Here is a 71,339-nt window from a genome sequence, read left to right on the forward strand (position 1 = left end):
ACTTAATTAAAATTTGATAAGCAAGATCATAGTATCCATATTAATGTATAATAGTCTTTATATGTGTCATTGTTTGTAAAAACCACATAAACTTTTAAAAAATCGGATGTACACTATACATTCGTTGTAACATTTTCTTAAAATAATTAAAAGTTAAGCTTATCCATTAACATTATATCGGGATTAAAGTTACCTAAAAAAATTAGATGTTATTTTAAATTGGCTTAAAGTAGATATACACTAATTTAATATTGTAAACCAAGTATATACATTTATTTTTTTATTTTTTATTTTTTTGAAAAACCCATTAATCCTTTATACGAAGGATGTTAAATTTGTATCTAAAAGAGTATTCATGGGATGAAGGAAAGTAGTGCGTCATATTTAACAGGATTCCAAAATTGATCTACACTGCAACCAACCAATAATGTTCTTAATTAGAATATTAGTGTGTGTTTTATCACATCTACAAAGTCCTAGTTATTCACGCACTCGTAAGGCCACCACATAAATCAGTGTATACTAAGTTTGCTCCTTAAAAAGTTTAGAAAATTTTGTCAGAAAAAATCATTTATAACAACTATTTTGTTGGGAAAAATCTTATAAAAAAATTTTGGCCACTAAAAACTTGATTATAAATTTTTTTTGTTTAAGACGACCTAAGGTCACTTTCTGGCATTGACTGGTCTTTTTCGACGTTGACCTCCCATGTGCAGGTCACGTGACCTTAATTTTTACTAATCCCACCCCTTCCTTTCTAATCTCACCCCCTAATTTCCCTATTAACTCCGTCGTTTATAATCCTCCCCCCATCCTGTTCTGATTTCCCTCTTTTCTCTCTTTCAATTTCTCTCTTCAATTAGAGATCGTTCAAGAGCATCGAACTGTTAATTAATTTCAGTATTTGTGTTTGGCAACTGATATCGACCAAGGATAGAGTGGTATTGTTCTTTAATTTCGACCAAGGATATAGCGATAAATTTGGGTGGGTTAATGAAGGTGTAATTGATTGGCAGAGAGATGTAACCAATGTCCTGGTAGGAGAGAAGCACAAACTTTGTACTAATCTTAACATTATGAGAGCAAGGTTGTCATGTATTGAGCATGAGAAGGAAAGACTAGCCAGAGAAGTGGAAAAGCTGAACAACAAACTTTGGAGAAGGAACAACGTAGCTGGGTTGGAAAAGGGAGATGGGGTTAAGTATGGGTCTATAACGTGTGTGTGTGCGTGTGTGTTATTGTATCTGTTGTTGTGAGTTTCATATTTGTGAAACTCTTTGGCTAGAATTGGTGAGTATTTTCAGTAAGTTGGTTAGGTAGTTGGTAGTGCTAATTATTTGTACTTTTGAATGTACTTTGAATTATAAGAATATGAAATGAAAGTTGTATTAGAGTTCCTTAAATTGTGTGTGCAAATTGGTATGTTGAAAGTGAATTATAAGCAAAACTAACACAACTTCATATCACAGAAAATAAGCACTACATTATAAGTGCTAAATATAAGCATTGCCTTACAAACAAGGACTTAGTTCACAAAAGTACTTAGTTCAACAACAAACAGACTTAAACAAATTTATTTAGCAAAATACAGAGTAAGTGGCCTTCAAATCGTGGATTGCTAATTTGAGTAGGTTGTTCTTGAGACTGTGTTAGGGGTGGATGTCCAATTGCAGATGTTGAAGTCTGTGATGCTTGAATATGCTAAGACTGAGTTGCATCTTTCTTCTTCCTTTATCCAGGTTTTGTTGCAACTGATTTTTTCTGTCTTGGAGCACCATCAGAAACATCACCCTTCCCCTTTACTTGCAATTGAAAAAACTCTCACAACAATTATTAAGGAGCATACCAGATTTACTTGCAGAAGTAAAAGCATATTTGGACCAGTGTTGTGCTGGGATTTCAGTTAAGCCCTTAAAGGCATCCTCATTCAATTCCTGATTGCTGTCATATGTGTGTTGAAATAATGCTGCATTATATAAGCATACTTCGTTATATAGGTACTCAAGCACTAAAATTAGCAAATACAGAACATATGTGTAAAAGTATATAAATTGCAATTGCATATCACTGACCTTGCAGCCTTCCCGAAATATTCTTTGTACACCACACCTGGAAATTTGCATTTAAAGTTGGTCCAAATGTGTCTGCAACAGTATCTTGTGTCTACATTGAGCATAATTGTCTTGAATGCATCAATCAAACCCTGAAATTGATATCAATTTAATTTACAGAACATAAATTTGCAAGCCATGAAATACAAATCAACTCAACAACATCTGAATAGAAACTACCTTTTGCCTATCTGACATGTAAGTCAGATCCTCTTTCTCATGTACCCATGTAATTGAATCTGCAACTGAAGCAAGGTCTTCTTTCAACAAGCCTAAGAACCAGGTCCAGGTCTCTGAGTTTACAGTCTCCACTATTACCCATGTTCTGGTTTCCATTTTTTCCTATTGCTGTCAGTAAGATACCAGGGTAGGGTCCTCTTAAGTGTGCTCCATCTACACCAAGAATAGGTCTGCACCCTGCCATGAAACTCTCCTTGCATGCCTGTAAGCATATGTACAACCTTTGAAAAAGAGGTGGTGGATTCTCAATCCCTGTCACCTTCACCTTTGTCGTAGAGCCTAGGTTATACTTTATGATTGTTGCTGCATAATCCCATACTTTACTGTATTCTAAGTTTGCATCTCCAAGTATCATCTTGAATACCTTAGCTCTAGTATAAATGCCATGTAGTACACTATTTCAACCCCAATCTCTCTTCTTGCTCTCTTGATAAAAGCTTAAAGTTTCATGGAAGGATCATCCCTCCAATCCTCAACATATCTTTCAGCCAGCTACTGTGATGATAGCTTGGTATTATGAATTTGATGGCTGCATATGTGCCTCAATCTTAGACTCTTAAACTGCCATGTCCCCTCATCTTTCAACTTACAACAATACACCTTGAATCTGCACTTCCTCATATCTTTACACTTACACTCTAAAATCCTAGTCCTTTTCCAAGGACAACTACATCTTTTTGCACAAAACATAGTGACCCTACTCCTATTATTATGCAAATTATAATAGTCATATCCATTTTCAATTGCATGGTGTCTAAGAGCTTTCCTAAATATTGAATTGGACGGGAACTTCAAGCCTTTACTCAGAACGATCCTTCCCTAAAATCAATTTCTGGATTAAACACTGGATAGTCAGGACCCTCATCATCTGATCCTATCAAGCTTACCACCTCATCATCACTACCATCCAACACCACATCATCTTCCAACTCTATACCATTTGCATTACCATCCTCATCATCTGCCTCATTATCATGATGTACAGTCAGAACACCTAAGCTCCTAGTCACTCTCTCTGTTATGTCAAGGTCAACATACTTCTGGAACAAATCATCATCATCTTTATCATCATAATCCTCATCAGTTAAATAAAGATCATCCTCACTCTCAAATCTATCCTCTCCATCCACTAACTCATCTTCCTTTACAGGTTTCTCAACATGTTCAGCAATCTCATGGACTTGCTGATTCTCCTCTACAGGTTGCACTACACCTCTTGCACTCTTATTTTCTATTTCCTCAACCTCTTTTTGCTGTAAAGTTTTTTTTGGGTAGGAACTATTGGCAGCTTCTGCCTTACACCCCCTATAACAGAGCAGTTGTTGCTTATGAAAGAGGTCTGTTTTGAGAGTGAATTTGTGTTTGAGGGTTGAATGCTTGAAAGTTAGGTGGGAAGTTGGTGAGGGAGGCTGTGTTTGATGGATCACTTGAGACAATTATAAGGGTGTTTTCTTCAGACCTAGGGCTTTTATGGGCCATATTTGAAGTGCTAGCTGACTCACCACCCTTGATCCCACTCTCAGCCAAGTCACTAGATTATCTAATATCAGTTTCAGAATCTGTATACACCCCCCTGGTCCATAAGCTAATGTGTTATAAGCCTCTTATTCTTTTTAGACCAAGTATAGGTGGTACCACCCATCCTTTTCTGGTGACTGTAGAAACTCGGTAATCTCCACATCACTCTTTATCTGCTTCCTCCCATTGAACAGACTACACCCATGCTTCCTAAACCATATTTCTCCCACTTCATCATACCATAACTCATTTTGTATCCAGTAGGCAAACTCAAAATAGCACACTTATCTACATTTAATTTGGATGAAGTGAAACCCCATAATAATCAGAGTTCCCCTTTCATATGAAGTGTGTTTGTTCTTTGTTACAAAATCCCCACCGTAGTACAACTAATATTAATGGCCTCCATTAATTTATACCAAGGATTAAACACGTTATCTCTATATTAAACCTGATTCAATTAACAACATACCAATACTAAATTCAGATTCAACAACAACACATGTAAAAAAGGAATTATTATATACTTAACACACCAAACAAAACACACAAATTTTCTGAGTTTATGGTTCCCAAAAAGACAATATTTTACTTCAATTAATTAATCAACAAATCCTAACATAAACAATTTTTTAATCAGATTTGCGCATTTCCAAAAAAATTGAGAAAAAAAACATATTTGGGTTTATATGTCACTCTGTAATTGGTCCCCCTTAGCTTCTTCAATTCGAACAAGACGCAACTACCTTCCTCGCCTCCTTCTTCGCGTTCTTCTTAGCCATGGCAGAGAAATTACAGTAGTGTTCAGCAAAAAAAAAACCCAAAAAAGGAAAGAAACAACCTTTAAATAGAAACAATTAAGTAACTTACTGCTTAGGGTGGGTGTCAATTTAATTCAATTTGCTTCTTCATTGATTAATCTTGCAAACCAGAGGTGACACCATGGTAGAGATCTAGTTGAAGCAGATTAATTACCTCGTTTTTGAAGAGAGGAGAGAGAAGATGGGGGGAGATTAAAAGGAAAAGGGGGGAAACGAGTTAAGAGGGAAATTAGGGAGGGGAAATTAGAAGAAAAGGGTGGGATTAGTAAAAATTAAAGTCACGTGACCTGCACATGGGAGGTCAACGTCGGAAAAGACCAGTCAATGCCGGAAAGTGACCTCAAGTCGTCTTGAATAAAAAAATTTTATAATCAGGTTTTTAGTGGTCAAAATATTTTTATAAGGTTATTCCCAACAAAAAAAAATGTTATAAATGGTTTTTTCTGATAGAATTTCCAGTTTATTTATCTCTATGGAGTTAGACAATCTCAGTCGATGAGTTTATCTAGAGTTAATAGCCCAACTCATCTTATTTTTTGTGTATTAACAAGCTAAGTTAGACTAAACCAGGCCACCTAGTTTCTACAACCATCAATAAAAAGAACCTGTAGACCTTATACTTGAATATAGTAACTGGGTTTCAAATTATGCTATCAACATGATCATTATTTTCAAGTAAACAAAACATGTATAACTTATCATTTTTTTCAATTACAAAGTGGATCATCCTTTGAACAGAATACCTTTTTTTTTTTTTTTTTTTTTTTGGCGAATATAGCTAGTTTAGTGGGTTGACGAAGTCTTGTGTAATTGATTCTCCATATTAATTAATTATCTGACCAAAAAATTATTCAATAATTCTGTATTCATTCTAAGAATGTCGTCTTTGTTGTCCTAGAAAAGTTTCATTATTGGACTATTTAAACTTGTTGACTCGGAAATAAAACGCGGATTGACTTGGTTTGTCAACAGGTCATTGACAAATTGCTAATCTTCTTTTCTATTTGGACCTAATTTTAATCTTCGGCCCATATAAATGGTCCTTAAAATAAATCTATTTTAATTCATTAACAAGGCCCATAGACTCTTTGGGCTTCTGCAAGTCTGAAACAATAACTCTTTAACATTTCATTCGGTTTTTAACCATCTTTTTAGAAATTTCAAAACTCTATACTTAGCCCTTGTCAATTCTTGTTAAAATTTATTTTTCCTAAATTAATCTTATTAGAGTTTCTTCGAACTTATTTATCATGAAATAAATAAAAGATAAGGTAAACAGAGCATGTATTCATTTGAACAATTGTGTTAATATAAACTTAAATGATGAATTTTTTTTGATTAATTCTAGCATTATTTTTTGCATTTTGTATTTGTGTTTAGTTAATTTTGATTTGATTTAATTAAAATTGGATTGGATATTTTCGGAAGATCATGAATTGCCAATTCACTATATACTCCCTCCATTCTTTTTGATGTTCTTGCTTGGAGACTTGCAACTATAAAATGTTCTACTTATAAATCGTATTTAATATAATAACAAAAAGTATATTTATTTGTGATCTTGATTATTGATGATCTCAATAAGTCAATTTTTTTATACTGCTAAGTGGAGTAATATAATATGTAACTCGAGATTAATGATCAATATATATGCATGGATAAATGTACAAAATCAATATGAAAAAAAGGGAGGGATTAATAATTTTATACTGTTCACATATAGTGGCTAGGAGTACTTTGTTGCAAGTAGACAAAATTTTCTTTTACGTACAAAAAAGAAGAAGAAAAAGATAGTGGAAGATGTCCCTACAAATTACATCAATGCGTTAATTTAAGCTGTCTAATCACAAATAAAGGGTTTAATCACAAAGAAGAAAAAGAAAGTTAGATTGCTTTTTTCTTTTGGATAAAAACTTTTGATGTTGATTGTAGACTTGGTGGTTTTTCGTCGGTGGCATGAATATGATGATGAAATATATAGCTGCAAATAGTATGTACTCGTAATTGTTTTACTATATGTACATTCAAATTGGATTATTAGTTGGGGTGGTCTTATTTGGAGTCTTTCCAGTTTAATTACAGTCTTATAGAAATCGTGGGACACGCACGGGAGTCATCATACAATCGTGAATCGTCCCAACCATATGCACTTAATCAATCCCTCACGCCAATTCTACTTAAATTAATAGCCCACAAAGAAAGGAAAAAGGTGCCCTGGACTTGTTTGCTATAAGCACTACGTACAGCCCGCGTGACTTGGACTTGGCCCTTGTGTAATGTGTGAAGTGCGGTGTGGTATGCTAAATTTGTCATTGTATTGGGCAAAATTGTAATCGTGTTAATCATGGACCTGGGCCACACTAACCATTATCAAAAGTGAATTCGGCCACTTCATCGCATAAAGCTAATGGAGGTTCCATTCTGGCCAAATCATATAAATGGCAATAATATAAGCCAAGAAATTAACTCTCGAACTCTTCCTTTATCAACATGGGATGCTCAAATGTGTTATTCGAAAAGGATACAATTTAACAAATAGGGTACGAATAAGACATTAATTAAGTCTAGTAGACAATAAGTAATAAACTCTACCGTGACTCTAGACTTAATTAAAAGAATATATATAGTCAATGCAACTCTAATATTTTAGATTTGAACAACGGGTCGGGGTAATTAACTTTATGTATTTAAAAGAAAAGTTCTAAGCATCACTCAAACCTTGTTATGCTTTTCATATTAATGAGCTCCTCGGTCAATTCCAATTTCCACTTTAACCTAGACATACAAATATAATCTTAGGTCATGCACTCACGTATGCTCATATCAAGTGAGAAAATGTCGTACTATTTTCATATGGGACAAATAAATACGCTTCTTAGAGAAATTTACACCCACTTATTATTGCCAATTAATAACGACTCTAATAATAATCGATAAATCAATTTTTGTAACAAATTTTTTAAAAAATAAAATAAAAAAAAAGTCGAAAGAAAAAGGTGGACGTCATTTATACATGCATGCATGACGACCTAGATAATATGTTATGATCTGACGTGTCGAGTTTGTGATCACTGGATCACACAAAGATTCACATCAGTAAGACAGTGGACCCCACTTAGCTATCTACCTTACCTAATAAATTTCCGAATGGAGCTTATCTAGCTGGAGCACAAATGTAATTAGTCTAAGGCAATAGAACGAGTAGTATATATGATATCCACATGTTATTTCAGTTTTTGAGTAAGGTTTGATTTGGACATTTGATTCAAATTTATTGGTGTGTATAATATAAAATAGAATGCAAATTATTGTGTTATTGGGTCTTTTCAATTATCATGTTATGTTTCAAGATTCATTCAATTCAATCCTATAAAAAGAAATTGGGAAGATTGGTTGTGTTAATGACTTAAATGATTTTCACTATGAATCATTAAATTAATAATTGATCAAATGATATTATTGTAAACAATGTTGATAGCTTAGTAACCATTTTAAAGCATAGAAATATTCTATTTTTTTTTTTTTTAAAAAAAAAAAAGCATAAAAGGAGAATTGCATAGTTTTTTTTTTCTTAATCAACAATTTATAACACGCTTGCCTACTTGTCTAGCTTAGCCCCTAATTTGCTACATGTGAATGTATTGGAGATTTAATTTAGATTATTAGCATTGCTCATTTGCTCATGCTTATTTAAGTTTTTTCACGAATGAGTTAAATAATGGGTCTTTATATATTTATCATAATCATATACCAATGTGCAGTGTTTCTTTCCACTTTCACCAATCAATAATTCCATGTTTGCTTAATTTCCAAATGGTTGATGTTTATTATTCATTTCACAAATTTGTTCGTTTTCTAAATTATTGATTTTTATTAACATAACTGGAGAGCCAAGATCCTACCAAAAGTATTTTACAACTCAAATGAGACAATCACACAAGCCGTAACAACTAATTTAAAATATAGTGAGTTATCAGGTTATACAAGAGTACAGTGCCTAGAAGTTGCTTATCATAAAATTCCACGTTTCATTATCATTAGTAGAGAACTCCGTATTCTTTAATTTGAAATAGAGTTTGCATATCTTTCCAAAGCTTTTTGTGTTTTGGAAAAGGAACCCGACCAGTGACCACAGCAATATAAGCACATCACCTAAATAAAGAAAGAAAAAGAAGGGGGGAACAATGTTAAAAAAAAGAGGCTGCCTTCCCATAAATAATTAAAAGTTGAATAAAAAGAGAAAACTACTTCCTTTGGAAGTATCCAATATAAGCAACTACCCACATGGTTGTATTATGCTAATCGCTAATTATGCACCAATTTAAGAGCTCAGCAAATCATAGCTTACACTTTAAACGAAACAAGTAAATTATAAAAAAAATATAATAATAGGAACACACAAGATACAAGTATGTACTACAAAGGCAAAGAGTTCTTATTTAGCACGGTTGTGGAAGTTTTCACTTAAATTAAGCTGAAAAATTACCGAACATTATTTGCAACAAGATTGATGCCTTGGATATATATATGGAGTTGTGTCTGCCTACTTTTTTTTGTTTGATATCAATTTTATTTTTATTTTTTAATTTTTTATTTTTTTTTTTAATAACTGTATGTGTAATCTTTTTGTTCCAATTTAGTTTGTTCACTTATCAAAGCAAAATAATTTTAGTTTTAGGTATAATTTAAGAGTGTAATCATGGGCGTGTTTAGCAAAATATAGTTGTGGAGGTAGCTATTAATTGTTGTAATAATGATTAGCTGTGGAGGTAGCTATTAGTTGTGAAGATACATAATTAAAATATGAGTGTTCGGTAACTAACTATTGACTAACAGTTAACATATAAAACATTGTCAACTGCTCAAATTTTTCTTTTCTTAAGTAGTGATTTAACTTGGTCAAACCACTTAAAACTACTCAGAAGCTAGTACCGAACAAGCCGTATATAAATAAGCATATGTAATGCAATATAATAGAGGATTTTGTGATTGAACAAGAGAGTGTGTAACCTTAGCTTTAAGTTGTGGGAAGAAATAAAAAAATTTGGATTAAAAATTAGACTATAATATTTTTTGCAATAAATTATTTATTTCAATTTATGTTAGTAGTGCACAAATCATTTTAAATGTTGAAATTAAAACTTTGTTATTGTTATAAGTAGGGTTGAGCAAAATTATCCGAAAAATCGAACCGTAACCGAACCGAAAATTAGAGTACTCGTTCCAATAATTATAACTGTTCGGGTATTCGATATGATAATTTGTTATCAGGTATGGTTATTGGGTATCGTTTTAAAATTAACGGTTACTCGATCCGATCCGATACGCAATTTTTTTTGTTTTTTTTTTCCTTCTTAAATCTATTCATCCAAAATCAAAACTCTTACTTTACTTCGTAATCACTTCATAATTTAAATGATTAGTAATTATTAGTTATTTGGTCATGATCACGTGGTATTATTGTTGATTAGTGTTGAATGATATCATAATAACTATATTATAAAGTAAATTTTCATTATTCAATATCATATTGGGTACCCGATAATCGATTCAAAAATTCGGGCACCTGAAATTCAGGTACCTGAACTTATTAGTTCGGGTAATTGATATCATTTTTAGTGTTATTGATTATCGGATACCCGAACCGATAGTGTTAACAGTACGGATACCCGACCCATGCTCATCCCTAGTTATAAGCCCCAAATCACTTTGGATCTTGGAATTAATTCCATTTAAAACTTTGTTGTTGTTGTACTTAATTATTTTGGATTTTGGAATTAAAACTCTGTTGTTGTTGTTGTTTTAGTAGGAGCAGTAATCAATGTTGAAGAAGTAGAAATGAGAATGCTAAAATTAAAATTACCTTATGACAAAAAGCAAATCAAAAAGCTCACTATTGACAGAGACAGACTATGTAAAATATCCATGACTTGCATACTTTCAACCAACCAAAAAAAAAAAAAAAAAAAAAAACTGCTACCACTTTTATTTTTATTTTTTTAAAAATTATTTTTATATTTTATTTTTTCAAGGCTATGGTTTTATAGGAATGAGAGAGAGACAGAAGAGAGTGAGAGTGAAAGCAAGAAAAATGTGAAGTGAAGATAACAAGCTCCATTAAACCAAAAACCAGGGCAATTTCTAACTACTTCTTGTTTATGTCTTCTTCATTCTTTTAATTATTTTGTGAGAAACAACATTTGCAAAAATTTTGGAATTTTTTGATAAAGGGGACAAAATATGAGCAAAATTGTTATTATTTTATTGTTTGCTTTTCTCCAACATCAAAATTCATACATTGAAGCAAGAAAAATTTCCCCTGTTTCATCTCCCCTGTTTTCACCTCTAAGTTCTCCAATTTCACCTTCATTGGCGGAATTTTCTCCAGGTAATGTACTTAAAGTTCTCTCCTTTTCCCATCATTAGTACTGATTTGAGTTTAATTACAATTTAATTGTCTTTAATTTTGAGGGGGCCACTTCAAAAATTCAAAAAAAAAAAAAAACCCCTAGAACAGTTATGACCCATAACATTAAATTTAATTTTTGCACTATATTATTATTGCAAGATTTTATCTTCAAATTAATGTAGGTGATAATTAACATTATCTTTCTTGCTCCCATGTAGCTCTCATAAATCATCTGTTTTTATTTATATAATTGTGAAATCTAATTTAGCAATTTTTGATCCAAATTTTGCAATATATGTTGGATATATATTCTTTAATTGCAATTTAATTATTTTGGATGTTAATTTATTTGATTTGATGAACAGGAATTGACGTGGGTGGTGGAAACACAAAAATGAATACAAATACTAGACTGAAAGTAGCCCTAATTGTTGCTAGTGCTTCAGTTGGTGTGGTTATGTTATCTTTGTTTTGTTTGTGGATTTTTTATAAGAGGAATTATGGCAATAAACCCAGAAAGAAGCATGACAGAAAATCAGGTAAATTTGGTTTTTTTGGACTACAAATTTACCTTTTATGGCAAGATCTTCTTATTTTTTATAAATATGGACTGACGGTTATTCTTGTGTATGTTGTTTACATTGGTGGGATTCAAATAATGAAGATTTTGTCAATCGATTTTCGTTCAATCAATCAATGGGTAGCTTGAATTCATTGAAAATGAGTAGCAAATTAGGAGGGTGTGTCTCTAACATGGACTATAAGATGCTAGAGGCTGCCACCGGCAATTTCGACGAAAATAATGTATTGGGTGTGGGTGGTTTTGGATGTGTGTATAAAGCTAAGCTTGATGGTGATTGTTATGTTGCTGTGAAGAAAATCAATGTGGGTGTTCAAGAAGCCGAAAAGGAATTCGAGGTACTATCAATTTGTTGTTTCTAAGCTTGCATTTTCTGTTTAAGATGATGAATTTGCAATTGTTCTAATTGTATATTCCGATGTTGGGTTGCAATTACTCAAGTGCAGAATGAGATTGCGTTGTTAAGTAAAATTCGGCATCAGAATATCATAACTCTTTTGGGCTGTTGCATACATGGTGATACAAGATTTCTTGTGTATGAACTTATGGAAAATGGATCCCTAGAAACTCAGTTGCACGGTAATATTTCAGAACACTCTCATATGTTGTGGTACTCGGACTTAGGTACTCATGTCTAGCAAGGGTATGTGTACTGTCAGTCTGTAAATCTAGTATCAGACTTGGCTGTTCTATGAAACATTTCCATGTTTTTGGTCCAGAATGAAGTGGGAACTTGTTAGATTGTCAAGGATCCAAGCATCCTCTTGAGGTGAAATGCAGAGTCTGAGTGGCATTGTGATAATTCATATCAGTCATATGACTATATGAGATAGTATAATTTCAACTGTCAAAACTAAAAGTATTATAGAATGAAAGGATGGAGATCCTAATATTTGTATTTGATCAATGCTCTAGGTGTTTCTCGAGGATCTGCTTTAACTTGGCATATCCGAATGAAGATTGCTCTTGATATTGCAAGGTGACATTTTAAAACAATATAGATACATTCACTTGTGTTAAACTTTGGTTTTTTTAATCGCATGACGACAAATTTGTATGTCTTGATCAGAGGGCTAGAATATCTACATGAGCACTGTAACCCTCCAGTCATTCATAGAGATCTGAAATCATCTAATATCCTTCTGGATGCCGGGCTTAATGCCAAGGTTAATACCTTATTTTTGTTTATTGATTATTATATCATCAATTGAGTATTAAATTATCGCTACTTTGAACTTCTAAGCATTTTAATGATTCACTGATGTTGCTTTATCCGACCTCACCCCATTTACTCGATCTTTGCTAGCTTTCGGATTTTGGTTTCGCCATCACCAATGGACCTCATATCAAGAACAATATCAAGCTCTCAGGCACCTTAGGGTATGTGGCACCTGAGTACCTTTTAGATGGTAAGTCAACTAAGCCTGCTCAGCATGCATAGTAAACTGTAAATTCTCTAATCTGGCTGCTTAGCTTTTGTCTAACAGTATATTTCTTTCATCGAGAATTAGAGATGCATTTTAATGGCTTTGTCGGGTTGTTTAGTTGCTTTGTTTTATAAACTCTTAGAATAATATGATCTAAGTAGGTGTATATGAATAGTACTTTAGTGATTTATATTTAATTTCAATTGCATATGGGTGCACATGTTATGCTGCTGAATAGCAGGTGGGTCAATAATGCTATGTAATCTGTTCTTACAAAAAACATTTACATGGTTTATTAGCTGATCTCTTTGCCGCCATATTCTTGCTGGACTGAGATTACTCGGTCCACTATATTAATTGTCAGGAACACAGAAACTTTAGAAACCAGAATATTCTAGACCTCTATGTTGAATTCTCTGGCTAGAATACTGGAGTTACGAAGGAATCATACTTTTCAAATTCAAATGATATTTGTGGCCTAGGTTGCGCTTGGTTAAAAAAGAATCACTTAGTGTGTAAGCATTATAGGAATCAGTTTGCCAGGTTTTGGTTTTGTTCCTTTCACCAAGTTTATTTTACCACTAAAGTTTAGCATAGGATAAGTTATAATAAATCATAAGGTGATTTTTGGTGAAAAGAACAATGCCAATGTTAAAGACCAAACTTTGTTTACTCTAATTGTCTGACAGTTTGACTGACAAGTGATAATCTTAGCAGTTTGTTATTGAATATATGATTAATTAAGGGTTTTTTTGTATGTTTCCAGGTAAATTGACTGATAAAAGTGATGTTTATGCATTTGGAGTGGTGCTTTTAGAGCTTCTCCTTGGGAGAAAGCCTGTAGAAAAACTTTCACCGTCTCAATGCCAATCCATTGTGACATGGGTATGTATAATGTGCTCTAATGCGTGCCAATATATTGAGTGATAAGGTTTTTGAGTGTGAAGTTCAATCTATTGCAGGCCATGCCTCAATTGACTGACAGATCAAAGCTTCCAAACATCGTGGATCCCGTTATCAGAGACACCATGGATCCTAAGCATTTGTACCAAGTAAATTTTCACACTTCCCTTTACTTCATTATATATTGTAGGCCCTTTAAGAAAAGTATTTCGATCCGTACTTATTAAGTGTAGGTCACAGTCAAAATTAAGGATAAAAAGTGAACCAAATAGCCTTTGTAATAGTTGGTTATATGTCTATTATATGATTTCAGTGAAGAAACTTTGAAAGATACTTCGTACAATAATAATCAACCATGAGTACTTAGGGGAAACTGATAATGTTATGCTTGACTAGTTGACAAATAATGGGCAGGGACAATTAGTCTGTCCCTAAAGATCCATGCTTAAACTTGCTAAGAAAACAGTTTCTCCTGCAATTTTATAGGTGGCTGCTGTGGCTGTCTTATGCGTGCAGCCAGAACCAAGTTACCGCCCATTGATTATCGATGTTATGCATTCACTTGTTCCGCTTGTTCCAGCTGAACTTGGAGGTACTCTAAGAATTAACCAGCGCACTAATACAAGGGCCTCTGAAACATGTATGGAGCAGCAGACAGCTTAGGAGGTTAAAAAACTTCTACATTTGCCTCACAATTTTGAACTGCGCTATTGTCAGACCTCTCCTGCTTATATTCCTACATCATCAAGTTTTTCTCCTTCTCTTCGTTTCGTTTGAGTTACCCGACATCTCTCTTTTTATCTAAGTCATTGTTAAATTCAGATTTTGTAAATTGACACACATATAAAGATGAATCTGTTGCATCTGTGAATAGAAAAATGCAGTATATTATACATGTTCTGCTCATGTAATTACTTAGTTGGCCTACATCTTGAAATTCATAGATTGTATCTTCATACACTTTAAATTAACCCAACTCAATAAAGGCGGATCCAAACCTTAAATGTATCTGAATATAGATAACTTGATTTTCTCGATGTGATACAGATTAGTCCCATATGTGACTTGAATTAAACCTAATTCACACGACCTGTTTGTTAGCTACGTGCTATTGAGGGCCGATGATATCAGCTTACAAATTGAATGAAGATAAATATTCAAGGAACATGATGCATTAAAGTTAATTACAATGGACGTTAATCACATTGGTACTTGAAAATGACTTCATTAGAATAAAGAAAAGAAAAGGCCATAGTGTCGGGTACCTAATACGAGTAATTATTAAAGATCAACTCAATCAACAATTTTGACTAATGCTAAGCCAACTACTATTATAGCTTATGGCTGTAAAGCCATACCTGTTTCATACAGAAATTTCCCTCAAGTTTAGAACCATGTGAGAATTGTGTACAAATGATTAATTTTCTATTGTATATTTGTAAGTTTTCCGACTTAATTTTTCCTTGATCATATTTGTCCACTAAAAAAGAAATAAAATTGATTCATCATTTTATGAAAATTATCAATTTTTTGTCTTTAATTTACCAAACAAAACCTTATTTCACTAATTAATCCTCGTTTATAACTCATTTTAGTTGTAAATTAAACTCGGGAGACTATAATGACTTCTTGAAAGACTTGCAAAGAAAGCTGGCAAGTGGCAACAACTAAGTGTATAATGACCATTGCGCACACCGATGGGTGGTGATGGCGCAGTGGGTGGCATTGTGGAAAGTTTCAGAGTGAGAAATTTGGGCAATGATCATCAAGTAGTACATATACAGAAAATGTTTATAAAAATAGAGTTTTCAAAGTAAGAGATAATTGTTACAAATATAACCCTCCAAACAAAACTAATAACAGTGCACATAGTGTACATTATTACAAATTCTCGCAGTCAAGATACACTCACCAAAAATTTGAAGGTGTTTTCCTAGCCTTCATGTGTTTAGTGTATATTTATCTTTTAACTAACATTGTAGTATGAGTCTATGATGGCATCAGCAAGATACTCACATTTGGCTGCGGATAAACCAGCCAGTGATATTCTCCCATCCTTTGTCATGTATATATGCCACTTATCCGTCATATTATCACTCTGGTAAAAACAAGTGGATGAAATGAGTAATGGTACATTTGCAGATAGATGCTAATTTGACAAATCTAAATAATACTACAGCCTGGAAAGGAAATTACCTGAGTTTTGTTTAGGCCAGTGAATGAGAACATGCCTATCTGTTTAAGAATAAATGACCAATCCTTCCCACTCTTATCTTTTGAAGTGATATTGTCGTACAACTTCTGCCTTACACTCTTTATCCTACCAGCCATCATTTCCATCTCTTCTTTCCATTCATTGAAAAGTTCTGGATTGCCCACAACGTCAGCAACAATCCTAGCCCCATGAACAGGAGGATTTGAGTACATAGGTCGTGCAATCCTTTTCAATTGGCTCTTTACCCTGAATGAACACACCCACTCTTTTAGTAAAATTAAATTAAACTAGACACAAAACAAGTTTTCTTTGTTGGAAAATTTCCATTTTGGTGCCTTGAAGTATGACATGTCCCACGTAACTCCTAATTTCACACCAGGAATCTTGAATGTCATGTCATAATGTAAAGGGAATTTGGACGGTGATAGTCTTAGGTCACTAAAGTCAAAATAAATTTACAGTCTCAGGTCACCAAGTAAGATATATAAATTGCAGAAAATAATGGTAAAACGGAAATTATCAGAGCTTCAAGCTCATCAAGCATAAGTTTTGGTTTCTGTGATCAGAATGCTTAATCCAACAAAGCATGATTTTGTGGAAGCTGAGAATTGAAAAATTGAAGTAAGATGCAAGAACATGTTTTTACCTTGCAGCAGCATCTGCTGATGAGCAGACAACATTGATTGCACCAATTCTTTCCGAGTAAAGACCAAGATTTTTACTGTAAGATTGAGCAACCAGTAATTCCATACCACGAGCAGCAAACATCCTCATAGATGATGCATCTTTGTCAAGGCTACCACTTGCAAAACCCTACAACACAGAGTACCAAGTGATTAACTAGGAGTAGCGTTGAAAGTTCCATACAGCGCAGGGCGCTGAAAAAAGGAGGGGGGGGGGGGGGAAGGCAGGCTTCCTTCAATGCCTTAAATAAGCATACACATTTACCAAGCAAGACTTGACCTAGTGAGGCTGTGGGATCAAACCTATTGAAACCAATAATCAAGACTCACACAGATGTGTCGCATACGACCTAGTTAAGTAGTATGCTACTCTGAAATCACCTTGCACGGACGTGAGCGTTCATGCAGACATGCAATTATCCCATGTCACTTTTCTTTGCTTTACTTTGACTTTAAACAAAGCCAAAATCTCCTTATATCTCCATCCTTTGCCACTTTGCTTTGCTTGTGTTGAAATATCCTCTACAGAACCTAACAGTGGTTGTTGATCAATCATCAAGAACCTGCTAGCTTTATCATTAGAAACTCTAAGAAGATTTGATTTGTTCAGAATCCTACAGTATGGGAGTCTATTCCTCTTTATCGGTCAAGGATGGTGCTTTAAGAGACTATACAGAGCTACTCATTGGTAAAGACTTATAGTAGGAGATAGTTGGAGATGTTCTCTTGTTCACGGCGAGCAGCTTTATTAATGATGGAAAAAAAAAACACTATGACATGTAGTAAGGATGACAGTATTTTCAAGTCAAGCATACTCTAAAAGAGGGAGGAAAATGGAGAGGCTGACTGGCTTCCAAAGAGTAGATATACAATAATTGTTCCCTGTATTGAAGGACGTGGGTTTAGTCATACAAGAATATTACCTCAAAAGGTCTCCTAATTCAGGTTTCTCATCCTTATAAAGAAAAGATCACACAAAAAACGACCTTTGTCTGGTTTTGATAATATTAGGTTCTGGTCAGTGACTTTCCAATACTTTGTCAGCATGGCACTTCAGAAATCAGGCATATCAAAATATTTATGACTGCTTGAAACTTTACACTTCATCAATGTAGATGCTTGTGCTGATGAATGAACATAATTGATAGAAGTTGTTGAACATTGAAGAGAAATACCTGATAAGCAACATCAAAGAATGGAATATGGCTCTTTTCCTGAATGACATCAGCAATTTTTTCCCATTGTTCAGGAGTTGGATCAATGCCAGTGGGGTTGTGTGCACAGCCATGGAGTAAAATAAATGATCCTTCAGGAGCTGCCTGAAACCATAAGAATCTTAGTACTCCGTAGTTAAATAAAAAAAAATCCAGATAAATAAGAGAATCTGGAAAAGATTACTTTCTAATGGAATTCCACATCCAAACTCAAATCTTCAAGTGTCAAGCAAGCCTAAGAAGTATATAAAAGTCACCAATATAAAAGTGTTTCAGCTTATAGAGTCCATCTCTAATGAGCAGAAAGAGTCATCATAAACAATTTTCAACTAAGGTAATACCAATACTCCATATTAGAAAAAATAAAGATGAATGTAGTATATTTTTTCCTAACTCCTTATCTAGCTTGAAGTTGCAGAACATAAAAGCATTCCAATGAAGGGTTGTCTGAGGAAATAATCTTCTTTCTATTAGCAGGGGTAGACTGCATATATTTGACCCCTCCACCTTGCCTAGGCAAGGAGCCTCATTCGAGACATCATAGTCTCCCTTTTATCTAGAGTTGGAACGCTTGATACATTTCAACTACAAAACATGTTTGATTACCTAAAATAAATTTAAGAGAATTTATCCACAATTAAGTTTGCCCCTCATCAGCCTCTTTTTCCACACCAAACAAGACAAATAAGAAAGTCACATAAACTCAATATCAATATCTGAAAGTATCACAATTGAGCTCATATTCTAGAAAACAAATTTGTAGTAGGAGACTGGGAGTATTAATGTTCCATGGGACAAAACAGCAAAGTATATATCCCAAGGGTAACAAAAATGCCACTTATGTTGTAAGTGTATGAACTGAATTCAACCTAAAACTTCTAAAAGGCTTGTGAAAGGTGGGATCAGAGAAGCCGATAATTCGTGGCAAGCTATCCCACTAACGTAGAGGGTAGCAGTAATGAGTAAACATGAACAAGATGACGATTCTTTAATAATAAATTGCAATTGTCACATAGCACATCTCCACCTTACCTTAATATCCGCTATCATCCCCTCAAAATCCAAACCAACTGTTTTAGGATCATAGTATCTGTACTCAGACCATGGAATTTTGGCATCATTGAAAATATTTTTGTGGTTGCCTGCACCATAAAGAAACTTCAGTCTAGGTCATTATATGCATGCAGAATATGAGTTAATCAAGACATTCTGACTGGATAAGGAGTGAAGAACTAAAGATACATACCCCATGTTGGAGATGATATCAACACTTTTGCCCCAGGGAAATATCGTTCAATGAGTGCTGCTGCAAGGCGAAGAGAGCCAGTTCCTGAAAGACTTTGGACAGTTGCAACCTAGAAAAGAAAACAAGTCCAGTTACATTTCAAATAATAGACAAGGTATCCTATTTCATCTTTTTAAGAACTAAAATAAAATCAAAACATCCCCTTAACCCCCAAATAAAAGGGCAAATCTATGAGATTATCTACAGCAGGTAATGAAAGAGAGATTAGTTGCCTTTTCAGCATACATACTCTTTGTTCTTTCAGAACAGCATTGTCAGCTCCAAACAACAATTCTGCAGTCACTTTGTTAAACGCAGCCAATCCTTCAATTGGCAGATACTGCACAGAGAAATCAACAGGACGTAAGCACATGATGAGAAAAGTATGAATGAGGAAGCTCCACATCCATTCAACAATCCAACATACCTCCTTGTTTTCTCCTCTCTCCAGCATAAGATTCTCCGCCTGAAAGCAATCCCAAACAAAATCATCTAAGACTCAAGCATTTACACAAAATAATGCAAAAACTAAGCAACATTTGATCCAGGGTAAGCAGTAGACTGGAACAAAGAATAGACACCAAATTACAACCACCATTGACTTAAGGAAATATAGCGAATCAGCGTGTAATCAGTAAAAGACCAAAAAATTAGTATCACTAATTCAAGGAATGCATAAAAAGGGAATTCAGTACATACAACACACAAAGACCAAGTCTGACCTTCTTGACAACATTCAGTACGTAAGGCTGGAGTTCTTCGGTTCGATAGGCTCCAACACCAAGATTGAGCTTCTTTTCATCCTTATCAGCTTTAAAAGCTTCCGAAACACCTAAAATAGGGTCTGCAGGAGCCATTGATATACCATCAAAACGAGAAACATTGACGGTGGCAACCATGCTAACCCGACTGAAAGACTGCAATAGGAGGACCAAACACATAAAAACAATAAGCATATCAAAATCTAGTTTATAGTGAAGTTCAACCAATGAAACCCTCCAATCCACCCATTTTCTGCCCCCTGAGCCTAAAAGATTAAATTGAATACTGTTTATAGTAAAGTTCAGAATCATCGATGAACTTTGGCCATTGATAACAGCATCATTACACTCAAAGAAACAATTTTTTAGCATGAAGTTCAGATAAAGAGGCCCAATATGCAGTAAGATCAACATTACAACATAAATTGGCATGAACCTCAATACACATTGCAGAAATTGAATAAATCAAATTCAGTAATAAAAAATGGTTCAATACAAGCGATAATTCCTAGGAAACTATCAAATTCTATAATTATATTATAATGTCACTCAAGATCAAATATTCATTAAAACAATATAACCCAGATAAAAATTACAACTTTATGACAAATCACAGGTAAAACATCAGTAAAACCCAATTGAACAAAAAGATCAAATGTAAATTGGGAATACTAATTACCTGCAATTTAAAAGCTGCATTTCTCTTATCTCCCTTGATAAAAGCATTGGAATCACAGCTGCTCAATTTCACCCTTCCCTAAAATTATGATTATCAAACAAAAAAAAAAAAAAAAAAAAAAAATCAAAACTTTATTTAAAAAACGCAAAGTAATAAAAAAAAAAAAAAGAAGGGGAAGAAGAAGAAACCTTGTTAGAAGGAAGTTGAAGAGAAAGAGAAGCAGCAGAAGATGCAATTGATGAAGCCATCTGAAAAACCCACAAAAATTAATCAACAAATTCTGAACCATTTTCTTTCTTTTTATGTTCTGAGTGAAATCAAAGATAGTTAAAGTGAGAGAAAAAGAAGGAAAGAGGAGAGAGAAAATAGTACCTTGAAGCTACAAAGGACAAAAACAGGGGAAGTAAGATTTAAGAGAGAGAGAAAGACAGAGTGAGTGAGTGGGGAAGAAATGAGTTTGGAAGGGACGATATCGAAAGCATGATAGATGACGTTCTTTCTTACCAATTTGTTACCCAGATTACAGATTTCAGTTTTTTTAGAGTATCTTGGCCCAATCTGATTTTGGGCCAACTTGATCTTTATGATTTTGACTCCCCTATGAGTCTCTAAATACACAACTGTATATGTAGATGAACAAGTAGGGGTAGTCAATCGGGTGTGATCATGTCAATTAGATGTAAACATTAGGTATAAGTATGAGTTAATTTGGTCTAATAAGTTTTGACTAAATAAATTTAGTTGAAGGGAATGTAGGCTATGTAGCCTAAATGTGAGGGTATATTTTAACATACCATATTAAATCTGTTTATCCTTGATTTTCCCCTAAACTTGATTGAACTTGATCTTCTATGATTGGACCAGTCAATAACCCTAATTGAATCAAATTAGCTCTAATTTTTTTTTTAATAAATGAAGTTTATTTGATTAAAGACCAGTATAAAAATAAATGTCTCATAACTTTGGCAGAAATGGACTTACTTTAATGAAAGCTCCTCCTTTTTCCCTTTAAAAAAAAAAAAGGCCAATACAAAAAATAAAGTAACAGAGTTAGATTAATTATAGCTGAATTAAAACAAAGACAATGGAGAAACGATGTTTTTAAGCAATAACTTGATTCTGTTCTAAAATGAGAATATTATTTAGCAAATAAAAGGAGCATCTAATTTTGCTTGGCTTAACAAGAGAGGCACCCCAAAACGGCAAAAAGTCCATAACACTTGATCTCTAACATGCTCATTGATTATATTCTCGAGTATATATTAATATTTTTGGTCACTGTCGGCTATAGCAAATTGTATAAACCGACTTGACTAAACTTAGTGCATTACAATTTTTGACCAGCAGATGCAAATCATGCAGTATTTATAGAATAGAATAAGGTATATTTAGAGTATTATTATTATTTTTTTTAATAATGTTGTGTTTTTGTAAACTCATTTACAATTATTTCTCCCCAAAAATTGGGTAAATAATCCCCGCCGAAAGGCCCACAAACAATCAAGATATAATGAATAATCACAAATAATATACAATGATTTCATAGTTACTGCCATAATTAATAATTGTGATAGTGTAGTTGTTACATTTTAACCAACTATACCACAATATTCTTTAGTGTTTGGCATGTAACGCACTATTTCCACCTCAAGCTACACCTTCTAGCGTAGAACATAGAAACTCCATAAGTTTGAAAGATTAGTGTGACATAGTACACGAAGAAAAGAGTCGAAAATGCCCATAACGCGATAACAAGGGCTATGTTAGCGGATACCACAACAGAAACCCCTGTAGTGAATGCTATCATCAAGGCCCCTAGTGAAAACGTGTTCAACATAAGGCCATGTGACGAAAGAATTCTTATGAACCATGTTGATCCTGTCGTTACTAGGACAAAATATAGAAGTATTGCTATTGTTGAAGACATGAAGGCTATCGCGTTTGAAACTACACAAACTTTGAAGGCCAACCTACCCTTGAGCACGGCCATGCCCATGTTGTCACCTATGTTTTGATCGAATCCACCGGGTAAGGTAAAACCGGCTGTGAACGAGACTGTTGCAATCAAGGCGGCCACAACCAAACGACTTTGAGCTGCCTCTTTGAGCGTGTTAACATTGGTTCCTTCTCCTAGATCATCACCCCTTGCTTTCTCAACGTCCAGATCCATTTCGTACGTGTTGATTCGCCTACCTCTTGGGGCTACTGCTCCCGAAAGACCTTGTAGAATCTGTAAAATATGGAAGGTTAGTTACTATGGGTTACAAAGAGTTGTCACATGTGACACTTCTTACAAAAATTGCATTAAGGTTATAACAACACCGACAAGCATGAAACTCTAAACGTTGCAATTAAAATAACAAAGGAACTAGACAAACAAAATGTATGCATATCTGAAAGACTAGAGTTATTGATAGGAACTTACGCTTTCACGACGAATAATCCGATCATAAGAAGCCATTATATCCCCAACAGTAAGGTCTTGTTTATTGAACACTTTGAGGTCCAAGACGGTGTGGTTAACAATGAAATTCCGGACTTTAAGTAAACACGGATGAGTGTAATTTTTCGGAATAGAGGCAACAATGTGATGCAGAGGTGTATCCCCATTTACATCCTTCTGGTTAAGAAGCTCGTCGAAGTGTCCCAACTTGAGAAAAGAATCAATTTTAGTAAGACAATTCCACTTAGCAGCATAATGCACAACATTCTGTTCATCATTGTCTACTATCTCGATGCAGTCCGGACACGAGGTCATAAGCGCCTTCATAGCGCCCCAGGAACACCGGAGCATCGCGATATGCAAGGCCGTTCGCCCCTTGTTATCAAGGATATATATTGCTGATGATCCTTTTTGGTCATGTTCTAACAGCACCTTCAGAAGTTCTAGTTGACTGATCTCTGCTGCTGCTGAATGCAGGGGTGTCTGCCCCTCGTTATCCCGAATTCTCATTAACGATCGGTCTTTTTCTAGCATCTTCTTTACCATCACTGCTAGTACATACATACATACATGTTCATCCATGTAAAAACAAATTAGCATCTAAATTATACCGGCCATTCTTAGTAATTGGCTTAAATATTTTTCAAATGCGTTTGGTCAATGGTTTTTTGTCGCCCTTCTGGTCTTACAGTACTAATCTAGTCCAGTGCATCATGTAAAACAAATTCACTATAACATCCAATCCAGCCAATGATCGGACCAGTCAATTAAGTTATTAACAGCAATCATATAACAAAAATGATTAGACAATGTTTTCTAATTAAAACGGTAAGTATACCTTACCAGAATTTCCCCACTGTACTGCAGCGTGAAGAGCTGTTCTGCCACTAGGACCTCGATGCGCCATAGCCGAGTAATCGCAAGTTTCGACAATGACCGCAACCGCCTCCGTAGACCCCCTCTCAGCAGCAAGGTAAAGCGGAGTCTCACCCGCCTCATTAGGGCCATACAGACACTTAAAATTGGCGGTAACTAGCCTCTTCACCACATCAACATGCCCTGCACGAGCAGCCTCGTGCAGGGCAGTATCCTTCCTATTATTAATCATTCTCACCAAGTCACCTACATCTTTAGCAGCTCGCTCTAGGAAGACTTGAACAACATCCCCAAACCCGAAACGAGCTGCAAGATGTAAAGGAGTATTACCATTATTGTTCACCTTCCACAACAATGAACTGTCATGATCAAGAACTTCTTTGATGAGCTTAACATTGATCATTCTCAACATTTTTTTATCTTTCGCCGAGCCGCGAAGAGGTTTCCCGACGTGAACGTGGAGGACATTGTTACCGGTGATTGTTGTTTGCTCCTTCCAATCCGGCATACACGAGATACAAATTGACATGTCTAGAAAAGACCCGTATAATGCTGCAATGTAAAGTTCAGGCTCCATGCCTTTGATATCGTTACTTGCAGACTGCTGTACAACTTGATTTAATTGCAGACGATTTCCTGTCATAATTACAAAAATATAATTTAAGAAAAATTTTGTGTGAACTCTAAGAGAGGTCCACTATTGATCTGAGGTAATGAATCAATTGTGCACATTTATAATCCTTCCCTCTAAGGGCTCCAATAACTCTACTTTTATGTTCCTTCTTCCAACCATATCTTACCCATATTTTGGACATATATTAAAAAAAAGATGTACAACAGTACAAGTATATTTTGGAGCTTTGTTTGATATTATATGAATATTATACTACTAACTATTCTACGAGTTAAAACAAGAAAAATTTATAGAGACAGTAGGAGTATTAATTTCAGTAATTACTTGTATAAAGTTGTGGGATAGTAGGGATGAGATTTTTTCAAGCTATATGTCACATATGTGTTAGTTGGTTTGGTGACATTAAGATAATGCTACTTTCCTACGTTTCTATAGAAAAATCAATAATGAATTCCTGACCAAGCCTTAATCACTTTGATTATTACTTATATTCAGTTTATTTTTGATAAAGTGCTTTTACGTATTTTTCGTATCGCCACTTGTTTATCATAACGATGAATTGATGACTTGAGTGAGGGCAATTTGGGAATCTAGTGTACATTTGTACTGCGGTGAAATTTGTGAGTTGAGAGGACTTATAGTACGTCAAAAGGGGTCCGTCCAATTGGGTCCGAGTCCCAACTAGACAAACACTACCGTGGCTTGTGGGACCGTGGGAGTTATCCCTCAAATCTAGTCCAAATGTTTGATTAAGATTACATTTTATCTTTAATAAAAGTTGACACATGTTACCACGCTAGTAGTAGTTACGGAATACCATGCTAATACGTTACACACCTCGTCGTAGAAGACGACATGACATCATTTTCTCAATGATGTAACTTCATTACACTTCACAAAAACTATATCCAACAATACTAAAACTTATAATTTATTGTTAGAAACGTACTCTTAAGTTTTAATTTGAGATTACAATAAATTTGAAAATGAAGAGTATACTTTTAATTGCACCAAGTATTGGGAGTTCTAGTTGTACGTAGTCAAGTTGTGAACAAGTAAAAGCATCTTAAGCTTGTTGATCGCTGCTGTAGCCAGTGTGATGGAGCTGACAGTGGGATTGGATCTTTGCAATTTGCTTACTTCACTCAATCTCGCTGTCCAGATACTCTGGCACCTTGTTAAGTCATTAGCGACTCTTCTTCTTCCTCTTGCATCTTTTACAAAATCTCTAATATATCCTCAACCTCAATCATATGTACGTTTGTAAATTTTATCCAATTTAATTAATGAGTGTGCCTAATATGTAGACAATAATATATAGATCCATTTTTTTTACTAGTTATACAATTTAATTAATATATAGATCGCTTTTTTTTACTAGTTATACAATTTATACACAAACTGTAATACGAGCTAATAAGAGTATTGATAATAACTAAATATTTAGTGGATAGTTAATTGCAAAGAATGAGTTGCAATAGTTGATATTTTGACTAGATTATTATTGTAGCTGTTTGACTAATATTATTTGATATTATATGATTTATATCCATCATCATTTATTACTTTTGCTGAGTAGGTTTTCCCACTACAACACCACAATTGGACTTTTTCTCCGTATTTTCAACATCTTTATATTTGATTATTTATATCATTATATGTAATCTTATTTAATTTGTTACAACATATATTTTTCAGTAAAGTCAACATAAAACATGCTCCACTCCATTTACGAAAATTAATCATTTCACCTACTTTGTACAAGAGTGTTGATACTTAATCTTTCCAAACTCCAGTTATTTGATTAACTTATTACTCATTATTTGTATTGAAGGGAAAAAAATAATTATTAAGTTTGCGGTGGATTTTGCAAGATATTGCTTTCTTGACTTCCTTGTTTGTTTAATTAAGGCCCTGTTCTTTTGAGCTTTTAGGAAGAGCAGAGTAAGGCAGAACATATTTCAGCAAAGCAAAGTAGAGCAGGGAAGAGCAAATTTAAGCATTATTATTATTATTAGTTTTATTATTATAATAATAATAATAATAATAATTATTATTATCGCATTATTATTATTATTATTATTATTATTATTATATCTCAAAAACAGACAAAGTCAAACAACCTACAATTAATTAGTGGGAAGTCGAGATACAATCTGGGCTCCCACTTCATCCTATCCTAGTGAAAATATTATTATTATTATTAATATTATTATTATTTATTTATTTATTTATTTTTTTAGATGTTTTTACTCTTTTTATAACATTAGCAAATGTGTTAATAATATAAAATATTAATTATTACCATTAAATATTAGTTATTTTTATCATTATATATTATATGTTAATTCTTCTTATTATATTATTAAATATTAATTATTATTATTATTAAATATTAATTATTATCTATAAATATTAGTTGTTATTAATAAATATTAATTATTATTGTTATTATTAATTATTATTTTTTATATAAAACAGAGTAAGGCAAAGCAGAACAGATTTCAGTAGAGCAGAGCAGCTCTAAAAAACAGGGCCTAAGACTATTAAGGAGATCTAGCTATATCGCCTATATGAGGTTGATGTCCAGGACTGGCTTGGGGAAGCAACGTATGTGGGGTAGGCAAGTAGGCAGCATCATAGAACGAAGCTTCAATTCTTGGCAGTTTGTAGCTCTAAACACTGTTGTAGTGTGCCTATTTTATGGGCATTGTCATCATATAATGTGTTTGTGAAGTTATTGATTATTGGAGTGACATTAAACATGGAAAGGTGTGCTTTTAAAAGAATTTTATGAAACCTCAAAGTGAAGAAGTTGTTATTATTTGTGTGCTAGAGAGGGGCAAAGCTCCAAACTAAAAATCAAACAAAAATTCATCCAATCTAAGTTTACGAGCAATCTTTAAATTTACTCTTGATCCCATCATATTGCTTAGGCCGTCCTCTTATATTAACTAGTTTTTGTTTATCTGAAAGGCCGTCCTCTAAGAAATTTTAATTCCTATGCTCAATCAAATAATCATTATTAAGAAGAAAAAAAATAATTATTGGAGTTTGTGTGCATTACAAGTTGATGGATTGCAATAAATCTAAATAATTACTGCATATTAATTAAAAGTTTAAAAGGAGTAAGTGGGGAGAAATAATACAATACAGTTAGTGAGAGGATATTTATAATGAGTAATAGTATCATTGTACTTACTAACTAATATCCTACGAAATCAGTGAAAGAGTATATTTATAATGACTGATAATCATAATTTTTCTTCTATAATAAAAGGATATTTTCCACGTAAAAATCAATTACGAATCGTCTCTTATTTTGTTATCCTTTAAGTTATTATTAACCCATTATTGTGTGTATTTAGTGCACCATCCCCAACACAAAATAACATAAATACGTGATACGCAAGTGGTCAAATGCACAACTTGTGCAAGTTGCGAAACTTTTAGAGGTTGAAAAGTTGGCTTGAATATAAGCCATATAAGTCGGCATTTATAGTTTTATCCCTTAATAACAATTATTAAAGTCATAATACAATCAATCAGATCATACATTAAACTATTAAAGCATCTTAGCCGATAACGAACAATTTCTAGCCTCATAACTCCAATGATTTCTTGCACTAGTAAGAGAATTAATACTTGGTATTAGGAAATGAAAGCAGACAAGCATCAATTTTTTTAAGAAGAAACGGCAATATTTTGGCATTATTGTTGCCATGTAAGCACAAACTAGCTAATACTTGTACAATAATTGAGCACAAATAATATTATACATATGTCAAGTTGAATGAAATTATTACAATATAATATCTCTGTGTATTACTTTGTAAAAAAACAAAAAATAAAATAAAATCCAACCATTTAATCATTTTTATATATGTAGTATATATATTGCTCATTTTATGTAAATTTATGAAAGTAGAGTATCATAATAGATTACCTGATTTTTCGATGAACGAGTAATAACATCTGGATAAAAATAAAATAAAATTACCGGGTATAAATTAAATGACCTATCTGAATTATCAAGAATTAAACATTATAAGTGCGCAAGATTTAAAAAAGAAATGAGGATAATTTGGCAAAAAAAACAAAAAGATTAGAGAGACATGATTTAATATAGGAATAATTTTGAAGACACTAAAATAGAAAAAAAGAATAATAATATTTTTTTTTTTTTTGGTTCATATGAGCCACTTAAGGCGGGGATGAGAATCGATCCCAGGATCACCTGAATAATATTATGATATGGGGGAATACAATTTATATAGACGATCTATGCGTCTATCCATCTAAGCACCTATTTATCCAACATGAATTTAGAATATATTGTGCGAGTTATAATGGAAATTTGAAAATCTTTATTTGGCATAGGCCTACGTTAGAAGAGAGTGAACACATATATGTTTAACGAGATGGAACAATTAATCAACTTACATGTGTGTTAATTTCTTATCAAACCAACAAACAAACATCATAGCCTGATATTTTACATTATACCTAGTAATACTAGGAAAAAGGTGAAGCTCGATATACCGATTGTAAAGTTAGTAAGAAAAAAGTTAGTAAAATCTTAAATGGAGTAATCAGGAAGTGGTCAAGTGGAGTGGCTTGATAAGTAATGGAAGATAACGTACGTGTGGTGCTTACTTGTTTGTCTTTGCTTTTCTTTGTTGCCTTGTTTTTATGCTCTTGCATTATGCATTATTTTTATGCAACTGTCCTTGTATTTTCTTCATTAGCGCTAGGGGCCTCCGTCGTCGCGGTGGGGCCTTCGGAAAAAGGCTCATTCACCCCTCGCTTTCATACTAGTACTAGAATAATATAGTAGTGCACGTAAAGAATGCCGATGGGATTGGAATAGGGTGGCCAAAATGGCATGAATACTAGACACTCAATGATATCATTCTCTTCTTAGTTCTTATGACTTGTCTCAAAGGCGCTGGAGAGTGGGCCTAGGCATTTGGCAAGTCCTAAACATTGCTAATCAAACATTTAAGCCTTCACCAAAATTCTTATTAGAAAGTCCACTTTATAATTTCAAGGAGATTTAAATATATATGATCATAAGAAAAGTTGTCCTTTAGTTTTACAGTATAAAGTGGATATAACTTTTTTCATCTCAAAATTCTTCATATCCAGCCCAAACTTTTTGTTGTTGTTGTTGTAGACATACCTCCAAAAATCTTCATTTAGGATTTTTTTTTTTAATTTTTTTTAACTTCTCTTTCCTCTGTATTCTAGGAAATTGTTAAACACGTTATAAATCAAATAAGTTAATACTAACCGTTTAGTAAGTTATTGGACCTTTGTAATAGTTCTATTTTTTTGTAAAAAAACAAAAAAAAAACACATATATACTACCAAGTACCAACAAGATATATTACACAAGTGCATGCGTAAGTATGCGTAAATCTCTCGTCAAAAGATATAATGCGTAAATCAAATATATCAATACTAACTTTTTATACATAGCCTAATAGGATTGACAATGCATTACTACGGTTTGTGTTTTGAAAAAGCGCTCAAACTAACCTATAATTTCATAACCATAAACCAAACTAAATCAGCGAAATATGATTTGGTTTGTGAGTTACTACGGTTTAGCCAAACTCGCACATCCCTAATTCCAAAACACCAAAATAAACTTTACATTCTAGCTAGAGAATAGAGGAGATTATGGTATTGTTATCTAAAATATTGGAAAGTGTTAGAGGATCAACTCAATCAAAAGGTTAGCCTTTATGGTTCAAGCCCAAGATTGGTTTATATATACTCTATCGTCACTTCCCTTCACATGAGAGACCTTTGGGCTTTGAAGTGTGTGCGACATGGGCCCTCTCGTACCTAGTGCGAAATATTCTACTTGAAAGTAAGGATGAAAATTGAACCCGTGATTATTGTATCATGTTGACTCTTAATTCAATGTCAGAGGACCAACTCAATCAAAAGTTTAAACTTATAGTTGAAACTCATGATCGATTTATATACTTTATCAGAAAGAATCCATTCATAAAAGTTTTATTGGTTTGTAATTGGGTTGAAAGGGGAAAAAGCCCAAAAGTCAATTGCTTTAGGACAGGTTATGAGAATGTGGTCCATGGACTCTAGCTGAGAAGGACTAAAAGTTCAGGCGTTTGACAAGGAAGGATATATCTTACGGAGCAACATTTTTGTGAATGGTATTATATACTTCGTATTTATATCCGATGGTGAATTATTTATACAAAATATAAAAATAAGGGATGTGACTCGAATACTCGATCATGTGAGAGAAGGAAAATATGTAGTATTAAAAAGTATGAGTGAGAGCCATGTAACGAGAGAGATAGGTAAATATTGCCGTAAATAGTTTTTTTTTTTTTTTTTTGAAAGATACGGTGAATAATATTTTCAATTAAAAAAAGTGTTGTAAACTTATACAATAATTAAAAAAAGTCGTTCATAGAAAATGTTAAAATAATAATTAAAAAAAAGAAAAGAAAACGGGGGAATACCAATGTGTCAAACGGTAATAATAACTTTTATACCAATCTAATTGATTGGCATAAAAAAGTTGTTCACGAACTTCACTAAATGAGCATATTCATGTTCGATCGTGTTTAAGCTCATATATTGAATGAGTTTCAAAATTTAACCTCAACTAATTTTTAAAATTTAATTAATGAACATAAATAAGTTTTAACTGAGCTCGAGCTGTTTACTGAGAGTCGCGACTCGTTAACATCCTAAGGTGCAGGAAGAGAGGTGCAGCTTAAAGAGGAACGGGTAAGTTCTATTGACATTGAATTTCTAACTCCAATTTATGTTGTTAACTTACAGTAACTCTAACAAATATTCGTTATATTTTTGTTATGCGAATGAATATCTATGTAACTAATGTTTATTTTACCATAAATGCAGATATATATGGGGCCAACCCCAAGGGGAAGGCAAATGAGTGCATATGAGAGAGATGTTGAGATAGCAAAAGCAAGTATGGACAATGATACTTTGGGAGAATGGAATGCTAAGTCTTTAAAAGAAACAACACTTTCTTTCACCTTACCTGGTGGTTTTGATCAAAATAAAGAAACAACAGTTGAGTTCCATGTAGTGAGTCATTGCGTGTAGGTTCGAGTTCACTTTGTACGAATATGTTGTCAATCTTCTCATGCTTTGTCTTGAGCCATGTTTCCAAGTAAATTTCTTTTCTCTATTCTAGACTTGTTACAATTTTGGGGAACTTGGTTGTGAAAGCGTAGGCAAATATATTATTAGAAATTAATGACCCACTAACAAATACTTGTACATCAGATAATTAAGGTCCACCAGTAAACAAACTTTAAAGTATCACTTTTTCAACAATCCAAACTAACAGTTTGAGATATGAAAGGCCATAATATAGGTACTAACCAAGCTAATCACAATCCGGCCTCACATCACAGTATCACACCATTATCCTACGACATGCATCTTTACTACTAGAAATTTTGATGATTCCTAGCCAAATATCTTCTTGCGTGATGCAGTCCAGCTCGAACATTTTGAAAGATTAGCACAACATAGTAGAGGAAGAAGACCATAGCGATAGCCCATATCGCAAACACGAGATGAGAAGAATGAGACACCACAACCTACACACCTGTGGGAAAATGCTAACATCAGGGAACCCAATTGTTTCTGTCAGAAAACAATTGACCTGCAGAAGGTCTTTCGGATGCGTGGAGATGAAGCCCAATTCGAGTGATGACCGAATTGAGGATTTCCTGCACAGCACAACAAACGTAAATTGGCCTCGGGGATTGCGCCGAGGAAGGCCCCTCCGATGCCGAAGTCAGTACGAGAGTAAACTCAAAAGAAAGTATAGCTATGCAAGAGTGTTTGTTGCTTGAGGCAATTTTTGTGAATCCATGTAAAAGTGGTAGAATGAGAGTTTATATACCTTGTTCCAATTGAATGGGGTGGGCTTGAGTAAGTAAATGGGCTGCCATTTACTTGGGCCTTGCTTTACCTAACTTGGCATGTTTTCTAGAGGGTTGAACCTTTCCCTTTGGGCTGGTTTTAGTTTTCATTTATGGACTGGGCCCAAATAAGTTATTTGGACCCCAAACAACTTGCCCCCGAGACCCGATTCGTGAGGATAACGGGTCAGGTTTCAGAAACCGAGACATTTGGAGGGAAATAAATGAAAACAATTTAAATTTTTATTTGAGGAATTTGTACGGTTTAATAACCGTTAATGATGATTAATCAACCTTAATGACGGTTAATTAATGACATTGGGGAAGTGGAGAGAACTTAGTGGATAATTAATTTTGGCGGTTTGCAGGTTACCTGGGAAGAATTCGAAGAGTGGTGGAAGTCTTGTCAATGGATACTTATTTCGTAGAAACCAAGTGTTTCCAACATTCTCAAACACTTTGCATTCGCATTCTCTATCTCATTTCCCAGCAAACTCGCGCAAACACACTCCCAATTTCACTAATCTCCACATTTTCTGAAGCTTTTCAGCATAATCCGTTGCTCCGAACTAATAGATCGGCGAATTCCGAATCTGATAGAGGTAATTTTCTCCGAATTTAGTTAGGATTTCCCCTTTATTTAAGCTTTCCCCCTTTTCCTCGTTTTCGTTCTCCGTCACCGTCAAACTTTCAAAAATGGCCGACAATCCCGGAAAGAGACCGGCAAATTCTGAGGCGAGTATCTCCGAAGAAGAGACGCCGCAGCTGATTCCGAGGCGCAATTGGCCTCTGGCGATGATGCCGTTTCTGAGCCGCCGTAACCCCAATGCCCGAATTGAAATTGGCTCTTCCTCGAGTGGCGAGGGTGTGAGGGTTGTTCCTTTGAACAGTGCCCCTTCAACTGAAGCAGCCGAGGCCAGTACTTCGGGCCGAAGGGTCGTCTCAAGACCTAGGCCTTTAAACTTTGGTTTGCTATCGGTGGAGCCAGCCTCTTGGTGGCTGGAGAATAATGCTCGGTATCGGTTTGCCGAGCAACTTGAGGTATATTACGGCATTATGGAAGCCAATGGCTACTGGTGCTGAGTTCCCACTAAACTAGATAGAATCTACCGAGCCCCTCCTGGATATATTGGGGTTTACACTCGGCAGCTGTAGAATGGGCTGCGCTTTCCCGTTCACCCATTTGTCATCAAAGTTTTGAACGGGTATAACATCTCTTTGGCTCAGCTGACCCCTGCTAGCATCAAGAGGGTCATGACCTATCTGTGGGTCTGTCTCTTTTACGGGTTGCAGCCGAGCGTTTACTGTTTTCGGTGTATTCACAAGCTTTCGCCGAATACCCAATCCAACAAGTGGCACGGAATTGGCTGGTGGCAGATAGAGGATAAAAAAGGGCTATCTGACCACCTATCCGAATGATACTTCGGATAAATTCTGGCGGCAACAATGGATCTGGGTTCGAGCTCCTTTAGACGAGGGTCACCCTATTTTTTTCGGGGGACCTCGTTTTACCAGAAGACCCGATCCTTCTATGTCAAGCATCGGCCCTGACGATTTTACCGAGGCCGATCGTCAGCAAATGGCCCTTTTTGGCCGAACCCTTAACCCTAGCGCTATTGGCCGAATGACCGTCGTGCCGACTGTCTGGCTGCCTTGCTGCCACTACATCTTCCAAGAGAAGATGTTAGCTGTTGTCGGCCTCAGCCGAAGATACCAAGGTGGTAAGTGATTTGGCTGGGGCCGAAGCTTTTAATTTCAGTTTTTAAACTTTTTATGATCCGAAACTTTTCATCTGAACTAATGTTTTGTTCATGTGATTTTCAGAGATCTGCGAAGAGAACTCTGGCATTGACTACGAGAAGTTGGGGATCAGCCGAACAAGAGAGCCGATCACCAATACTCCTCCAATCACCGCCGTGAAGGACCGACCTCTCACCTTGCAACCGAAGAAATTGGAGGTGGTCAGTGCCTTCGACTACTTGGCGCAGAAACCTTGGCACAAGAAACTTGATCCCTTCTTTCTTTATTCTGCTGAAGAAGAGGCTCCTGTTGCTGCCACGCCAAGAAGAAGCATTCCCCATCCGCCTCCATCTGAACAACAGAGAGAGGAGGATTCAGACGAAGAAAATACTGAAGAATTAATCGGGCCTCTTGTAAGTCTCTGACTCTTTCTCTTTGTTCCTTTTCATACTTAGATTTTGCATGAAATTTTTTTAAGTATAGAACTTCGGCTTGACAATCCCTCGGCTTGTCGCCAAATTTTTCTAAGTGTGCCTTTTCAATCTTTAATATGCATGTTATACTTAGCTTCTCGTAGTTTGTAGAGATTTTTTTGCTAAGAATAGATCTTCGGATGCATACTCTTGGCTTTGTTTTGCTGTTGTTGTTGTTGTTTTTTTTTTTATTGCTTACGCACCTCTTGTCTCTTCTTGCCCCCTCTTTCTTTTCTTCTGCAGTCCGAAGGAGAAGAGGTTAGAGAAAGAAGAAGTTCCCCCTTCCAAACCCAAATCCGAAGAAATGGCTGGTGGAAGAAGGGCTCTTCTTGTTCGACCCGGCCAGTTCAAAGCGCCGGTCCTTCCTGCTAAAAGACCTCGGCTGGAGGAGGTCCAGGAAGAGGAAGTAATTGAAGTCACCTCCCCCTCTCGGGAGGTGCAGGCCGAGGTGGCCCGACAGAAGACTCCTCCTATCTCTCCAGGGCACGTCGCCGAACCATTTTTTGCTAAGGTTCGGCACAAAGTTGACGTGTTGGACTCTCGGATGGGAGGTCCTGAACCTATTGTTGTCGAGGACGAGGTTCAGGTAGCTGATACAGAGGCGGCGTGCCGTCCTCTTCTGCGGCTGGCTCTTTTCGGACCTTCCAGTCTGCTGAAATGGGCTTCGGCTCAGCGCCTCTTGTACCTGTCCCAGTGCACGCTCGCGCTGTTTTTGAAGACAGGCATAATTCGGCCCTCTCCTACTTCGGCCATATGGGCAATCTGTCAGCTCTGGAGAGGGCAAGGGCCTGGACGTTGGGCGCTGCAGCTGGAGCAGCCCTTTCCAAGAGAACCAGAGAATGTTGATGCAGGTACTTTTCGAACACTTCACTTCTTTTTTTTTTTTTTTTTTTAAAAAAAAAAAAATTCTAAGTGTTGGACTTCAACTGACTTCTTTTCAATGTCCGCAGGCTATGCACAACCATTTCCTATCTATGGAAATGTATGACGAGGTCCGGACTAAGTCAGAGAAGCTCGAAGAGGCTGAAGCTAGGGCTTAGCTTGCCGAACTGAAGCAAGCTAAAGCTGAGGATGAAGCTTCAGGACTAAGGTGCAACATGAATGACATGAGCGCCAACTTTCTCCTCTTTTGCCAGGGCTTGGAACAAACCATCTTCCCTTGGGTGGAAGAAGGCCAAGCTTTACTAACCGAGTACGGAGCCGAGAGCATTGCTGAGTTCAAGGCCCGTGTTGAGGCGAAGGTGAAGGAAGAGGCTGAGTCTCGGCGACTTCTAATTGCTGACTATGATAGCCGGCTCAGCCAGGTCCGGAATGAGGCTGAGACCCGGAAGAATGATCTGCTCGCGGTTCAGCAGAAGCTGAAGGATGAGCTTGAGGCTCAAAAGACTGAGCTGGAGGCTGCCAGAGAGTATACTCGGACCCACATTTATATTGAAGCGCAATACGCTGAAGGGTTTGAGAATGGCTGGAAGTCAGCTCAGCGCCTGGCTCTGCATGCGGCTCCTGATCTCAACTGGGATCTGGTCGAGGCCTGGTCTCAAGATCCTAACAACCCTCAGATTGACGAGGCTAGTCAAGCTGAGATCGACTTCTTGATTCGTCAAGAAGAAGAAGAAGCCAAAGAAGCCAAGGAAGCTGCTAAGGAAGCCGAAGCTGCTGGCAATGCCTCCTCCTCTGCTGCTGGTCCTTCAAGTGCTCATCCTGATGCTGAAGCTTAGGAACTCGGGCAACTGTCTTCTGAATCTTGCGGATCAACCTGTGCTTAATTAGATCATCTCCGCTTCAGCTTATTTGCCTTAGTCTTTTGCTCCAGCCTGCCTTTGTACAAACTTTATCTTTTGTTTTTGTGTACCTTCGGCAGCTGTGTTTCCGCTTAGTGGGCGGCTGCCGACTTTGAATCTCTGTAACTTTTTAACTTTGCACATTTCTTGCTTACTCTGAATGACGATCTTGCATTACAGTTTCAACTACTTATTTCTGTTTGAATGTGTAGCTTCGATCTTTGACTGCTTTATCCTTTGAATTTCGTCAAAATTTTACTAAGTACAAAGCTTCGGCTCACAAACCATTTGACTGAAAATGTTTATCACTTGTTCGTTCTACTCGAAAATTTTTCAAGTATTGAGATTCGGATGGGAGCTTGACTGGGTGATTACCTCTTGCCCCCCTCAGAATTCTGGAAATAACTTTTCCGGAGTTCTGATTTCGTTTGACCCAGGCACTAAGGTAAATCTTTGAATTTTTAAGAAAAACCGTGAAGATAAAAAAAAAAAAAAAAAAGTGAAAGCGTAGAGTATTTCTGGATAAACTGCGGCTTGAAAAGGCCTTTTATTAATTCCAAAAGATGCACTTACATAGATTGTTCCTCCCATTCCGGGCTATTACACGTGAAATTTTCTAAGTACATCTGCATTCCAGTGGTTCTTCAGCTCAGTTCCATCCAACTGCCCGAGCCGATAAGTCCTGGGTTGGAGCTCGTCATAAATTTCATATGGCCCTTCCCAGTTTGCTGAAAGTTTCCCGTGTATACGGTTTTTCTGAACAGCTGCAACATTTTGAAGTACAAGGTCTCCAACTTTGAGGAGCCTTGCCTGGACTCTTCGGTTATAGAACTTGCTGATTCTCTGCTTGTACGCAGCCATTTTATCCCTTGCCGAATCCCGGACCTCATCCAAGAAATCAAGGGACTCTTTCATGAGATGTTCATTTTCATCAGCCGAGACCTGGTTCACTCGAAGGCTTTCTGAACCAATTTCCACTGGTAACACGGCTTCGGATCCATACACCAATTCAAAAGGTGAATGTCCCGTAGCCTCTTTTTCGGTTGTCCTAAGTGACCATAGGGTTCCTGGAAGTTCCTCTATCCACTTAGACTTTTGATCCTCAACCCTTTTCTTGAGAGCCTTGAGTATCTGTTTATTCGCGGCCTCAGCCTGACCGTTACTTTGGGGATGACAAACTGCTGAGTATGCCAGCTTAATGCCGAACTGGTCTGTATATCGTCTCAGCGATAGATTGTCAAACTGCCTCCCATGATCAAAGACGAACACCTTCGGAATGCCGAAGCGGGTGATGATGTTCTGCCAGATGAACTTTCTGACAGTGTGTTCAGTTATATTTGAAGCTGCTTCGGCTTCAACCCATTTGCTGAAGTAGTCGATTCCGAATATCAACCACTTCTTCTGATAAGGTGCTTCGGGAAATGGTCCCAAAATGTCCAACCCCCATTGAGCAAAAGGGAGTGGATTTAGGACTGGATGAAGATCCCTCGACGGCCGATGGATTAATGGCGCGAACTTTTGACATTTTTCACATTTCTGCACCATTTCTTTGGCGTCTTGGATCATGGTTGGCAAGTAATACCTTGCCCGTAATGCTTTATGAGCTAGGGTCCTTCCCCTATGTGGTTCCCGCAGATGCCGAGATGGATTTCCCGAAGGATATAGTCCGTATCCGTTGGACCCACACATTTCAGCAGAGGGGCTGAGAAGGATTTTTTCAGCAACTCTTCGTTATAGACGATGCACCTTGAGCCAATTCTCTTCATTTTTGCGGCCAAATTCTTGTCTTCGAGGAGTGTTCCTTGAAGCTTGTAAGCTAGGATGGGATCCATCCAGCTTGGTTCAGCTTCGACGCATTGGACCTCAACCTCTTGGTCAATGCTTCTGCTTCGGTGCACCTCTACGTACACAGATCTTTTCAACTCAGTGAGGGTAGAACTTGCAAGTTTGGAGAGTGTGTCAGCTTGAGCGTTTTGCCCCCTTGGGACCAGCTCAATTTCGAAAGTTCTCAGCTTTGCTATGACTGATTTGATTTTGGCGAGATAAGAAATCATAGAGGGATCTTTCGCCTCATATTCGCCCCGAATCTGATTAGTAACTAGCTGAGAGTCTGTCTTCAGATAGACATGTTCGGCTTCGAGAGCTATGCACAGTTCTAAGCTAGCAATCGCTGCTTCATACTCAGCTTCATTGTTGGAGGCCTTAAATGAAAATTTTAGTGCATACTCAAAGTTCTTGCTTTCGGGAGAGGTTATCAGTTATCACTACCCCTGCCCCCGAACCATTCACAGTTGCCGAACCATCCGTGTATATTGTCCAAGTCTTCTTCCATCGTCAAGTGTTTCCTGATAGGAACACTCGGCTAGGAAATCTGCTAAAGCTTGGGCCTTTATAGCTGCCCTCGGCTGGTAGGTTATACTGAACTCAGTAAGCTTGAAAGCCCACTTAGTTAGCCTGCTTAAGACCACTATCTGATGGGATTCGAAATAGGGCCTCAACTTCCGAGCTGCTACCACCACAACATATGCCACTTTTTCTAACAGAGGGTAGCGAGTTTCGGCATCCGTCAGAGTGTGACCGACGAAGTAAATCGGCTGCTGAACTTTCTCTTCTTCTTTCAGCAGAACTGCGCTTACCGTAGCAGGGCTGACTGCTACGTATAAGTACAAGGTTTCTCTTCGGCTGGTCTAGCCAGCGTCAGAAGGTTAGCTAAGTGCTCTCGCAGGTGCTAAAATGCTATTTTCTGCTCTTCCTCCCAAATGAGCTCCTTGGATTTTGGCTGTTTTAGCGCCTTGAAGAAGGGTAACCCTTTGTCCGAGGCATTTGAGATGAACCTAGATAGAGCGGCCATTCTCCCTGTAAGGCGTTGGATGTCCCTTTTTGTCTTCGGCTCGGGAAGATCGAGAGCTGCCTGAACTTTGGCAGGATTGGCATCAATACCCCTCTTGCTGACCATGAAACCCAGAAACTTTCCTGATCTCACGCCGAAGACACATTTCTTCGGATTAAACTTCATTTTGTGTTTTCTCAGAGTGGTGAATGTTTCGGCTAGGTCCGAGACATGGTCTTTCGCCTCTTTGCTTTTGATGATGGAATCGTCAACATAGACTTCCATGTTGCGGCCTTTCTACTCAGCAAACACCTGATCCACCAGCCTCTGATATGTCGCTCCGGCGTTATTCAAGCCGAAGGACATCATTTTGTAACTATACACCCCGACGCTTGTAACGAATGCCTTTTTGCTCTGTCATCGGGGTGCATGGAAATCTAATGGTACCCCAATAATGCGTCCATGAAACTGAGTAGAGCATGGCCAATTGTCGAATCGACTAATTGGTCGATTCTTGGCAAGGGATAGAAGTCCTTCGGACATGCCCTATTCAGGTCCGTGAAGTCCACGCACATCCTCTAGGTGCCATTAGCCTTCCGAACCATCACCACATTCGCCAGCCATTCAGGATATTGACAGGGCTCAATGAATCCTGCGTCTAGAAGCTTTTTGACTTCGACGGCGATATCTTGGTTCTTCTGAGTAGAGTAGTTCCGCTTTTTCTGCTTAACATGTCGACATGTGGGGTCAACGTTAAGCTTGTGCGAGATGAAGTTCAAATCAATCCCTAGCATGTCAGCTGTCGAGAAGGCGAACACATCTCTGTTATCCCAAAGAAGCTGGATCGATTAGTATGGAGATCTGGATCAAGTCCCCGTTCGATGCTAACACATTTGTCAGTATTTCCATCGATCAACTGCACAGATTCAGTTTCTAACTCCATTGATTTGGAGCCAGAATCTTCAGATGCTGGCCTGCTGTCAATATCCGTAAACCCTCCAATCTTCGGATGGCCCTCTTCAGTGTCTTTCGGCCCATCCAAAAAGCTGGCCTCTTTGGTCCCCACATTTACTTTTTTGGAGGAGGACCCCTGAGCCGAGGCACTTAGGCCTTTTGGCCTTTTGGCACCTCGCTCCTTTTCTTTCTTTTTTTTCTTCCTCATCCTCTTCGTCGTTGTGGCGACTTTTAGAGGGTTTGAGAGTGTTACATTCTCGGGCCTCCTTCTGGCTACCCAAGATTTTCTCGGAGCGTCCTTCGTCTGAAACGTAGATCATTGCTTGATGGTACGTTGAGACAACTCCCTGAGCGTCATGGATGAGGGGTCTCCCCATGATGACGTTGTAGACTGATGGGGCATCAATGACCAAGAATTCAGCCATGATGCTCCGTCTTGCCCGGTCTTGGCCGAGGCTGACAGGAAGAAGAATTTTCCCATCTGGATATGAAGGAGAGCCATTGAACCCAGTCACCGGATAGGGGACCGGGGTCAGGTGCTTTCTCTCCAGCTTGAGTTGGTCGAACGCCTTTCGGAAAAGTATGTTCGCCCTACTGCCACCGTTTACCAGTATCCGATAGACGTTATGGTTCGCGATGCCCACCATGATTACTAGTGGATCATCATGGGGGTACACCACCCCCCTACAGTCTTTGGCTGTGAACAACATGTTCGGAACCGGAGACTATGGTTTGGAGAATTCAGCATGATGGATCTGATGGGTTAACCCCCTCAGGTGGTGTTTGAGCGTATGCCGAGAGACACCCCTGAAAATGGTCAGAATGTCATTACTTCCTCCCTCAGGAGGTCGATCCTTTTTCCGTTGGTAGTCCAACTCCTGCCGAGCATCTTTCTCGGCTTTCTTCTCTTCGCGGCGCTCCGCGACGTACTTTTTCAAGTACCCTTTCTGGACCAGCTCTTCAATCTGGTCCTTCAGCTAAAGGCAATCCTCGGTTCGATGCCCACAAGATTCGTGGAACTCGCACCAATGATCCTTGCCCTTCTTCTGGTGCCATGAAGGAGGAGGCTTCGGCTTTTTGAACCTTCTCTCATCCTTGGTCGTGCTAAAGATCTTAGCACGTGGTAGGATGAGAGGGGTGTAAGATTCGAACCTCCCTGTGAAAGGGGCCTTGTCCTTCTTCGGCTCTGTGGTCGAGGGAGGTTCTGAGGCCTTGGCCTTCCCTTTTCTCGACCCAGGAACTTCGGCTGGCTGATTTTTTGGCTTGGAAACCCCTGATTGAGATTGCAGCTTGGCCTTGTTCCATTCCTCGGCTCGGATGAACTTATCCGAAGCGTCGAGGGCTTCTTCCAAGGTCTACGGTGGATGCATAACCATGAAGTCTAGAAATTTTCCAGCTTGTAAGCCGTTCCGTAAGGCAAATACGGCCAGGCTTTGGTCCAGATTTGTGATTCTGGACGACTCATTGCTGAAGCAAGTCAGATAGTCTCGGAGACTCTCGTCTTCCGATTGATGCAGACCCATGAGTTCTGTAGTAGTTTTCTCTCGGCGGTTAGCCGTCGAAAACTTGCTCTTGAACTTGTTGGAAAGATCCTCCCAACCTATTATCGAGCCTTCCTTCAACCCCTTGGTGATCCATGACTGGGCGACACCTTTTAGGATTGTAGGCAAATATTTGCACCAGGCAGCTTCGGACCTGGGGTTAAGGTACATATGCCCCTCGTAGGAGGCTATGTGATCCTTCGGATCCGAAGTACCATCGTATGTAATGTGTGCCGGAATTTTTATCGTCGGCACGCGTTCCTCAAGTATCCACCTTTGGAATGGGGGACTGGTGGGAACCACTACAGCCTTTCCTTTCTGCCGTGCCGAAGGAACCCCACTTCTCCCTCTCAGAGAGGTGGATGTGGGGGGTGTCCCTTCGCGTGACATAGCGGAGTAAGACCCTTCTGGATAGGTGAGGCGACTGTGCACGCTCCCCTCTCTACCGCCTAGGCGTTCGTGAACGCTTCGGCGGGTAGGCTCATGAGAACCTGGGTGGTCCCTGGAGTTTCTGACTTTGGAATTTCCAACATGTCCGGAGTCTCCTCTCCGCTCCTGTCCAGAACCTGCTGGAATTTTAGGCTTTCGGCTTCTTTCTCTGTTCGAGTGTGGAATCCGATCCTCCCTTTCCGGGCTCCTTTTCCTCTTTAGATCCTCGGATTAGGGGGGGGGGAGGAGGGTTTTTGCTCACGAAGGGGACTCGCCCTCCCCAAGCGTTCATAAATTCCATGCAGACTGCCACGAACCTCGCCACCTCGTCGGTTGATGGCCTAGTAGGCGGGGTCGTGTTCTGTTGTGACCGGGAGTGCCTGCTCGGCTGAGGGCTCTCATGCCGAGATCGGCTATATCTTCGTGAGTGGCTGGGTTCACGGGTGCGTGGAGGTGGAGACTCCCCACGCAACACCTCTCTCCTCGGAGAAACTGGGTTTTCCGAGATTGAGGCTGATGGTTCCGGCGACGGTGAAGGAGATCGGGGCTCCCTCGTCGTGACGTTAACCATCTTCCTTGATTTTTTCGAATTCTTTTCGCTCTTAGTCATCTTGAGTTTGGCTAAGATCGGATTGGAGTTTTTGGCTGACTTTTTGTAAGTTTCCCCACAGACGGCGCCAAATTGTTTCTATCAGAAAACAATTGACCTGCAGAAGGTCTTTCGGATGCGTGGAGATGAAGCCCAATTCGAGTGATGACCGAATTGAGGATTTCCTTCACAGCACAACAAACGTAAACTGGACTCGGGGGTTGCGCCGAGGAAGACCCCTCCGATGCCGAAGTCAGTACGAGAGTAAACTCAAAGGAGAGTATAGCTATGCAAGAGTGTTTGTTGCTTGAGGCAATTTTTGTGAATCCATGTAAAAGTGGTAGAATGAGAGTTTATATACCTTGTTCCAATTGAATGGGGTGGACTTGAGTAAGTAAATGGGCTGCCATTTACTTGGGCCTTGCTTTACCTGACTTGGCATGTTTGCTAGAGGGTTGAACCTTTCCCTTTGGGCTGGTTTTAGTTTTCATTTATGGACTGGGCCCAAATAAGTTATTTGGACCCCAAACACCAATGAAATAGTGTTCAAAATAAGTGCACAATGTGAGAGAGGCTAAAAATGAAGGTACTTTCTGTTGGAGAATTTAGAGTATTTAGTTGATTATTATTCATGTTAGGTTAAGTTTAAGTTGTTTGGTTAAGGTGTCATGACTTAGACAACATATGATTAAGGTAGTAGTATACAACTAATCAAGAGAAAGGAAGAAAGTGGCTGATTCGTCACTATTGTTGCAGCCGTTACTACTTACGATTTCAGTTTTGATTTCTCTTGATTTAGTTGGCCAGTTACATACTTAATGTATTATAACTTAGTGTATTAATTAATGCATTGTTTAATACATCTCTTAACATTTGATGTTTGATGCGTTGTTTTATGTATGTTTTAATACATTGTTCAATGCATAACTTAAAGCATTGTTTAATGCATGACTTAATGCATTGTTATGTTTGTTACGTTTGAAAAATGCAGTGACATACTAAGCTACTATCCTATATATATGAGAAACTCCTCATATGATCGATGGATGAAAAAAGCTAAGAGATGAATTATAATATCTATCTTAACACTTTGGCATAGGAAGTTATAATCGGTTGTTCATTTTCACAAAATTACAAACACATTTATACATTGAATTACAATAATCCTACAAGTTATTGTAGTTGTTCTTCGTTGTATCTCCTGAGTAATTTTTGTGATACCCGGTTGTAGTATAGGGTCAAAATTATACGATTGGGAAAGTGATCCCATTCACGCCTCGAAAATTTGTCCAATAATTTCATTTCCATTTCTTTGTGACCCTTGTTTATTAGAAAATCCCCAACACTTTCTGTAGTAACTAGAATAATGAAGTACATGAGTATTGCTAGGGTGGAGCATGTGAAGGCTAAGGCGTCTGAAATCAAGAATATTTTGAAGGCGGCCTTACTCTTAAGCACCGCCATACCTATCTTCTCTCCCGGGTTTTGATTGAATCCACCAGGTAATGTAAAACCAGCAGCGAAAGATACCGTTGCAATCAACGTCGCTACCAAGGACTGACCTTGAGCTACTTTTCTTAGTGAAACAAGTTTTGAGTCTGCGTTAGAATTTGCTTTTTCTATATCAACATCATTTTCATATGCATTGACTCGCTTTCCTTTCGGAGTAATCAGACTTCTAAGCCGTTGTATATTCTACACAAAAACAAAACATAAAATATATCAAACAATTAAATTACATAACAAAGGAACAAATTAGCTAGTCCTAAAGTAGGAGATATTATTAAAGGAACTTACAGAACGACCGGGATGAAGCATGTGAAATTTAGAAGCGAAAATATCCCCAATGGTAAGGTTTTGTTTATTGAAAGCTTGAAGGTCTAGGAATTGGTAGTTTGATCTAATGAAACACGGTAATGTTAGAAGACAAACATGGCCAAGGTTGGGAACGGATGCGGCGAATAGATGAAGAAGTGTATTTCTGTCTACATCTTTGTCATTAAGGTGGTTGTCAAAATGTCCTTTCTTGAGGCAAGTTATAAGTTTATAGAGACAACCCTATTTTGCAGCATTCACGTCACCTCCGCTTGATTAACCTCCTTAGCTTGTTTAAGGAACAATTGAACTGCCTTGTAGTTAGGGGTGAACACCGGTCCAGATCCGGACCGGACCAGACCTGAACCGGATCAGACCCGGACCGGTTTGGACCGGCATGCGTGGACCTGTGTTAGACCTGTTCCTGCCGGTCCGGGTCCGGTCCAGACCTGAAAAATCAGGTCCGGTCCAGGTCTGGACCTGTTTGGACCGGTTTGCTTTTATCCTTTATAAAGACTTTTTTTTTACCTGTTTTGAACATGAATTTGGACCTGCTTTGAACTTGATTCTGGACCTGTTTCATGAACTGTTTATAAAACATATTTTGGACAAACTATTGCCCTTTTTTTTAAGTCCAAAACTTAGTTATATAAAACATATTTAACAAGTTACATAAAGTCCAAACTAGATTATATTAGATTGTATGCTTGATCTTCTTATCTCCCTTCAATCACACGCTTCAAACGAATCACACCAACGAGTCTACAAATACGACTTCATTGTCTACATCGCCACATTGCACATCTAAATCAAAACGAAAATAGATTATATTAGATTGTATTGATAATTAATAAGTAATAATAAAATAAATAAGTAAAAGTGCTTAATAACATAACTACCTTTCTCGATTTCCTCTAACTCTTTCAAAGTTTCCTCCACATCAATAATTGGCAATCCTTTTGCTCTTAACCAATCTTGTGAACAAATAAGAGCTTGAACCATCTTAATACAAATAGAAACAGAAGCTTATATCAGCAGAAACTAATAGAAACAGAACAACCAATTTTGAAGTCAGAAAAAATGGCAAAATGAATCAGTCAGAACAACCAAATGAATTAGAAAATCAATCATCACCGTCCATATTTGAAGTCAGAAGGTTGATTTATTGAGCTTATAGTAAGTACATGACATAAGTACATGTTTATGATAATTTATGTATCTTAGCAGAAGATATTTTACCTTAGGAGTTAGAGAGCTCCGAAATGGATCTAGAGTACGACCTCCCGTACTAAACGCAAATTCAGAAGACACTGTAGACAAGGGGACAGCTAGAATATCGCGTGCCATGCACTTAAGAACTGGATATCGATGACCATTAATACCCCACCAAGTTAATGAATCTAGTTCTTCTTCCTCCGGCCCTATACGTTCATGTAAAAACCTATCCAACTCGTTCATCACATACCCACTTGTCCCCTCTAATTTTTTCGCCACTTCTCTAAGGTTTTTCATGTAATCATCACCCCCTTCTATACCAAAGGCACTATCATCATCAACATCAAAATCAACATTAACATCTATTGGCATTGAATCTCCTTGTTGGCTACTTTGAGAAATAGAAGAAGTGTACATGTTTCTATATTCATCAAATAAAGTGTAAGTGAAATCCTTCACCTCATTGGCAAGCTTCGAACCCTTTTCTTTTCCATGCATATCAATTAGTGACAATTCAACAAGTATGAACTTGCAATGAGGGTCAAGAATAGAAGCAACATAAATAAGCTTGTTCATTTTATTCACATTCCCCCAATACTTATCAAACTTTTGTTTCATTGCAATAGCCATAGCTTGAAAGTTCAAATCCCCACTTTTCTCCCACTTATTCAACATATTATACATGGAAGAAATCTCACTCAAACCTTTATTACTTGTCACATAATGAGAGCCAGAGATACGTTTAGTCAAAACATAGAACCCCTTCAAAAACAAAGTCAATCTCTGTACTTTTTTCCAATCTTCTTCTTCGGGAGGTCTTTCATTATCATTCAAATCCTCTCCATCGGGAAGAGATAACCCACTAAAAACACGTTGAAATTTCAAAGCCGTGTCCAACATTGTGAATGTAGAATTCCAACGAGTGGGGACATCAAAAGACAAGGAAGCTTTGGAATCTATATTTGCTTTTTGCACAAGATCTTTGAACCTAGATATTCTAGCAGGAGAATTCTTCACATGTTTCACGGCATTTCTAACTCTATCAATGCACACACCGTGTTGTTTGATTCCATCCCACACAATTAGATTAATGATATGAGCCATGCATCTAACATGAAGATTTTTTCCATCATTAATACATCCGGTTCTTCTAACCATTCTACTTAAGTGCATACAAGCAACATCATTTGAAGAGGAATTATCAACAGTGACAGTAAAAATCTTATCCTCAATACCCCAATGCTCTAAACATGCCTCAACGGCTTTTCCAATAGCGTCTCCTTTATGACTAGATATTGGACAAAAATTGATTATCTTTTTATGCAATTTCCACTCACTATCAATAAAATGAGCCGTAAGACACATATAATTGATTCGTTGTATTGAGGTCCAAGTATCTGTGGTCACAGAAATTCTTTGACAAGCTTTAAACATTTCTCTCAATCTTTCTTTCTCACTATAGTAGAGCTTTACACAATCACGAGCAATGGTCACACGAGAGGGAATAGTAAATTGTGGACATGCAACTTGCATTAAGTGCTTAAAACCCGGCTTCTCTACATGTTTAAAAGGTAACTCATCAACAATTATCATATAAATCAATGCTTCCCTAATCTCTTTTAAGTTTGCTCAACAATTATCATATAAAAAGCAGCAGTAAACAATACAGAAACAGGAACCAAGTTTATCATCTCAGTAAACAGAAACAGGAACCAAGTTTATCATCTCAGAAACAGAAACAGGAAACAGAAACAGCAGTAAACAATTTGACAGTAACCTTATTGAAATGAACAGCTTTTATCATCTCAGTCCAAGTTTGCCATTGTGATTTCATGATCAAATTTCATCAGAATGCTAATCTGGATGACAGTACAACAACAACTAAGATCTTGTGTTTTAGAGCAATTAAAGAACTAAAACAATCCTAGAAACATCCAAAGATACCCACCACCATGATATCGAGCAAAAGCAATCTACAAACAGGACAACAAGAACACAACTATTCCAAAAATCCAACATTTCCCAAATTCAATACTCTAACAAACCAATATACTTTATCATATATAAAACTGTTAATAATTCCAGATTCCAAAAAGGATAAACCTTTATTTGCAGCAGATAAAAAGGATAATACAGGGGAACTAGCAATGTTACATATGTCATTGATGAACAACTCCAAAAGACTAAATTAATTCAATTAAAAAAAGTAACAGCAAAAACTGCATATAAATAGAACAGTACTATCAAATAGTACCATCTTAGCTCATTGGAATTTAATAACATGGTCACATTCAGAATTTCAATATTCAAATTCCCAACTCAAGAAAAATTAAACTCAAGTAACTTTTGCTCCTAATAGGTAGCTTGTTCTGTTTTTCATGGGTAGAATTTAGTGATTTGGTTGGTTGTTCTTCATCAATTTCATCGAACAAGTGGTGGGCATTGAAAAAACAAAAACCCAGAATCAAAGCTATTGAAAGATCATAAACCCACATATTCAAAGAAACCCTAAAACCAATACAAATGCACTCAAAAAATGTAATACAATTTAAAAAATCAACATGCAAACATCAACAAGTAAATGTAATTGAGAAAAAAACACTAACCATGAATGAGGAGTCGCAGAGAGAGATTTGATTCGCCGGTGAGGAAGAACGCCGGTGAGGAAGGATCGCCGGTGAGGAAGGATCACCGGTGAGGGAGAATCGCCGTGAGAGAGAAGTGATTTTAGGGTTTTTAGGAGAGAGAGTGAAAATGAACGTTGAAATTGAAATGAACTGTTTGATTATACCCAAAATATTTTTTTGTTTTTTTTTTTTAAAAATCGGGTTTTCGGTCTGGACCGGGAAATTCCGGGTTAAACCCGGACCAGACCGAAAACCGGAATAGACCTTTTTTTAGAACCGGGACCAGACCTGAAGGTTCTGGCCCGGGTCCGGTCCGGTCCAATCCGGTCCGGTTCAGGTCCGGGTTCAGGTCTGGTTCATTTATGTACACCCCTACTTGTAGTAACCGAACCTAGCATCAAGGTGCAGTGGCGTGTCACCATTGTTGTTCTCTTTCCTTAGCAGCAAATAACATGATGATATAGTACCTTGTTCATCATTGAGAACCTCTTCAATGAACTCAATGCTAACCTTCTTCCTTGTATCCTCGGACAAAATGTTGTAGAGCGGTTTCCCTATATGAATGTAAAGGATGTTGATTCCCATGGCCATGGGCGTTGCCTGTTCCTTCCAATTCATTTGATATTAAACTTATGTCTTCGATTGATCCATTTAGTGCTGCATTGTATAGCTTAGGCTCCATGCCTTTGAGCTCGATACTTTTTTCTTCCATCTGCTGCTGTTGAACATGATATGCTTGAAGATTATTGCTCCCTATCGCGTCCAATAAGCTACAAAATTTAAATGTACAATACGGAATTAGAAACTTTGGTTATTAACTAACTTGATATCAATTGATGAATATTACTGTATAGTTTCAATAATTTGAAGGGGTCAAACACTAAGAAGATGCAACTTCTCTGAAGTTTGAAAAAAGTACTGGTGATTAATTCTTATGCAAGTGGAAAGACTTATATTTAGTCAACCATAAACAATTAGACAAGCACTCTGATATGTCATGGAATTTCTAGTCCAGTCACTCACGCCTTGACTTTTATCATCCTCAAGATTTTCTCGATCTTACTTAATAGCTTTCCAAAAAAGTTGTTGATAGGATGTGTAGTCTGGTTTTCATAAAATCATTTTTGTTTCTGTTTGTCTCTAAATGTGTTCGGCAATATTTAGTCAAGTACTCCTCTCGTCTCTTAAAATTTGTCTCATATGTGATTTACAATTTGATAAGGTCATGTTGAGATCCCATGGTTATTTTTGTAAAACCATATTTGTTGAATTAATTATCCCGCTCCTCTTTAGTAAATCTCCCATCTGTCGGCCACCATTAGAAATAACAATAACAGAATGAAGCAAGATCAAGTTACCAATAATATTAATAATAATAATGATAATAATAATAATGTTAATAATAATAGATGACTAACTAAATCAATTTCATATTATAGCACATTTAACATTAGAAATAAATTTTACTCGTCAAAACTAATTTTACAAGAACAGGGCTTTATTTGAACACATTGTACAAAGAAAACTTATAAATGACGGGTGATCAAAGACGAGCACACCATAATAATTCCTGCAATATCTTGGAAATTACCAGAATTTGCATCCTGCAACCCATGCAGCATCTCACGACTCCTTAAAACACACTTCATATAACGTCGTACTACAATACCAACAACTGAGATAAGGAAAGGGATATAGCAGACGAAGAAAACCACAGAGATGACCCAAATAGTAATTACAAGGGCGGAGGAATGAGATAACACGGCGCACACACCCGTCATTAGTGCTATCCCCATAGCACCCAATGAAATTACTGTGAGTAGTCTAGCCCAGAACAAGCGTTGCATATTTCGCCTTGTCGATAAAGCATCTGCAATTAAGGTGCACAAGAGTATTGCAGAAGTAGAGCATGAAAAGGCAATGATGTCTGAAACTAAAAATGCTCTGAAGGATGCTTTACTTTTAAGCACAGCCATACCAAAGTTTGTACCAGGGTTTTGATTGAATCCACCTGGTAATGCCAAAGCTGAAGTGAAAGATACTGTTGCAATTAGCGTAGCTACCACCATTTCAGATTTACCTGCTTTTACTATACGATCTGCCTTTGTTGTTATATCAGCTGTCATAGCTTTCTCTATATCAATATCAACATCTTTAAATGTGTTGATTCGCCTGCCCCTTGGAGTAAGCTTGCTTATATATCGTAAAATCTGCAAAATATTGAAAATATGAGTAGGTGTTTAATAAAATAAAAGAGAAAATGTATATAGTGTGTTAGTGTAAGGGATAATATATAAATAAATGAGTGTGAAAAATGCTATTATTGTGAAATAAAAAGGGGTAAGATGCTGAACAAGGTAAGCCTAAATTTAATAAAGCAATCAACACATACTAAATTAGAAAATGTATAGAACAAAAAAGAAATAAGAGAGTACCAACATTTATTAGACCCCACATCCATTGATGATAAACCTAATACTCATGTCCAATAACACTCCATATGCATGCATAAATTTTCATATATAAAATCAAGAGGGTGTGTGGATGTGGAACATACCGGTTCATGATACAAGGCCTTTTTATTTGAAGCGATTATGTCTCCGAAGGTAAGGTTTTTCCTGTTGAATACCTTAGGATTCAAGAGTAGATTTTTTTTTTTATAAACCTTGATATTTCGTTCACACAATAATGGTAGGGAGCATTAAGAATGGACGCGGCCAAGATATGGAGAGGAGTGTTCCCATGTAAATCCTTCTCGTTGATTAAATTTTCAAAGTGTCCTAGCTCCAAGAAAGCTCTAGTTTTAGCTACACAAGTCCATTTGGCAGCATAGTGTACAACATTTTGCCCCTTATTGTCCATTATCTCAATGCAGTCTGGACAAAAAGCAATCAGATTCTTCATGGCATCCCAGTTCTGCTGTATAATCGCAATATGAAGTGCTGTGCGCCCATTATTGTCCTTGATATATACTGCTGATGATTCATTGTTCCTATTATTGCTGTCGTAATCCAGAAGGACCTTGAGAGCTTTAGACTTGCCCTTGTCCGTAACCACACAATGCAGTGGAGTTAGCCCATCATCGTCTTGAGCCCTGATTAGACTACTATCAATTTCCAGTAATTTCTGCACCATCTCTGTTATTTCAAGTGAAATACCTGATTATATTAGTTTTATTTACCTTTAAGGTTTGACATAATAATATTTGAAATAAAACTTGTTTTTGGTCAAGTAAAGATTATTGGCTTATTACCTAGATTGTACTCTGTAGGAGATTAGTAGACCTTGTTAGCGAGAGCTTATTATTATTATTATTATTATTATTATTATTATTATTATTATTATTATTATTATTATTATTATTATTATTATCGCATTATTATTATTATTATTATTATTATTATTATTATTATTTTATTACCAACAACAATCTTTATTAACCGTTAGTTTCTCCGATTTATATTGATCTTTTCATTTTGACCAATTTTTTATCTCACAAAAAAATTCTAAGTGAGAAGTTTTGGGAAGAACAATATAAAATGGAGGAGGCATAACATAAAAATTAAAAAAGGAAAAAATATATAGTTGGAGAAACTTACCAGGATTTCCCCAATTTGCTGCAGCGTGAAGAGGGGTTCGGCCACAAGGTCCCTTACGGTGAGCCAAAGCTGAGAGATGACAAGCATCTAGAATAGCAGTCACTGAGGCAGCAGATTCCCTCTCAACAGCAAGATAGAGAGGGATCTCACACATATCATTAGGCTCATGAGGGCTATTAGGATCTGCCTCCACTAGCAATTTCACCACCTCAGCATGACCTTCCCTTGCTGCCTCGTGTAAGGCAGTATCCTTCATCTTGTTAAGCATCTTTGTCAGTTCCTGTCCAAGAACAGTTTAACCACATTCGCATGTCCAAACCTAGCGGCCAAGTGCAGAGGTGTATCGCCCTTGTCATTCTCCTTCCACAGGAGCGAGTACCTTACTAGGCTACCCATATCTTCATCGAGTGCCTTGTTGATGAATTCGATGTTGATTACTCTATCCGCTTTCCTGGCCAGCTTACTTTGGACCGGTTTCCCCACGTGAATGTGGAGGATATTGTTTCCGGTGGGTGTTACCCGTTCTTTCCAACCAGAAATGCAGCTTATCGCTTCAAAAGAGCCGCTCAGTGCTGCTTGGTATAGTTTAGGCTCCATGCCCACGACATGTAATGAGACATCTTGTAGCTGCACAACAGGATCTGCTTCTTGATTGCTCATCTCTACCATCGCCATATAATTAAAATCACATTATATATATGAAATTAAAAAATAAAAAATAAAAATTATTCAGTGCAAAAACTTATTAATGAGAAATTTGCTGAAAAGAGTTGAATACAAGAAAATTTTATTTGTAACATACAAATGACACAGATAGTACATACCAAATTACCAATGCTATTTGATTGTTAATCACTTTTCAGTTATCTGCTTGAACGCTAACAAGGGAGAGCTAGCTCTTTGGGTTCATAGACTAAAAGGCAAAGCACTATTTCATGAAAATCATAACTCGTATTCAAATTTCGTTAAAGATTTATAATTACAGTAGTTTGGTTACCCAAATATATTATTACTAAGCATAAACAAAAAGTGTAAAGGAAGGTGACAACGAAAAGTGTGAGCACTTACAGCGAAAAAAAAAAAAAATTCTCCTCCAGAATTTTTTTTTTGCCCAACATATTACCCCACCAATGAAATTTCTTATAAAAATCCTAGAGAATTTGGGGTAGGTCCGCAGGTTTTGTTATTTTTTTTTATTTCTTTGATTAATTTCGTGTGGGCCCTACTAAAAAAGTAACCATGCAATATTTATTCAACGGTACAATTGCAAAGATTGTAGTGAGATTAAATGTTAGCCAATGATCTTCTTACACGTGTTACTTTTTGGAAGAGCTTAATCCTAACTGTAAAAATGTTATCTTTTAAGTGTAAAACAGCTATTTTGTATACAGTAATTTATTAAAAACAAAAAAAAACAATGATAAAGAAAAGACATAAAAATTCTAGAGAATTTGGCAATTTTTTCTCTTGGAGAAAAAATTCTTACATTTCATCTTACTGATATTTGACAAATGGTTGAAAATTCTAATGTAGTCTTATGACTTTTGACTACCACATTTTTTAAAAATGGACGGCTGAGATTATTTGTTTTTCGATTTATTTTTAATTAGTAATTTTAATTAAATTTTTTTTTTAATTTTTTTATTTCCAAAATTTCAATAATATAAAAAACAATTTCTGGAAGATAAAAATATATTTTAAAAAAATTAAAAAAAAAACATTTATAATTAAAATTATTAATTAAAAATAAATCAAAAAACAAATGATCTTAGCCGTCCATTATAAAAAAATTGTGATAGTCAAAAGTCAAAAGACTACAGTAGAATCATCACTGGTGCACAATATTTGTTTTTTTTTTTTTGATTAATTTCATGTAGGCCCTTTCGTGTAGGCCCCACAAAAAAAGTAACCATGCCACATTTATTCAACGGTACAATTACAAAGGTTGTAGTAAGAGTAGACACCCATTTTTCCATATTTTAATTTACATGCAAAAATCATTTTTCACTCTTTAAATTCCTTAACCGTATAATTCAAAGTGTTTTAAAGTATTATCCCCTAAATATTTTTGTTATTTTGTTCCCCTTTTTTTAAAGTAAAAATGAATCCTAATAATCCCAATCGTTCACAAAATGTCAACAATTTTGATCCTTCATCACTTGTTTATCATCCATAATTTTCTGAGTTTTTTCAATAATCCTAATATTCCTCCACAACAACCACCTCTAGAAGAAACGACTCCACCAACTCACCAAAATTACAACAAATCTCCACAAGTCTATTAAGGAAGCAATACTCAATTGATCAGTGATGAAGAAGAGACCGTTCCGGCACAGACGCAATTATTCAAGTAATTCGTTCACTAATTTATAACTACGTTAAATTAATCATTATTATTTAATTAGTTCATAATTAATTAAAGACATCAATAAATTAAAACTGATCTAGCAGAGTAAAGCTAATTCAGGTACTACTCACATTAGCTGTAAGACTTGTAGCAAGGAATACCTCGTAAAATCAGGTGCAGCAACGATAAACTTGTAAACAACTAAACAAGATACTTGTAGAAATCTTCAACAATTATTTCCATCTTTACATTAAAACCATTATTAAGAAAACAAAGATGCGCCATACCTTCAAGCACTAGCAAGTAGCAACAATCAGAAAGATAAAAATTTCATCTATTTATAATTCAAATGCCGTGACGATTAACTACCTCTAATGCAAAGAGAGTGGTGATTAGATGCATTGACGAACATAGCGCAACACAAATGAAGTTACTCCGTATGAAGTTACTTTAAAACGGTCAATGAAACAAAGGGCAACACATTCATTTACTGAAAATGGATCAAAACCAAAACCACAAAGGTTGCACACATCAGAATAAAGTAGATTGAACGACGAAGAATATCTCTGGCTTTTCTTATGACTTCTTTCCTCAAACAAGTATTTTTCATGCTTTCTTCTGTGTAAGAGAGTTTTCAATCATTTTAGTGACTACTCCTTGCTGCAGCAGGAACTCCTTTATCGAGCTGGAGACATTTAGTAGACTCGAGCACCCCTTTAACAACTCGCCAGCATTGTAAGAGAGTTTGTCGAGTCATTGGAAGACTGAAGGCCTGGTTAATACACCCATACAGCTCCACCAGGCCAGAGTAGCCCAGAAACGCCAAATACTGATGCTTTCTGAGGCTGATGTTGAAGCTTATTCTATGGTACTAAGCCTATTCAGCTCATTTTCAATTTTTTGGTTGATAGATATTAAACTCAATGATTTAGTTAGTTGGGACTTGTTCAATTCTACCGAAAAACTAACCATGATTACTTCACTGTGTTCTGCTTTCTTCTGTTTGGTATTTTACTTGGAAATCAGATGGCATTTAAACATATACATGTAGAAAATATTCATCAAATACAGTAGGCCAAGTATATTTTACAGCCATAACTGTTAGGAATAGTTCAATAGAAACAGGCTTAACCACTACTGTTAGCACCCAGTAGTATAAATCTGATTTCATTCCAATAGAACTTACTAATCTTAGCCACAACCAGCAACAACAATGCTTTTTGATTCTTTAAATATAGAATCAAAAACAAGAGATAACAATGTAAGGATCCAGGTTTTTGCAACTGTTCAACAGTAAAACAATCACAAACAAGAGAGCCATACACAGTAACACATACACATGGAAAGGCATGCACTCAATCAAGCTCAAGCACAACCAGGGGAATGAATATATTTAAAAGTTTAGTAGAACTACAGGAAGACAGAAAGAATATGGTTGCCAAGTGAGATCAACCAAGGACCTAAAGATTGAAAACGTAGACAAAACAAACTACAGGGTAGGTCTTAACTGCACAATATCGCAGGCTAATTCAATATGCAACAATAACTCTTCAAAACCACATAATCTGGATGATCACATAACAGAGTTCAAAAATTATTATTTTTTAGTAACAAACTATATCAAACCAATAAACTAAAGCATTTAACATATAGTAACAAAATATATTAAATCAATAAACTAAAACCCAACAAAATAGTCGTATTAATAGATAATTGCTATGAAAAGCATCTCATTACAGGGGTCCCAACAAAACTAAAGTATTGTCATTGTTATACGAAATGAAACCTTACATCATAATAATCCCCTTCAAAAAAAGCTACTACTGCAAAATTAAACCAAACAAGTGCAGAAACATTATGATTAACACCTTAGAACCCGAGCTTGGTACGGCGCCAGTGCCTTCTCTTCGCATTGTACCTACAAATATCCGACATTTAATCAATAAAACCACCGACTATTCCCCGAAAAACAACAAATTCAAAATCAATTTTAAATCAAAAGAAACCTGATGGTGTTGTCGGTACGCATACGGATCCAGTAAGGGATGGGACGGTTCTGCCTCATCTTCTTGGCGAGCTTCTTCTTGATCATGAATGACTTGTGGGACGGCTGCCATTAAAGAGACAGAGATAAACAGTAAGAATTTACAGAATTTAGATATTACAGAAGTTACAGGAGAGAGAAAGAGATTGAATTACCATGGTTGAAGGTTGAAGATGAGCCGCCGAATGCAGAGAGTTTGGGGAAGCCAAAGGAGAGATAAGAGAAACCCTAGAAATTGGAGGAAGTCTGAGCGCTGTGGATTTTGTAGCTTTTATAAGAGGGTTTTCAATTTAGGTTTTGGGCCATAAACCTACTCTTTGCTATTATGTTTGGCCCATTGTATAATGGGTCGTTTATGTGTTTCACAATGGTTAATGCTTCTTTTTTTTTTTTTTTTTTTTTTTTTTTTTGAAAAATGCTCCTTTTTTGTTAACGTTAGTAATCTACACATGAAATATTCAAATCATACTAATCCATATCATCATATAATAGAATAAGTCTTGTATGTGGCCACACGGTGTGACCACATTAATATATAAGAATAATCTTTATTTATTTATATATGAGTAACCCTATTTATTCGTAAGAGTAACCACATTTTGTCTATTAAAGAAACTCTAATTCATTATATGAGTAATATCAACTAATTTAGAAATAAGTAATTAACCCTTTTTTTCATTTAAGTAAATTACAAAAAAAAAAAAAAAAAAAAGTTAACCCCATTTGCTCATCACCGTAACCGCCTATAACTTAATTAATTGTCTTATTGTGAAGTGGCCACACCATGTGGTTAGCTACATATAAGAATTTGTGCATATGATATCAATTAAGTAGTTTGTTGTCATGGTTTATCTTAATATATACTTATGATTTTCAATTTTTGATTACTTTACAAAGATATACACATGAAATATTGAAGAAAAAAAAAATTAAAAGGGAATAAATCGCTAATTTGGTTTATATGTACAAATTATAATCGAAGCACGTGCAAAATACTTATGTTAGCGATTCTAAGCATGAATGCTTGTGGTTGATTCTTAGCGATGAAGTTAGAGTTGTAATTGTTAAGTAGAAAATTTGATATCCATAATGCAATTCAAAGGCGTTGGTAAATTTAATCAAGTATTGGACCGTTATCAGGTTTTAGGCATCCACCCTATATTAATCGGACACGGCTAAAATCTCAAAGTGTCTGTGTTGACATGACATGATATGACACGGTCACAGACACAAGATCCGTGTCCAACCCTTCATTGTACACTCGGGCACTTTCATTAAGAGTAGCAAAGAATAAGAGGAGAAGCATGAAACAAAAACAGATCTCATTCGAAGACCACCATTGATATAGAGAAGTAAATGGAGAGAAGAATACTTTTATTTATTAGGAGAATTTAATGAGAGAAAGAAGTAAATTAAAAAAATAGGGGCGACGTAATGAAAATTTTAAAGTTTTTCTAATATATAATTTATTTATATAAATTTAAGTGATGTACTGATGTGTCCCCGTATCGGTATTGAAATATCGGACAGAATTTTCGTGTCCAAAATTTTGAAACTTGTCAAATCAGACATTTGGACATGTGTCCATATGCAACACTTTTATTCAACATCCAAGGTAGCTTTACAAATCAACAATTTTAGACTTTTATTAAATTCAAATAGGACAAACTCCAATTTTTTTTTTTCCAACAATAAGTTGTTGCACCAGTCAACTAAATAATACGAGTAATGTAAGATTCATAACACCATATCAAAGCATAATCCATGATTCCATGGTGCTAGAAATAAAATTATGCAAACCAGTAATATAGCCACAAAAACATCCACGAAATTGAGAATTCACAACGCTTATAATGCCGTAATGAACTTATTAATGTACCCATGCAACAAGCTAAAAGTCCTAACAAATCTGCAAACAAACTTGTTATTACCACTGCATTTCTATATCATGCAAAAACATTTATAAATCATGTATAGTTTGAATATGTTGAATTGACTACCTTAATATTTTGATGATTGACATACATAAAACAAACTTTGACTAATGAGTGTTTAAGTCTTGGTTGAACAGAAGATTCGGGTACAAAAGCTAAATGTTCCAGAGTAGGAACAAAAGAGTTTGGAAGATTTGATGTTATTGGCAAGCTTTCAAGATCCTCACAAGCTTCAAATACTTAGTATATTACTGTACGCACTTGAGAAAAAAAAAGTATTGGAAGGAATTAAGAAGAAACTCGAAGTTCCTGAAGGAACCCGGAGTTCCCGAAAGAACTTGAAGAATGACTCAGAAAGGTTTTTAAACGGTAGTTTTTAAAACAGTTTTAAAGTCCTTGAAATAAGGAAGGAGTAAAATCAGTTGGAAAACATATATTTTAGAAATAAAATAAAAGATAAATAAGTCTTTAATTAGATAAATAATTCTTTAATTAGATAAATAATTCTTTAATTTAAAAAGATAAGTTTAATGTTTTTAAATTAAATAATTATTTAATTGCTTTTATCTTTTTAATTATTCTTGTAAAAATAAATTAGTATCTTTTAATAAATAATTTTCCTAACTGATTTTGACTCAGTTAAATCTTTTACCTTATTTTATGGAGTCACGTTGAAATTGAGAGAAGAATCAGTGAAGCCATGTCTCCACATTCCCTCAACGTACATCTTAACTTCCTAGTTATGGTGAACGTGGGATTGAGGGGGAAGTGGGAACATGGTTGAGATTTAGCATTTCTCTCTATATAAAGCAATCAACGTTGATGTTTGAAAGTGTGGAAGAACAATTTAAGTTTTCAGAGCATAAAAGTTTCTAAGTGTTTAAAGAGAAGTTTCTTCCATCCTTAAGTCTCTTAAGTGCAATAGGGAAATCCTTGTAATTACTTTGTAATTGGGATTGGGGTTGTGAGAGTTGTAAAGTGTGAGGCGTGAGAGAGTACTTCATAGTTCATACTATACAAGTGATTCGGAGTAAAATCACAAAGAGAGAGGAACTACGATTGAGGGATCGTAGTTTGGGAAACTTGAGTTCCTCACGGAACTTGAGTCTAGGCAGTGTATTAGTGAATGTAAATCATTTTTACATAGTGAATTTATTCATTGCCTATCTCGAGTGTCTTTTCTCTTAGTAGAAGATTTAATTCCGCAAAATTTTTCATAGTTTACAATTCACCCCCCCCCCCTTGTAGTATACATTGTTCTATCAATTGGTATCAGAGCAAGAAACTCTGTATAGCAGGAAACCCTGTCTAGTCAAGTTCCTGGAGAAACAATGTCTGAAGACGAGAGACTGGATGAAGGATACTCAACCCAACATCCTCCACTCTTCAATGGAAAATACTATTCATTCTGGAAGACGAAGATGGAGATCCTTATAAGGCCGAAAATCATCAGGTATGGCAAGTAATTAAAGTTGGTGATTATGAGGTCACTACAACTAACGCAAACAATGAGGTAATTCTTGAACCCATATCTGAATTTGATAAAGTAGACTTTGACAAAATGGAAGCATACCTCTGTTTGATGGCAAGACACGATCGATGACTCAAAAACTCATCAAGATGAGGTAAGCTTTATTGAACCAAATTATTTGAAGTCATTATCAAAAGGCAAATCTATTTCTTTACCTCTAGAAACACTAGATGACTTTAACGAAATATGCCGTAAAAAGGCCCAAAGTGAAAAGGCGTTGGAAATATGTAAAAATCATGTTAAACATTTAAATAGCTCTAGAACTGATGTACAGGGAAGTTTTTTTGATTTACTTGATAAAAACACCATGATGAAAGATTCCCTAAAAAGAGTCAAGAATGAAAATATTTTGTTAATTGTTGAATTGACTCAATACAAATTGTTATGCACCAATATTGATTCTAATAATGCTCTTCAATTGCCTTTAGTAACATTCAATGCTGATCTTGAAAAATTGAAGGAAGAATTACAGGTTACTAAAGATAAAAATGAAACCCTTGAAAAGGAACTAAAGAGAGCAAGAAAAAATAAGAGTGCAATCCACATGGGAGTTCCAAAGTGGATACTTGAAGCTCAAACCAAAAGGACATAAGGTTTGGGTTTCAACCACAAAAAGAAAAGTAGTGCTAAAAAGAAAAAGTATGTGGAACTTCCTAGTGAGACCGTGTGTTCCTTCTGTGGCAAGGCTGGACACAAAGATACTGAATGCAAAAGAAAGGAACTTAGGTCCACTAAAAATATAGCTTACGTATGCCAAAAGAAAGTTGAGTCTACTATGTCAACGCAGGAACCCATGAAAGATAGGGTTCCTGAAACTAACCCTTAGTTTCTTTTGCAGGTCGCAGTGAGGGGGAACAACCAATGGTACCTTGATAGTGGTTGTTCTAAGCACATGACAGGAGATGAACCTAGATTTCTCTCACTGACGACCTATATGGGAGGAACTGTGACCTTTGGTGATAATAAGAAAGGCAGCATTGTTGCCATAGGAAAAGTTGGAAGGTTAAGTTCCCAAGCTATTGATAATGTTCTAGTTGAGGGACTCAAACACAGTTTATTAAGTATCTCACAATTCTGTGACAAAGGTAACTCTGTAAGTTTTGATTCTGAAAAATGTAGCATCATACAAAATGACACAGGAAAGGTTCTATTGGAAGGAACTTGGAAAGGAAATACATATACTGTAGATCTTAATACAGTTTCAAAGAACCATCTAACTTGCCTTAGTGTCATTGAGGATGATCCTTTACTTTGGCATAAAAGTTTTGGTCATGCAAGTTTTTCACTAATTGATAAATTAAGAACAAGGAACTTGGTAGAAGGACTTCCTTCAATTAAGTTCCTATGTGATAAAATCTGTGATGCTTGTGTGAAAGGGAAGCAGGTTTGGTCATCCTTTAAATCCAAGAAGATGGTGAGTTCCACTAAACCTTTAGAATTAATTCATATGGATTTATGTGGTCTTATGAGAATTCAAAGTAGAAGTGGGAAGAAATATGTCTTAGTAATTGTTGATGATTATTCTAGATTCACATGGGTTATTTTTATGTCTAGTAAGGATGAGACTTTTGACGAGTTTGTTACATTTTCCAGGAGAATTCAAAAGTCAACAGGTCATCAACTGATACATCTTAGATCTGATCATGGCAATGAATTTGAAAATTATAAATTTGATGATTTATGCAGGGAACAAGGCTTGAGTCATAATTTTTCAGCCCCTAGAACTCCACAGCAAAATGGAGTTGTTGAAAGGAAGAACAGAACCTTAGAATACATGGCTCGAACCATGCTAATAGCAAGTGATCATCCAAGGAACTTCTGGGCATAAGCCGTAAATACAGCCTGTTATATAATAAATCGTGTCATGCTAAGGCCTATACTAAATAAGACACCCTATGAACTAATGAAAGGCAGAAAACCAAATATATCTCATCTGAGAGCATTTGGTTGTAAATGTTTTGTGCATAATAATGGTAAAAGGAACATAGGGAAATTTGATGAAAGGAGTGATGAAGCCGTATTTCTTGGTTATGCTACTAACAGTAAAGCTTATAGAGTTTACAACAAACGTACTATGTGTGTTGAGGAAAGTGTACATGTAATCTTTGATGAGACTAACCCTTTTCCATGTACACAGGAACATGAAGACTATGATTTTGAGATTGGTTTAATTCGCTCTCAAGATCAAGAAGAAGATACAGTAACATCAAATAAGCAGCCAACTCGAGTAAATGAAAATCAGGAGGAGGAACTGGATGTACATACTGAAGTTCCTCCACCAGAAAATCCTCAAAATGAAGAGAATGCTGAGAACCAAAATCAAGAAGAAAATGAGACAGAAGAAGCAGAAAGCTCAGAAAACAACATAAATCGAGTTCTTGCTCAAACCTTCCAGCCTAAACCCTGGAAGCACCAAAAGTCACACCCCCTGGATAAAATCATAAGTGACCTGAGCAAAGGAACTCAGACCAGATCTCAAATGAGGAACTTCTGTGCCTTCAATGCTTTTCTATCAACTCTTGAACCTCGCAATCATAAAGAAGCCTTAGAAGACCCTGACTGGATCGTTGCCATGCAAGAGGAACTAAATGAATTCGAAAGAAATCAGGTATGGCATCTTGAACCTAAGCCACTAGATAAAAAGGTCATAGGTTTAAAATGGGTCTTTCGAAACAAACTTGATGAATATGGTACAATTGTAAGAAATAAGGCTAGGTTGGTTGTAAAGGGATATAACCAACAGGAAGGTATTGATTTTGAGGAAACATTTGCTCCTGTTGCTAGACTTAAGGCTATTAGAATTTTAATATCTTTTGCTGCTTTTATGGGTTTTAAACTGTATCAGATGGATGTAAAATGTGCTTTTCTAAATGGTTTATTAAAAGAAATTGTTTACGTCGATCAACCCTCTGGATTCGAGAATCCAAATTTTCCAAACCATGTTTTTAAACTGATAAGGCTCTCTACGGGCTAAAACAAGCTCCAAGAGCATGGTACGAAAGATTGTCCAAGTTACTTTTGGAAAATGATTTTAAACGAGGAAAAATTGATAAAACTTTGTTTTTAAAATCTAAAGGAAACTCATCTTTTAGTTGTACAGATCTATGTTGATGATATTATATTTGGTGCAACTAATGAATCTTTGTGCAAGTACTTTGCTGATTTGATGTGCAGTGAGTTCCAAATGAGTATGATAGGGAACTCAACTTCTTTTTAGGACTGCAGATCAAACAAATATAATCTGGAATATAAATACATCAGCAAAAATATGTCAAGGAACTCCTGAAAAAGTATAACCTTGACAGCGCAAAGACTAACCACACACCTATGGGAACTAACTCTAGTTTAGACGAAGATCCCTCAGGAACTTGTGTGGACTAGACAAAGTACAGATGTATGATTGGTTCCTTACTATACTTAACTGCAAGTAGACTTGACATTTCTTTTAGTGTTGGTCTGTGTGCTAGGTTCCAATCAAACCCCAAAGAATCACATCTAACAGCCGTCAAGAGAATACTGAGATATCTCAAAGGAACTGACGACTTGAGTTTATTCTACCCGAGAAGTGACACATATGATCTTTATGGGTTTGCTGATGCTGACTATGCTGGGGATTTGGTAAATAAAAAAAGTACATTAGGTATGGTCCAATTCCTAGGTTCGTGTTTAGTTTCTTGGAGTTCCAAGTCCAAGTAACAGAATACAGTTGCTCTATCCACAGCAGAAGCAAAATACGTAGCAGCCGCTGCATGTTGCTCACAACTGTTGTGGATAAAACAACAATTACGTGATTTTGGCATAGTTCTTGAATGTGTTCCAATATACTGTGATAATACAAGTGCTATTTGCATATCAAAAGATCCAGTACATCATTCACGTGTAAAGCATATTCATGTTAGGCATCATTTCCTAAAAGACAATGTGGAAAAAGGCTCTATTAAATTAGAATTTGTACAAACTGAATATCAAATTGCTGACATTCTAACAAAGCCTTTGAGTAGAGAAAAATTCGAAAAGAAGCGATTGGAACTCGGAATGATAAAGCTGAACTGAGCAGTTCTTCTTGGAACCCCAAGGTATGTCTTAGTGAAACGACTGAGCATTGCTATATATAATCTTGGTGTGAAAAACATAATCTCGAATCTTGCAACGAAAGAGTGTGCAATTCTATTGAGTGTATGATCATATGATTATGTTGATGAAGAAGACAAATTGAGCCATGTTGTTTCCAAGTTCCTTTTGCTAAAGTAACAAACCTCTGTACATGATAACCAGTAAATTACCTCACGTAATTTACTGGCAAACTATTTAATTATTTTTCCTTTTATTCTTTATCTTTTTCTTATATTTTATTATTATCATTAATTTTCTTTTTATTTCCATAATTTTCTTATTGTAATCTTTTTCTAATTTTTTATTATCATTCTTCCTATTCAAAAATACAAAAATATTTGTTCTTACCTTATTTTCATCTTAATATCTTTATTAATCCTTTAAATTTATTTTTATCCTTTGTTTAATTTCTTATTTATGTTAAGTTATTGTTTGATGTGATTGCAAAATAAATTATCACCCACAATTACCCAAACCCACTTCTCCACTAAACCCAACTGTTACTTCACTTCACCACTACTTCATACACTCAACCCACATTCACTCCACCTAAATTCAACTCACCTAAAACCGTTAGTTCACCAAAATCATCCATCTTCACCTTTAGAAATTACCACCAAACCTCCATAAAACCCCACCATAAAAACCCAATCAAAACCCACCTTCAATTATCTTCTTCTTAGCCAATACAATGCAAATTACTTTCCCTGTATTAATGATCGTCCACCTTGAGTCATAAAGTAGAAAATGATGTAACAATTTTTGTTAAAAACCCGAGGGAACAAACTGAGGGAGAATCAAATATTGTTGAAGAAGATGAGGCCAAAAGAGTGGCTGATCTTTCTGAGGAGGAAGATGAGTTATCAGAGGAAGTTGATGGTGTTAAAAAAAAAAAAAAGGAAATACAGAGGAGGAAATGAGAGAAAAAGTTTAAGGGAGACTAAGGACCAGAAGGAGATAAAGGATATGATGGAGACAAAGGGATAAAGTTCACATAAACTTAATTGACCAATCTGACTCAGAGGACAAAAATCCCGATGCGGTTCCTAACCACCATGTTCCTTTTTCAAAAGAAACTTTGCCAAGTTCCTTATCATGACCTACCTAGTTTCTCACCATTTGACTTTTTGTGAATATCTACCCTAACCCAAACCTGAACAACCTCCACAACACCCTTAGCCTAAGCCTACATTACTTAGCCTCTTTTGCAATTTATATTGAACAGTGATGTTTTGTTTTAATTTTTATTTTCTGTTTTATCTTGCACTATTTTTTTTCTTTTGGTTTGTACTTAAGGAACTGGCTCTGTTTTCTCTTTGGAATTGATATTCTCATTTTGGTTACATATGATCTGTGTGCGCATGCTCGATTGTTCTTGAATTCAGATTTACTAATCCCTCAGTAGTTTAGTACTATATATAGCATGCTCTTTCTATTATTTTGATAAAGCCAAAAGGGGGAAAAGGAGAACAAACTCAGAAAGCAAGACTCAAACCGATTCCATTCAAGTCTTCATCATTTAAGCAAAGGTATAAATTTCACAATTTATTATTTTTATGAATACTTCTTTAAACTTAGTTTGTTTTATTGCTTTAATAATTTAATTGTTTTACTCAGTTATTGGTTACTCTAATTGTTTGGATGTCTATTTTGTTTAACTGAGTTTGTTTTTGTTTGTCATCATCAAAAAGGGGGAATATTGTTGAATTGACTACCTTAATATTTTGATGATTGACATACATAAAACAAACTTTGACTAATGAGTATTTAAGTCTTGGTTGAACAGAAGATTCAGGTACAAAAGCTAAATGTTCCGGAGTAGGAACAAAAGAGTTTGGAAGACTTGATGTTATTGGCAAGCTTTCAAGATCCTCACAAGCTTCAAATACTTAGTATATTACTGTACGCACTTGAGAAACAAAAGTATTGGAAGGAATTAAGAAGAAACTCGAAGTTCCTGAAGGAACTTAACGAATGACTCAAAAAGGTTTTTAAACGGTAGTTTTTAAAACAGTTTTAAAGTCCTTGAAATAAGGAAGGAGTAAAATCAGTCGGAAAAGATATATTTTAGAAATAAAATAAAAGATAAATAAGTTTTTAATTAGATAAATAATTCTTTAATTTAAAAAGATAAGTTTAATGTTTTTAAATTAAATAATTATTTAATTGCTTTTATCTTTTTAATTATTCTTGTAAAAATAAATAAGTATCTTTTAATAAATAATTTTCCTAACTGATTTTGACTCAATAAAATCTTTTACCTTATTTTATGGAGTCACGTTGAAATTGAGAGAAGAATCAGTGAAGCCATGTCTCCACATTCCCTCAACGTACATCTTAACTTCCTAGTTATGGTGAACGTGGGATTGAGGGGGAAGTGGGAACATGGTTGAGATTTAGCATTTCTCTCTATATAAAGCAATCAACGTTGATGTTTGAAAGTGTGGAAGAACAATTTAAGTTTTCTGAGCATAAAAGTTTCTAAGTGTTTAAAGAGAAGTTTCTTCCATCCTTAAGTCTCTTAAGTGCAATAGGGAAATCCTTGTAATTATTTTGTAATTGGGATTGGGGTTGTGAGAGTTGTAAAGTATGAGGCGTGAGAGAGTACTTCATAGTTCATACTATACAAGTGATTCGGAGTAGAATCACAAAGAGAGAGGAACTACGATTGAGGGATCGTAGTTTGGGAAACTTGAGTTCCTCACGGAACTTGAGTCTAGGCAGTATATTAGTGAATGTAAATCATTTTTACATAGTGAATTTATTCATTGCCTATCTCGAGTGTCTTTTCTCTTGGTAGAAGATTTAATTCCGCAAAATTTTCCATAGTTTACAATTCACCCCCCCTCTTGTAGTATACATTGTTCTATCAGAACACATTAAGCAAATCTTAACTACATAAGAAAAATGTCAAACTACAGACCTCACTGGCTTTCAAATTGTCTAAAATTGTAAACAAACTCAATTTCATAACAATCCAAACATCATACTAACTTTTAGTGATCTTGTAAGAGACTATAGAAAATGGTGTAAGTTGTCTTTGATTGATACAAAAAGTAACAAGTTCTCAGCATAGAATAGCTGCATTCGGGTTTTGCTTAGCCAATCAAAGGAATCAGGAAGTACTCTGCATAAAATAGCTGCAAATGCCAAAAATCACTGCTTAATAAAAAATGATCAATCCAAGTATTAGCAGTGTACATGTCCTGCTCCAGGTGTTTAATTTACTCGTGTCGATCTTATAAAATTACGTTCATATATGATCAATGTATGTACCTTCCAAATGAACATATAGAATGAGGTTATTGAAGCATTGTCTGCAAGGTCAACAGATTGTGCTCGTAGCAATAGGATAGCTGCTAATACAGAATGACCAAGTACCTACAGAAATTCAGAATTACATGACTACTCATAGATACTAACTTACTATTTACTAAGTACTTAACAATGTTTAGTACTGCATCAATAACATCATATAGTTGTAAACACATACAGTTGCAAGCTTGATAGGCAAGGATGATGAAGTAGCCCCTACAGCCACGGCAGATCCATACGCAGCAAGCAACATTTTAATGCAAAGCCAAAACACCTAAAAATTACATGTGTAATATCATACATATATAAGTTAATTATATTTAGACAGGGTATTTGGATGATATATAGACATGCTTCAAAAATCAAAACTATATCACTTCCTAAATAATGCTTTGAGACTTCTTTAGTCGTTAAATCAAATTTGCGCATACACCTAGTTAACAAACCTTTTCTTTCCCTAGTGTAACACTGAAGGATTGGATGCCAAAATGCTTATCACCATCGACATCTGGTAAGTCCTACAATACTCAAAGTTAATGAGAGGTCGTAAAACCTTTACAAAATTCAACAATGAAAATTTATTTGGAGCAATGAAAGGAGAATACCTTGAAGAGTGCAATGACTGTGGCAAAGAAACACATGAAAGTTGTTGCAAACATGACTGACCTCGTTAGCATTACTGGTCTTCCTAGCACATGTTTCTGCACATATTGAAGATTACCTTCTATCTAACAATATTATGGAGATGATTTATAAAAATACAAATGAGATGAATGTGATGTATACCTGAATGTGTATAAAGAAGGCAATTTGTACCACCATAGCCCTCACTATAACAATGCAAGCTGCTGCAAGAAATGGTTGCTTTTTCCATCTTAGCAGGGGACACTGCAGTTAATACTTATTAGGTCATTTTATATTTTTATGGCTCTATGTCGGACAGTACATGCTCTATCGTGTATTACATGTACTTACGTCGATTGAGTATGCACTTCCAAGGATAAAACTTGTAAGAAGGGCAATGGACAATGGAGGGGATTGAAAAGCAAATCCCATAGCAAAACTCTATAACATGAAAATTGTGATATAATTAAAGAGTTTATTGATCAAAGAATTTGGTTTTGAATTAATCAGGTTTGATTAAGTTACCAGTAGACAACATATTGATACAATAATTGATCCTGCTTCCATTGTAAACTCTCCCGAAGCAAGCGGAAGATCTGGCTTATTAACCTGAAATGGTTGACAAATGAAAAGTAGAAAACTAAAGGTTATAATACAAACTTAGGTGATGGCATGATTGCCAAATAAATATATAAGAACTTTTTTTTGTAATAAAGACGATCAATTTCAGGAGTAATATACTACTAATGAAAAAATAAGTTTGTGATACCTTGTCAACTTGTAAATCAAACAATTGATTTAGGCCAACAACATAAATATTCATCATTATTGATGGAACCAATGCCTGAGACACAAGAACACATTGTGTTACTCTTAATCTATATTTGTCACATCTTTGCTAATTGAGACGTTGATAGTGTAATTTGAACTAGTAATGTGTTGCAAGTCTAGCTTACGACTAATAGCTGAATCGGAAATTCGGAAGAAAGGTAGTAGTTACATTTCATATTGTTGGCTTAAACATCTAAAGCAAGCAAGCTAGATTAAGTATACCTTCAACAAACCAACAAAGAACTCAAGGGACAAATCAGCAATTGATTCAATCGGAAGAAGGGAGACTGATGTTACACCTATTATCTGCAGGAAAAAAAAAAAAAAAAAAAAAAAAAAAGTAAAATCATACATAACAAGCTTCAATTACGAAAGCAAAATTATTGTTGATGGTTATGGAGTATCAGTTAAACATACCGTGCCAATAATAGTATGAGGGCGACTAAAGCGATAAAATGCATTCAGTTGCTTATAGAGGTGGGTGAAGAAGGTAGAAAAATTATCATCATCATCTTTAGAAATAGTAGCATCAGTTGTGAAGGGCAAACTTAGCCTTTTCACTAGCCTCTTTTTGGCATGTAAGACCTTGTTTTGTGAGAAACTTAGCCTTTTCTCACTAATGCAATTGTTGGTAGCAAAATTGTTAGTAGTCTTTATTCGTCGGCAATGAAATCTTAAGGAATTTTCGGTATATCCATGATAACAAAGAGCCCTCGAATGTTGGCTAGGAACCCCAATCAACTGAGCACATGTTTTCATTGTTATGAAAGTAAGTTAAACTAAACTTGCACCTGGAAAATAATGAGTAACGAGTTAGCTAAGCTCGATCTAGGGGTAATCCAATGTTGTTTACATCTACTCATCATCGAAACTTGAACTCAAGGTAAGCTTGAATCATCAAATATTAAAAGAAACTATAACCACAAGTTGATGTTATCAAATGTTTTATAGTAAGTTAAAATGTTATTGTTATTCACTAATCATAACTTGTACATTGCAATGAGCTTAGTTTATTGTTATACCATGCTGAGCTCGAGTAACTCAAGAGCGAGTCACGAGTGATCTAAGCTAATTATCAACCTTCAACGTACCTACATTGTCACAAAACTCGCAATGGAAGCAGCCACATAAAAACTGGCTAATGTATGTAATTTAAAATGGCAAAATGTAATTACTTTTGTACGGAGTACATTGTTCCAAAATCAAAATTGAATTAATGTCAAAACCAATATGTAACATTTCAAAGGTAGATAAATTGCCAAGTTATAGAAAACCCCGTGTTACACCAATACTACTCTCCCACTTACAATAACATTTCGTTAAATTGATGATTATGTTTATAATCGACATTTTTTTTTCTAAAAAAGCCTTAATTATAAAATTGCAAAAGATCCTTGTGAATAAAATAAACATAACAGAATGATTAGGTTAATTTTTTTAATCGCTAATCCTCCATTCTAATGTTTTAGACTCCCAACTAAATCAAAAATAAAATCAAAACTTCGCAATTCAAATGATTAAGACATAACAAAGTAAAATTATTTTAGTATGATGTTAATTAAAAAATATGAGGGATATATACAGACCTTTGTTGACGCAACAAATTGGAGTTGAGTGAAGCATTTCCTCCTCAACTTTCTTCTCAGTTTATTGAGATTGTAAACTTGTGTGCGCAAACATCAATTGAGAATTAGTCATTAACTAACAATGTTTTTTTGTGAAACATCTACTGTTCACACTACTGTGGAAAAGAAATCTAATACTACCATAAATAGAAAATAACATTTTTTTTTTTGAATAGAAATAGAAAATAGAAAATAGCATTATTGGCCCAATATATGATCATCCCAAAAATCTAGCACTACCATAAATGGAAAATAACGTTATTGGCCCAAGTTGTGATCATCCCAAAAATTAATTTAGGCCCATTAATTTTTTATTTTTATTTTTTGACGGGAATTTAGGCCCATTAAATAAGATTTCCTTCCTTTGACTCTTCTGGTTTATAATGTGATTTTTGTATTTAAAATATTATTTTATAATTTAAGAGCATGTTTGGTTAGTGTGTCTATTGGATTGGAAATAGATTCGATTAAACCGAGACCGTTATCGAGTGTTTGGTTAGAAGGCATGGTAACCATTATCATTATCATTTGTTACTTGTCAAAAACTTAGGGTAATAAATACCCTTACCCTCCTCAAACACAAACAAAGGGAGTAAAATTTAACTAATTTCTTTTCATAGTTAAACCAAACAAA

At 35.9% G+C, this 71,339-nt stretch overlaps 6 protein-coding genes, 1 long non-coding RNA gene and 1 pseudogene across 7 annotated transcripts; 1 reads left to right on the forward strand and 7 right to left on the reverse strand.

The window, feature by feature from the left end:
* Positions 1–1,463: 1,463 nt before the first annotated feature.
* On the reverse strand, positions 1,464–5,077 carry LOC110705727. Its single transcript, XR_002508120.1, has 4 exons — positions 4,740–5,077; positions 2,292–4,639; positions 2,073–2,203; positions 1,464–1,966 (listed from the first exon to the last, which is right to left on the reverse strand). It is a non-coding gene; the product is annotated as an uncharacterized LOC110705727 (long non-coding RNA).
* Positions 5,078–10,466: 5,389 nt separating this feature from the next.
* On the forward strand, positions 10,467–15,017 carry LOC110705732 (probable receptor-like protein kinase At1g80640). Its single transcript, XM_021883654.1, has 10 exons — positions 10,467–11,078; positions 11,465–11,638; positions 11,764–12,017; positions 12,126–12,258; positions 12,595–12,658; positions 12,749–12,845; positions 12,986–13,088; positions 13,873–13,991; positions 14,069–14,158; positions 14,496–15,017. Exons 1-10 carry the CDS (start codon positions 10,931–10,933, stop codon positions 14,670–14,672), a joined length of 1,359 nt encoding a protein of 452 aa, XP_021739346.1. The 5' UTR covers positions 10,467–10,930; the 3' UTR covers positions 14,673–15,017.
* Positions 15,018–15,752: 735 nt separating this feature from the next.
* On the reverse strand, positions 15,753–21,392 carry LOC110705751 (aspartate aminotransferase, chloroplastic-like). The gene is made up of 12 exons (XM_021883675.1): positions 21,219–21,392; positions 21,035–21,094; positions 20,847–20,924; positions 20,129–20,323; positions 19,834–19,872; positions 19,657–19,746; positions 19,368–19,476; positions 19,154–19,263; positions 18,083–18,226; positions 16,871–17,037; positions 16,206–16,470; positions 15,753–16,107 (listed from the first exon to the last, which is right to left on the reverse strand). Exons 2-12 carry the CDS (start codon positions 21,092–21,094, stop codon positions 15,976–15,978), a joined length of 1,389 nt encoding a protein of 462 aa, XP_021739367.1. The 5' UTR covers positions 21,219–21,392; the 3' UTR covers positions 15,753–15,975.
* Positions 21,393–22,231: 839 nt separating this feature from the next.
* On the reverse strand, positions 22,232–25,234 carry LOC110705741 (ankyrin repeat-containing protein At5g02620-like). The gene is made up of 3 exons (XM_021883665.1): positions 24,133–25,234; positions 23,272–23,837; positions 22,232–23,076 (listed from the first exon to the last, which is right to left on the reverse strand). Exons 1-3 carry the CDS (start codon positions 24,806–24,808, stop codon positions 22,483–22,485), a joined length of 1,836 nt encoding a protein of 611 aa, XP_021739357.1. The 5' UTR covers positions 24,809–25,234; the 3' UTR covers positions 22,232–22,482.
* A 24,926-nt stretch (positions 25,235–50,160) lies between these two features.
* Positions 50,161–50,920, reverse strand: LOC110705779 (protein ACCELERATED CELL DEATH 6-like). The gene has a single exon (XM_021883715.1). The coding sequence runs from the start codon at positions 50,866–50,868 to the stop codon at positions 50,269–50,271; it is 600 nt and encodes a 199-aa protein (XP_021739407.1). The 5' UTR covers positions 50,869–50,920; the 3' UTR covers positions 50,161–50,268.
* Positions 50,161–53,849, reverse strand: LOC110705773 (annotated as a pseudogene).
* A 2,504-nt stretch (positions 53,850–56,353) lies between these two features.
* On the reverse strand, positions 56,354–57,000 carry LOC110705787 (60S ribosomal protein L39-3). The gene is made up of 3 exons (XM_021883726.1): positions 56,888–57,000; positions 56,695–56,798; positions 56,354–56,606 (listed from the first exon to the last, which is right to left on the reverse strand). The coding sequence occupies exons 1-3, from the start codon at positions 56,888–56,890 to the stop codon at positions 56,558–56,560; spliced, it is 156 nt and encodes a 51-aa protein (XP_021739418.1). The 5' UTR covers positions 56,891–57,000; the 3' UTR covers positions 56,354–56,557.
* A 10,408-nt stretch (positions 57,001–67,408) lies between these two features.
* LOC110704786 (homogentisate geranylgeranyltransferase, chloroplastic-like) lies at positions 67,409–69,839 on the reverse strand. The gene is made up of 11 exons (XM_021882598.1): positions 69,498–69,839; positions 69,303–69,386; positions 69,019–69,093; positions 68,775–68,858; positions 68,601–68,690; positions 68,412–68,513; positions 68,231–68,326; positions 68,072–68,143; positions 67,804–67,899; positions 67,587–67,691; positions 67,409–67,450 (listed from the first exon to the last, which is right to left on the reverse strand). The coding sequence occupies exons 1-11, from the start codon at positions 69,837–69,839 to the stop codon at positions 67,409–67,411; spliced, it is 1,188 nt and encodes a 395-aa protein (XP_021738290.1).
* Positions 69,840–71,339: the final 1,500 nt, after the last annotated feature.

Source organism: Chenopodium quinoa, unplaced genomic scaffold (assembly GCF_001683475.1).
Source record: "Chenopodium quinoa cultivar QQ74 unplaced genomic scaffold, ASM168347v1, whole genome shotgun sequence".
Lineage (NCBI taxonomy): Eukaryota > Viridiplantae > Streptophyta > Magnoliopsida > Caryophyllales > Amaranthaceae > Chenopodium > Chenopodium quinoa.

Coding starts and splice junctions, on each gene's coding strand:
- LOC110705732 (XM_021883654.1), top strand. CDS start 10,931: ATGAGCAAAATTGTTATTATTTTATTGTTTGCTTTTCTCCAACATCAA. Junction 12,018..12,125: donor AAGCCGAAAAGGAATTCGAG/GTACTATCAATT, acceptor ACTCAAGTGCAG/AATGAGATTGCGTTGTTAAG. Junction 12,846..12,985: donor ATGCCGGGCTTAATGCCAAG/GTTAATACCTTA, acceptor GATCTTTGCTAG/CTTTCGGATTTTGGTTTCGC.
- LOC110705751 (XM_021883675.1), bottom strand. CDS start 21,094: ATGGCTTCATCAATTGCATCTTCTGCTGCTTCTCTTTCTCTTCAACTT. Junction 20,925..21,034: donor TTCAACTTCCTTCTAACAAG/GTTTCTTCTTCT, acceptor TCATAATTTTAG/GGAAGGGTGAAATTGAGCAG. Junction 17,038..18,082: donor TCTTTGATGTTGCTTATCAG/GTATTTCTCTTC, acceptor TCTGTGTTGTAG/GGTTTTGCAAGTGGTAGCCT.
- LOC110705741 (XM_021883665.1), bottom strand. CDS start 24,808: ATGACAGGAAATCGTCTGCAATTAAATCAAGTTGTACAGCAGTCTGCA. Junction 23,838..24,132: donor AGTACAGTGGGGAAATTCTG/GTAAGGTATACT, acceptor ATGTACTAGCAG/TGATGGTAAAGAAGATGCTA. Junction 23,077..23,271: donor GGATTATTCGTCGTGAAAGC/GTAAGTTCCTAT, acceptor CATATTTTACAG/ATTCTACAAGGTCTTTCGGG.
- LOC110705779 (XM_021883715.1), bottom strand. CDS start 50,868: ATGACAGCTGATATAACAACAAAGGCAGATCGTATAGTAAAAGCAGGT.
- LOC110705787 (XM_021883726.1), bottom strand. Junction 56,607..56,694: donor CGTACCGACAACACCATCAG/GTTTCTTTTGAT, acceptor GGATATTTGTAG/GTACAATGCGAAGAGAAGGC.
- LOC110704786 (XM_021882598.1), bottom strand. CDS start 69,839: ATGAAAACATGTGCTCAGTTGATTGGGGTTCCTAGCCAACATTCGAGG. Junction 67,900..68,071: donor TTACACTAGGGAAAGAAAAG/GTTTGTTAACTA, acceptor TGTAATTTTTAG/GTGTTTTGGCTTTGCATTAA. Junction 67,451..67,586: donor TCTATATGTTCATTTGGAAG/GTACATACATTG, acceptor TGGCATTTGCAG/CTATTTTATGCAGAGTACTT.